Source organism: Ranitomeya variabilis, chromosome 5 (assembly GCF_051348905.1).
Source record: "Ranitomeya variabilis isolate aRanVar5 chromosome 5, aRanVar5.hap1, whole genome shotgun sequence".
Taxonomy (NCBI): Eukaryota; Metazoa; Chordata; class Amphibia; order Anura; family Dendrobatidae; genus Ranitomeya; species Ranitomeya variabilis.
Genome location: NC_135236.1, coordinates 253,687,199 through 253,758,384, shown reverse-complemented (window position 1 = coordinate 253,758,384; position 71,186 = coordinate 253,687,199). Strand labels below are relative to the sequence as shown.

The 71,186-nt window shown below is 43.4% G+C and overlaps 1 protein-coding gene and 1 pseudogene across 1 annotated transcript; one reads left to right on the top strand and one right to left on the bottom strand.

The window, feature by feature from the left end:
* Positions 1–12,725: 12,725 nt before the first annotated feature.
* PTPN9 (protein tyrosine phosphatase non-receptor type 9) lies at positions 12,726–42,654 on the top strand. The gene is made up of 13 exons (XM_077264072.1): positions 12,726–13,045; positions 16,613–16,756; positions 22,258–22,347; positions 22,445–22,581; positions 36,664–36,769; positions 37,676–37,786; positions 38,073–38,395; positions 38,783–38,873; positions 39,289–39,358; positions 40,030–40,108; positions 40,193–40,343; positions 41,311–41,518; positions 41,686–42,654. Exons 1-13 carry the CDS (start codon positions 13,013–13,015, stop codon positions 41,850–41,852), a joined length of 1,710 nt encoding a protein of 569 aa, XP_077120187.1. The 5' UTR covers positions 12,726–13,012; the 3' UTR covers positions 41,853–42,654.
* Positions 42,655–67,276: 24,622 nt separating this feature from the next.
* Positions 67,277–69,577, bottom strand: LOC143773581 (zinc finger BED domain-containing protein 5-like; annotated as a pseudogene).
* Between the last annotated feature and the right edge of the window lie 1,609 nt (positions 69,578–71,186).

Here is a 71,186-nt window from a genome sequence, read left to right as displayed (position 1 = left end):
CGCATACCGTTAGATCATTGGGATCTATTCTAGTAGGGAAGGTCGCCCCTTTTTTCTCGGCGATATCCTCATCCTGACGAGTCTTCGGTGCTAACGGGTCCTTTCAGACTTTTTTCCCTTATTTCCTTCAAGGCAAGGTTGTCCTCAGTCCTTCCCCGTCCCTTGTTACCAAGGTGGTATTGTATTACCACTGTTATGAGGGCATAGTTCTTCCCTCATCTTTTTCAGCACCAGTCCACAAAATGGAATGAGTTCCCAATATTCCGGACGAAGCGAGTGCTCTGAGTAGGTACGTCTCGAGGACACAGTGTCCAACCTTCGGAAGGACGCCATCTTGGGCTTCCTGACGGTAAGAGGAAGGCTTCCTGACGTTTACAGGAAGGGTTTAGCCGTCTTCATCGGCCATTTAGCCTGGAGTATTCCTTTCACCATCCAGGAGTCCTTCTGTGTTAGATGTCAGCCTATCTCCCTGTCTATCGTGGGTTCTAGGCACCAGGCGTCGACAAGACACGCCTGCAAGCTTGCAGATTCGTCCAGTCCGCATGCATTCTTGAAGCATTATAATTCCCAGACTTCCACAGATGTGAGTCTGGGCAGGCGGACTCGGCAGGCCGTGGTGGCGCACTTGTAAGTAGCGGTTACACAGGGCCTGATCTGATGTTGTCCCCACCCAGGGACTGCTTTGGTACGTCCCACGGTCTGTGTCCCCCAATGAGGCGAAGGAGAAAGAGGGATCTTTGTGTACTCACCGTAAATTCCTTTTCTCCGAGCCAATCATTGGGGGACACAGCTCCCACCCTGGTATTGGCTTATGCTTGTTTTTATAATCCGATATGCTATACTCTCATATATAATATGACATGCTGTAAGCTAATATGTTATTACTGACCTCCTACTGCTTTTTGCACCGAACTGGTTAGCTGAGAGCCAGCAGGAGGGTGTATACTGCAGGGGAGGAGCTAACTTTCTTTGTATCACTTAGTGTCCTCCTAGTGGCAAGCAGCATAACACCCACGGTCTGTGTCCCCCAATGATTGGCTCAGAGAAAAGGATTTTACGGTGAGTACACAAAAATCCCTCTTTATCACCCACCCCTGGTTTTGGCTTACACATACTGATGGAAAATACTGAACGTGTGACCGTGGCCTAATAGGGATAATCGCCAGAAAATTCTTGTATATCAGGTTATGGGAAATGCCCCCCAACTTCTGACATGTATAAATATCGTAGTTACTCACCGATAACGGTATTTCTCTGATCCCATGATGGCACCACAGAGAGAGAGGGATCCGCCCTCAGGGACAGGAAACCCACAGGTTAAAAAGGCGGGACCTCTCCTCCACCTCAGTTGGTTTACAGAGCCTTGTAAGGACTTCAGCTGTAATTTAATTGGTTATTTACATGTACAAAAAGTATTATACCTATATATACTTTTTTTTTTTTTTGCGGCACCGCGTGACTAAATCATTAGTAGTGTGCACACCCATAGGTGAAGGGAGGGAATATACGGGTGCCGTCATGGGGTCAGAGAAATACCGTTATCGGTGAGTAACTACGATGTTGTCTTATCCCCATGACGGCACCACGGAGAGAATTTCCAAGAATGAGTATTTTAGGGCGGGATTACTGTCTCCAGCACCATTCTACCAAAAGTTAAGTCTGAAGAGGGAGATAGGTCAAGTTGGTAGTGCTTGAAAAATGTAGAGGGAGAAGACCAAGTGGCTGCTCTACATATCTGGTCAATCGATGCTCCACCTCGTTCTGCCCAAGAGGTTGCCACCGACCTGGTTGAATGGGCCTTAATTGTGTCTGGAACTGGTTCCTCGGATGAGGTATATGACAGGGTGATGGCATCTCTTACCCATCTCGCCAACGTGGCTTTTGATGCTTTGTGACCCTTGTTTGGCCCCTGAAAGCAGACAAACAGAGCCCTCCCTTTCCTGCACTCCCTCGTGGCTGATAAATAGTGTGTCAGGCATCTCTTCCCATCTAGTGTGTGCAGAGTTTTTTCTTTTTCATTTTTAGGATTTGGGCAAAAGGATGGTAAAGCTATTTCTTGGGATCTGTGGAATTTTGATGCCACTTTGGGAAGGTAGGATGGATCAGTTCTAAGGACCACTCTGTCCTCTAATATTTGGGTAAGAGGTGGGTAAGCTGACAAGGCCTGCAAATCACTGATTCTGCGAGCTGAGGTTAGGGCCACCAACAGAGAGGTTTTCAGGGAAATTATTTTTAAGGGAGCCTGCGATAAGGGTTCAAAAGGCGCTTTAGTTAGTGCCGAAAGGACTAGGTTCAGATCCCAGGGAGGTGCAGTGAGGTGTATGACCGGTCTGGATCTAGTTGAAGCTTTAATGAACCTTTTTACCCAGTGATTCCCTGCCAAGTCCTGGTTATAAAGGGCACCTAATGCTGCAATTTGAACTTTTAGAGTGCTTGTTGCCAAGCCTTTCTCTGATCCTTTTTGTAGGAACTCCAGTACTTCCTGGATTGGGATTTCTTCTGATAGGCTAACCCCCGAACTAGAGAGGAATTTTTTCCAGACTTTGCCATATACTTTCGTAGTTATTGGTTTTCTACTGGCTAGTAGAGTTGAAACTAGACTTGAAGAAAACCCCCTCTTAGTTAAAAGTTCCCTCTCAAATGCCAGGCCGTCATATGTACGTTTTTTATTTGTGGATGATATACTGGCCCCTGGTGCAGAAGGTTTGGGATATCTGGGAGGATCCAAGGATCTGATATGGACATTAGGCGTAGCCATGGAAACCATATTCTTTTTGGCCAGAACGGGGCTATCATTACCACTCTGGCTCTGTCCTCCCTGATCTTCTTCAGGACTAATGGAATTAGAGCTATCGGAGGAAATGCGTAAGCTAGTTGGAAATTCCAGGGAATTAGAAATGCGTCTAGAGCCACTGGACTCCCCCTTGGATCTATTGAGCAAAATGCCTGAGCTTTCCGGTTTTGACTGTTTGCGAACAGATCTATGTCCGGGGCCCCCCACCGATCCACTATGTGATTGAATATCTCCGTGTTTAATTCCCATTCTCCCTGTTTTAACTGTGTTCTGCTTAAAAAATCCGCCGTCTGATTCTCTGACCCTTTGATGTGAAGGGATGTCAGGGAGGATAGGTTGGTTTCTACTTGTGACAGGATAGATTTCGTCACTTTCATCAGAGGTTGAGACCTTGTCCCCCCCGATGGTTTAAATACGCCAATACAACTCTGTTGTTCGGCAGTACTCTTACATGGTGGGAATGTAGGGAGGCTAAAAAGTGATTGAGGGCATACTTTACTGCCAAAAGCACTTTCATGTTTGAAGTGAGGGGTTTTTCTTCCCTTGACCAAGGACCTTGAGCAATTTGACTGTTTAGGTGGGCCCCCCACCCCCATGGGCTTGCATCTGTGGTTAGGATTACAGAAACCGGCCATACCCATGGAACCCCCCTCCTGAGATTGGACGGGTCTGTCCACCAAGCCAGGGAAGCTATTGTTCGTGAGGATATTTCTAGTCGCTTCTCTAAATCTCCTTTTAAGCGGGTTTCTGCCTCTAAAATTTCCCACTGGAGATCTCTGGAGTGACCCTGAGCCCATTGGACTGCTGGTATGCAAGCCGTCATTGACCCTAGTATGGACATTGCTTTTCTTAAAGTAACAACTGGCGAGTGACTCAACTGGTCCACTAGTTGTATCATGTTGGACACTTTTATTTCTGGAAGACGACATTCTTGTTTTGTTGAGTCTATTATTATCCCTAAGTACTGTTGTACTTGTGTTGGGATAAGTCTGGATTTTTCCAGGTTCAATAACCATCCTAGATTTGATAGGGCTGACATTACTTTGTCTAGCTGCTGACTGCAATGGAGAGATCTGCCCATCACTAGGAGGTCGTCCAGATAAGGGACAATCAATATATCCTGTTCCCTTATGTGGGCCATTACTTCCGCCATTAGTTTTGTAAATACCCTCGGGGCAATGGCCAGACCAAACGGAAGCGCTCTGTATTGATAATGTTTCAGTTTCCCTTGTATCACTACCGCCACCCTGAGATATTTTTGGTAATCTGGATGGATCGGCACATGATTAGTATGCGTCTTTTAAGTCTATGACGGTCATAAAACAAGACGGATGAAGGGATCTGACACATGATTTTATTGTTTCCATCTTGAATTTCTCTGTTACTAGGTATTTGTTCAATTTCTTCAAGTTTATTATTGCTCTGAAACTTCCGTCTGGCTTCGTCCGAAGAAAAAGCGGAGAGTAGAACCCTGTTGCTTCCTCCTGTTGTGAAACTTCCTGTAGGACTTCCTTCTCCAGAAGGCTGAGGACTTCTTTCTGGATGCTCAGTTGTTCGATCTCTGATTTCCTTTGAGGCGTCACCACAAATTGATGGTGTGGCCTTGTGTGAAACTTCAGCTTCAGGCCCGTCTCTATTATGTTTAAAACCCAAGTGCTTCCAGAGATTTTTTCCCAGGTTTGGAGAAAGTAGGACAGTCTTCCTCCTACCTGGGGCACACCTTCATTGTGGTTGTTTTTTATTATCTAGCTTATTGAACATGAAGCCTCCGCTTTTAAATTTTTTATCTTCTCATCCCTCTTTTTGTTTTTTTGGGGGACGTCTTCGCATAAATTTCTTCCCTCGAAAGGGCCGCCTATAGGATTGATTTGGAAATCCTGGAAAAGCTTTTTTCTTATCTACGGCTTTCTCGAGGATATCATCTAGGGTGGGTCCGAATAAAAATTCTCCTTCGCATGGTATGGAACATAGTTTTGCCTTAGTTTGTAAGTCACCTGGCCAGCACTTTAACCATAGTGCTCTTCTGGCTGCATTTGAAAATGAAGCTGATCTTGCTGTAAGCCTTACAGAGTCTATGGAAGCATCTGCTAGATATGCCGCAGCTCCTCTCATGACTGACACGGAGTCTAAAATAGATTCTCTTGGTGTTTTATTTTTTATTTGTGTCTCCAGGTGATCCAGCCAAACCACTAACGCTCTGGCCGTGCATGTAGCAGCTATCCCGGGCTTCAATCCCCCGCTGGCGGCTTCCCAGGACCCTTTTAAGAAGGCATCGGCCCTCTTATCCATAGGATCCTTGAGGGTTCCCATATCCTCAAAGGGTAAAGCGAATTTTTTGGAAGCTTTCGCAATAGCGACATCCAATTTTGGTGCTTTTCCCCATGAAGCACAAGCTGGGTTATCAAATGGATATTTTCTTTTAGGGGTTAATAGTACTTTTTTATCTGGCCTCTTCCAGTCTCTCTTTATTAGGGCCTGTATTTTTTCATTTAGCGGAAACACCATGTTTCCTTTGCTCTAGGCCACTGAACATAAGGTCTTGCGCAGTTTTTTTAGAACGAGTGTCTGCCAGCCCCATGGTTGCTCTAACCATTTTCACCAACGCATCTGTTTCTTCAAACGGAAAACAATTGCGGCCACCTTCTGAAGATGCGGAGGATGATGCTGAGGAGGATGTAGAGCTATCTGAACCGTAATGTACGCTATCTTCCTCACTGGAACTGTAATCTGGGGTTTTATCTTTGCGTTTTCTCTTATGGCTTTTTACGCTTTTTAGCGCATCCGCTACTTGGGTTTTAATTAATTATTTAAGCTCAGACGCAAATCTTGGGGTCTCTTCACTTATGGTGTTCTCTATGCATAAAGCGCAGAGCTTTTTCCCCCATGTGGCTGGTAAATCTGCCAAGCAGAGCGGGCACACTCTATGTTTAGTTTTCGTCTGGCATTTCTTTCCCTAAGAAACACAATAAACCCCTATTTAGAATACAGGTCCTTCTCAAAAAATTAGCATATAGTGTTAAATTTAATTATTTACCATAATGTAATGATTACAATTAAACTTTCATATATTATAGATTCATTATCCACCAACTGAAATTTGTCAGGTCTTTTATTGTTTTAATACTGATGATTTTGGCCTACAACTCCTGATAACCCAAAAAACCTGTCTCAATAAATTAGCATATCAAGAAAAGGTTCTCTAAACGACCTATTACCCTAATCTTCTGAATCAACTAATTAACTCTAAACACATGCAAAAGATACCTGAGGCTTTTAAAAACTCCCTGCCTGGTTCATTACTCAAAACCCCCATCATGGGTAAAGGTACCTTCACACGAAACGACATTATAACGATATCGCTAGCAATCCGTGACGTTGCAGCGTCCTCGCTAGCGATATCGTTTCGTTTGACACGCAGCAGCGATCAGGATCCTGCTGTGATGTCGCTGGTCGCTGAATAAAGTCCAGAACTTTATTTGGTCGTCCGATCGCTGTGTATCGTTGTGTTTGAAAGCAAAAGCAACGATACCAGCGATATTTTACACTGGTAACCAGGGTAAACATCGGGTTACTAAGCGCAGGGCCGCGCTTAGTTACCCGATGTTTACCCTGGTTACTAGCGTAAAATGTAAAAAAAACAAACAGCACATACTCACATTGCGTCCCCTGCAGTCTGCTTCCTCCTCTGACTCAGCGCCGCAAAGTGAAAGTGAAAGCAGCACAGCGGTGACGTCACCGCTCTGCTCTCACTGTACGGCGCTCAGTCAGTCAGGAAGTGGACGCAGGGGGACGTGAATGTAAGTATGTGCTGTTTGTTTTTTTTAGATTTTACGCTGGTAACCAGGGTAAACATCGGGTTACTAAGCGCGGCCCTGCGCTTAGTTACCCGATGTTTACCCTGGTTACCAGGGGACCTCGGCATAGTTGATCGCTGGAGAGCGGTCTGTGTGACAGCTCTCCAGCGACCAAACAGCGACGCTGCAGCGATCGACATCGTTGTCGCTATCGCTGCAGCGTCGCTTCGTGTGAAGGTACCTTAAGACTAGCGACCTGACAGATGTCAAGAAGGCCATCATTGACACCCTCAAGCAAGAGGGTAAGACCCAGAAAGAAATTTCTCAACAAATAGGCTGTTCCCAGAGTGCTGTATCAAGGCACCTCAATGGTAAGTCTGTTGGAAGGAAACAATGTGGCAGAAAACGCTGTACAACGAGAAGAGGTGACCGGACCCTGAGGAAGATTGTGGAGAAGGACCGATTCCAGACCTTGGGGAACCTGAGGAAGCAGTGGACTGAGTCTGGTGTGGAAACATCCAGAGCCACCGTGCACAGGCGTGTGCAGGAAATGGGCTACAGGTGCCGCATTCCCCAGGTAAAGCCACTTTTGAACCATAAACAGCGGCAGAAGCGCCTGACCTGGGCTACAGAGAAGCAGCACTGGACTGTTGCTAAGTGGTCCCAAGTACTTTTTTCTGATGAAAGCAAATTTTGCATGTCATTCGGAAATCAAGGTGCCAGAGTCTGGAGGAAGACTGGGGAGAAGGAAATGCCAAAATGCCTGAAGTCCAGTGTCAAGTACCCAGTCAGTGATGGTGTGGGGTGCCATGTCAGCTGCTGGTGTTGGTCCACTGTGTTTCATCAAGGGCAGGGTCAATGCAGCTAGCTATCAGGAGATTTTGGAGCACTTCATGCTTCCTGGCACCTGCTCACAGTGCCAAAACCACTGGTAAATGGTTTACTGGCCATGGTATTACTGTGCTCAATTGGCCTGCCAACTCTCCTGACCTGAACCTCATAGAGAATCTGTGGGATATTGTGAAGAGAAAGTTGAGAGACGCAAGACCCAACACTCTGGATGAGCTTAAGGCCGCTATTGAAGCATCCTGGGCCTCCATAACATCTCAGCAGTGTCACAGGCTGATAGCCTCCATGCCACGCCGCATTGAAGCAGTCATTTCTGCCAAAGGATTCCCGACCAAGTATTGAGTGCATAACTGAACATTATTATTTGATGGTTTTTTTGTTTGTTATTAAAAAACACTTTTATTTGATTGGACGGTTGAAATATGCTAATTTATTGAGACAGGTTTTTTGGGTTATCAGGAGTTGTAGGCCAAAATCATCAGTATTAAAACAATAAAAGACCTGACAAATTTCAGTTGGTGGATAATGAATCTATAATATATGAAAGTTTAATTGTAATCATTACATTATGGTAAATAATTAAATTTAACACTATATGCTAATTTTTTGAGAAGGACCTGTATATACATTCACGGAGGTCACTTACCCTCCTAATGTGAGAAAGATACCGGTTCAGGTCTTGGGGATGCCTCCGCCATTTGAACCGTTGATTTCCTCCTGGATCCACTGGAGCCTCTGCTGTGCTGGGATCCTGAGCTGTGACGCTGCATAGGTAGAATCTGCTTCTGGTGACGGTGCTCCTGCGGGTCTTTTCCTTTTGAGGACTGCGGAGTTTCCTCCACCGACTGCTCATTTCCACTCATAGTGGTACCATCTGAGCAGCGGTGTTCAATTTCCCCGCCGAATATATCCTCTGAGACCGGCGCAAGGCAACATCCGGTTTACCCAGAGGTGCCCTGCGCCGCCCCGGAAGTGACCCGTCCGCGCCTGCGCAGAAAGTTGCCGACTCCCTGCGCGCGCTCTCATGATGCCGGCTCGTCGGAGGGGCGGAGGAGTTGCCGCAGCCGCCGCTGCTACTCCATGCTGGAACCTCCTGTTGGTGACCGGCGTCACCGCCTCCCACGAGCCCTCAGACCGGCGGTATCACACCAGGTAGCCGCCGCTACCTATTACCGGCTGTTTGTGGAGAGAGAAGAGGCAGACTCGGTCCTCTTCACTGCCTCCCCTCTGCACATACCCGCAGGGCCCGCCGACCCCGGAAAGTGCCTTCAGGGAGGATGACATCTGTGACCGCGGCAGGGCCCCCCGCTGCCTGAATTCAGCCCAATGGTCCCTGGTATCCTCGTGACGATACGGTAAGCTGTGGATTCCCCGTCAGGGACAGGAAACCGAACTGAGGTGGAGGAGAGGTCCCGCCTTTTTAACCTGTGGGTTTCCTGTCCCTGAGGGCGGATCCCTCTCTCTCCGTGGTGCCGTCATGGGGGTAAGAGAAAGAGGCTATTCTACCCACTGGACGTCATGGTTATATATGTGTATTTTACCTCTATTGTGTCATTTATTGCTTATATGCCTGGTTGTATTAAGCTGCAGTTTAGGCATGAAAATAATGTGACGTGATGAACTAGTATTGTGTGTTCGCTCCTTGAGATTGAATCATATGTAGTAAGGCCAGGTTCACATTAGCATTTGAGTCAGCAGCGTGGTGCTGCGGACTTCTTTTCTTTAGCTCCGCCTACTTTCGCATGCGTCCTGCGTTTCTATCTTTAACATTGGGCACGCAGGGACATGCTTTGTATGCGGATGTGTCCTCGTGCGTCGTTTTGACATGCCCGCCGAACACAACATGTTGCATTTTCTTGCGTTCGGGCACGTCAAAACGATGCACGAGGACACATCCGCATACAATGCATGTCTCTGCGTGCCCAATGTTAAAGATAGGAACGCAGGACGCGCACCACGCTGCAGGCTCAAACGCTAATGTGAACTTAGCCTAAGGACAGAATAGTTGCAAGAATAGTTACTTTTGGTGCAGATTTCCCTTTGTGTGATAGGATTAGGCTCCTTTTATATATTCAGTCTGATCTCCGTGATCATAAAGTGGGCGATTTAGAATATACTCTTTACATGTCCATGGTGTATAGTATGAAAATATAGTAATAAGCAGTATCCTACTGGCCAAGACTAGAAATCTGCTGACACCAATGTTGATGTGTAGCTCTAGCCTTGTGGGATAAGCAGTAGTCATATGTTTTTTTTTTTTTGTTTTTTTATGACAATCATTTGGCAATTTTAACCATACAACCCCTTCAGACCACCCTTTGAAGGAGAGTCTTTTCAGAAAGGCCCACGATTCATTAAAGTGTTTATTCCTGAATTCTGGCATATAAACAACATAAGTGGCAATATTTTTGCATGATGTGAAAGTTGCACAGAAATATTGCGACATTTGGCATTTACATGCAGCGCCCCAGAGTCCTGGTCGTTGCAGTACTACTGATGCTCCGCCACTAAGGGGAGTGATGGTACGTCTGATGGCACTTAAGGAGTTCACCTGACCAGGTATCACAGACACCAATACACTTCACCGTCTGGCCTCCAGGGGGAGCAAAGGGCACTATGTATTAGGCCACTCCTCACAATCTGGTAAAAACTGGGGGTTGGATAGAAAGTTAGACAGAAGCTGACTGGGTTGGAACCAGGCAACATCCTGTGGCAGAGGGTGTTGCAGGGGAAGATTCAGGGGGGTCCCTGTCAGCGGTGGGATCCTGACAGAGGCCTAGCGAACAAGAGAGAACGTTAAGGAACCGCGTCTGCACGACATCGCGGCGGTATCTCAAGAAAGGACAAGAAGCGGGGTTTATTGTGAAGAGTGAGAAATGAGATCATAGCAAAAAAGGAGATAACACCAGTAGGAGTCGTGCTGTAAGATCGAGGCAACATCTTACTGAGGCGCGTAGCCGGTGGCCGGAACGCGGAGGAAGTATTGTGCTCCAAGCATTACTTCAAACCAACGGCAGGACAGTTAATTATAGGTTGGCTGTCTCACCTAAATCACCTAAGCGGACATAGGGGGCAACTGTGGGAGAGGGGCGTCACTAGGGTCCCGGAAGAACTCCAGGCCTACCCGTCATATGGGTGCGTCCTATCCATATCATCTGGGGGACGGAGAAGAACATCAGAACAGACATAAGTTGTGGGAAAGAACATCAGAAACAGACACAACAGTTGTGAGGACTATCCCGTGGTGCTCAGCAGGGAAGTACTACAACACAAAGGCGCTAGAAGGTAGGCACAGATTTCCACCTGCAAAGGGAACTCTGGAGGTGCCATCGGACCGGCCGGTCTCAGCCAGCCCTGTTAACCGTACTCTGGATTGAGGATCTTGAAGCCTTCAGTAAAGAGGTAAAGAGACTGCAACCCTGTGTCCTCGTTATTCACCGCTACCTGCACCACGCACCACCACCTACACCTTTCATTGGACGCCCCTTAGCAGGGTCACGGACCGGGTCTAGCCACCGTGACAACCCCAGAACTGAGACAGAGAAGCCCGGTACCGAGTACCCCACGGCCCTGCGTCTGGGGGCGCTCCATACACACCAGTCTTGGCTAGCTACGGCTATATGGGTGTAAAATGGAATGATTGTGGTTGCAACCAAACGTCAGATTCTTGAAAAATGATGCCCCTTTAGTGTCATATACTCCAGAAATGTAGTGACTGGAGTACCGTTCTGGCAGTGACGCGTGACAGTTAATAGATTAATGAATTAGCTACTTCGTACTCCAACAACCCCCTTCATTAAAGGCCCCGTCTCACACAGCGACGCTGCAGCGATACAGACAACGATGCTGATCGCTGCAGCGTCGCTGTGTGGTCGCTGTGTGGTCGCTGGGGAGCTGTCACACAGACAGCTCTCTCCAGCGACCAACGATCAGAGGAACGACTTCGGCATCGTTGAAACTGTCTTCAACGATGCCGAAGTCCCCCTGCAGCACCCGGGTAACCAGGGTAAACATCGGGTTACTAAGCGCAGGGCCGCGCTTAGTAACCCGATGTTTACCCTGGTTACCAGCGTAAATGTAAAAAAAAAACAAACACTACATACTCACCATCTGTTGCCCGTCAGGTCCCTTGGCGTCTGCTTCCTGCTCTGACTGAGCCGCCGTACAGTGAGAGCTGAGAGCAGAGCGCAGCGGTGACGTCACTGCTGTGCTCTCACTGTACGGCGGCACTCAGTCAGAGCAGGAAGCAGACGCCAAGGGACCTGACGGACATCAGATGGTGAGTATGTAGTGTTTGTTTTTTTTTACATTTACGCTGGTAACCAGGGTAAACATCGGGTTACTAAGCGCAGCCCAGCGCTTAGTAACCCGATGTTTACCCTGGTTACCAGTGAAGACATCGCTGGATCGGTGTCACACACACCGATTCAGCGATGTCAGCGGGACCTCAACGACCAAAAAAAGGTCCAGGCCATTCTGACACGACCAGCGATCTCGCAGCAGGGGCCTGGTTGCTGGTACGTGTCACACATAGCGAGATCAAAACTAGTGACTCAGCAGCGATCTCGCTATGTGAGACGGGGCCTTAAGGCTATGCCAGTCTTAATGAGTCCGAGCCATAATGTTCATACCAAGCGTGGTTCAGTACATCGTCACACCTACTTGTTTTGCGTCTATCTCCGTTCCTTTCTTCATTGATTTACAGCTCTGGCTCTAGATTACTGTCATCAATTTTATTTGTGTAGGTGTGTACTTGTGCTCTGGTGTCTGCCAGCACTATATGTGCTGGCATGTTCTTTTCCTGGCTTGTCTTCAAGGTAGTGACCAGCATGTTACACAGCCTATAGATTATGGAGATGGAGGTAGAAAGATTTCACAGAACCGAATAATGTAATAAACTGTTATCATCCCATAGATCGCAATTTACTAAATATTTCGGTTATTCTGCATGTAGCTCATTCACATGGTCAATATTTGGTCAGTATTTTACCTCAATATTACCTCAAATATTTACCTCAGTATTTGTAAGCCAGAACCAGGAGTGGGTGATAAATACAGAAGTGGTGACGTGTTTCTATTATACTTTTCCTCTGATTGTTCTACTCCTGGTTTTGGTTTACAAATACTGAGGTAAAAAACTCACCAAATACTGTATGTGTGAACATGGCCTAAAAGAGATCCCATTACTGTACAGTGTACACATATGAAGAGGAGGCTATTTGTTTTGGGGCGGTGGTGATGAAGGGGTTACGCATGGAGCTCTTCCTTGTCTTGCAGAGTTAATGGGTGCCACTAGAGGGTGCCTGTGGATCTTTTCTGGATGTCTCACTGTTTTTTATGACTGCTTCCTTTTCTCCCCTCACCCTGTTAAGAAAATGTCCCGTCCATATTAAATCTTGGGCAGGAGCCTTCCTGTAGTGGTTTCTGAAGCAGGGGGGGCAGCCATAGCCCACCCATAGATCCTCTGCTTCGTCTCTGGGCCTCCAGCGTGAAGCTTTGTAGGAGAGGCCTGGCCATTATATAGGCCTCTCAGAAGCCCCAGCCTGTAGTAGGAATTGGAGGGAAGATTGCAGGCATGGCCCAAGCCCTGACACCAGAGGAGGAACAGGTAATTTTCACTGTGTGTATATTCTCTGTTATTGGCTTAGCAGAGCTCAGTTTGTCAGTAAACTGGGTTAAAAAAGGGCAAAACCCCGTCTCTATTAACAGCAAGTATCTGCAAAGCAGTCGTGTAATGTGCAAATGTGTGTTCTGGAGCAGCCGGTTTTCACGTGGAAGAAGGCAAGATATTCTGCGCTTTAGCAATTTTATATATATATATATATATATATATATATATATGTGCTGGGATTTCTGAGCCATTTTAAGATGTAAAAGATGCTTTTTTATTTAAAAAAAAAATTGCTTGTCAATTGTATAGTATATCCAGTCCTAAGCAGACCACATGCACAGGAAGGTTTGCAGAAATTTCCATCCGCCATACTGCTACAGCAAGAAGCAAGCTGCAGGCACAAACTAGATATCCTGCAACAGAAACTCGGGGATGTCTAATTGTGTGGACTACTAGAACCAGGGTCCAGAATTGCATGTTCCTTCCCCCACTGCACTGAGGAGGAGTATAAATGGAGAGGTGGTCAAACATGTGTTGCCTCCATTGCAAGACCATGGGACTGACAGTGACAGCTGGGTTGTCACTTTCAGCTGTCCGTGCCAGCTACACAGCTCTACTGCCAATCCAAGCGAGACCGCTCAGTACACCCATTGTAGTGACTGGTGGGGATCACTGAGGGCCCCCCATAGTATTCAGACTATATCCTGTGGATGGGTGATAAATGCCAGTTGTTGGAAAACCCCTTTAAGGGCTGTCCCACACGTCCAGATAATTCCGGTACCGGAAAAAAACGGTACCGGAGTTATCCGTGTCCGTGTGCCCGTGAGCTCACGTAGGCCATACGTGCGGCACACGTGTGACGCTTGTGTGCCGAGTGGGTACCACACAGAGCGTGTGGTACCCACGCGTGTGGTACACTGCATCGTGCTGAAGCCGCGGTTCATATCTTCTGTGCAGCAGCGTTTGCTGCATAGAAGATATGAATAATAGTGTTTAAAAGAAAGATCTATGTGTCCGCCGCCCCCCCACCCCCTGTGCGCCCCCCCCGCTGTTCTGAAAATACTCACCCGCCTCCCTCGTTGGCTGTCGCTGCTTCCTGGTCTGACCGCGCCTTCTACTGTATGCGGTCACGTGGGGCCGCTCGTTTACAGTCATGAATAGGCGGCTCCACCCCTATGGGAGGTGGAGCCACCTATTCATGACTCTAATCGGCGGCCCCACGTGACCGCATACAGTAGAAGGGGCGGCCAGCACAGAACACTGCGAGGGAGGCGGGTGAGTATTTTCAGAACAGCGGGGGGGCGCACAGGAGGTGGGAGGGCGGCGGACACATAGATCTTTCTTTTAAACACTATTATTCATATCTTCTATGCAGCAAACGCTGCTGCAGAGAAGATATGAATGGCGGCTTCAGCACCATGTGGGGGGGACAGCGCTTACTGTAGCGCTGTCTCCTGCACGCCACACGGACTGCACACGGAGAAGGTCCGTGTGTGGTCCGTGTTTTACACAGACCCGTTGACTTTAATGGGTCCGTGTAATACGTGCGCTCCCACGAACACTGACATGTCTCCGTGTTTGGCACACGGAGACACGGTCCGCAAAAAATCAATGACATCTGCACAGATGCATTGATTTTAATGGGTCTACGTGTGTCAGTGGCTCCGGTACGTGAGGAAACTGTCACCTCACGTACCGGAGCCACTGACGTGTGAAACCGGCCTAATATACAGAATTTTTTTTTCTGTATTAAAGTACTTGCTACGGGCAGCACAATGGTTGGCACTCGGGTCATAAATCTGAATCTATCTGGTAGTAAAATCTTCCTGTACTCAAGTGGGCTTTATCCCAAACTCCAGAAATGTCTTTTGAAATGTGCTCTAAAAAAAAGAGTATTGCAAGATGGAAAAAATGAAATGTGTACTCAACTGGGGGCACGCAGAGACGAGAATGATTATAATCTCTGTACTGCACTCCAGAATATGTAAGCAACCGTAAGTAGTTCTTTATGTTGTAAGCAGAAGTGAAATAATTGTTTTGCCTGATTTTCCACATAATATTTTAGCCAGTCCATACAATAAAAAATCGACTTTTTCCCTGTTTCATTAGGCACATATGTAGCATTAAAAGGCTATGCCATTATCCTATCCCAATATGTAGTAGGTAGAATAGTCATAATATCAGAAAATGATAAAAATTTGATAAAAATCAGACATGTCACCGTGACTTTTTTGTTGTCACACAGTAGTGATGAGCGAGCGTGCTCAGATAAGGTGTTGTGGGAGTATGCTCGTGTGCTAATAGAGGATCCTCGGGGTGCTTGAATACTATGTTCCAGTCCCTGCGGCTGCATGTCTCGTGGCTGTTCAGCAGCCGTAACACATACCGGGATTAGATTGCTTGTTTGTTACGTAATCCCTGCATGTGTTACAGCTGTCGATCAACCGCGAGACATGCAGCTGCAGGGACTGGAACATAGTATTCGAGCACAGCTCCATAGACTATAACAGGTACACGTTCTATCTGTGAAAACCAGTCATCTGTATGAGGTCTTAAAATAAGTGAAAAAATACAAAACCTACACACTGCAAGTCGTTTTATCATTGCTCTGCACATGTACATTATTTTTTAAAGTTTATTGGGCACTTTTTCCAGCGGCTCCAGGCAAAATCCACCTGTAAAAGATGTGTGGATATAACATGAAGCGTTGTCCCAAGCTGTATAGTTGTAATGTCATCGCTGCAGCCTTGTCATCAAAGACCAGTGACAGCAGCGGGTGAATAAAGAGCTTTTTTTCTTTTCCTTTTTTAAACGTGGCAAGTCTATGAATAAATATAAAATTAAAAAGTCATGGCAAACCCCTGTTAGTTTTCAGACTTATTTTTGAAAATATAAAAGCCGAAGTGTGATAGGTTAATATTAAACAAGTTGCAAATGATGTTTTGGAATAAATTTGCAACTTTTCTCATCAATCGCCAAGTTTGAAAAGTGGTCTCCAATGAGATGTAGTTTGTCATATTTATTAAGAAAAAAGTCTGAAAATGGCTCCAGTTTTTACATCTACGTCTGCTGATCGCAGATACAGCATTGATGCCGCAGGCTTAGCACATCGGGGCCTTATATTTGTAGTAAAGTTACAGCAGATTCCTATTACTTTTTCTAACTTGTCTGCCTGTACATAACAATATCTGGTTGACATACTATATATTAGCACGTTCCTGGTAAAACGACTGTGTAAATATTGTTTTTCTCATTTGTGGGTTAATACTGCCTCTTCTGTGCCTCTGCCATCTGTTGTCTGTCAATCTTCAACCATAAAACGTAACGTATCCTACTCTGCTAACATTACTTGGCTCGTCTGGACAAAACATCTTTGTTCTAGTCCTTGCCGTCTAAAATGCCCGCTGACTTGCCACATACCATCAGCCAGTTGTTGTATAAGCGCCACACTGTGTTTCTCACTATTTCTGCGCCATGATTTCCCAGCATTGTGTACTTTGCGCTGTGTCACTCCCTGGCATTCCCAGTCTGGGATATTTTTACATACCCATGCTTTTTTCCCAGGCCACGCAGCGGTTCCTGCAGGAGATGAATTCCTGGACTTCCTTTCACTCAGTGCCCCCTCTCTCCTGGGATGTCGCCGTGAAGTTTCTTATGGCGAGAAAATTTGACGTTGTCCGAGCAATTGAACTGTTCCACTCCTACAGGGTAAGGGATGAGCTGCACAGAATCTATCAATTATATACACCTACTGTAAGTATAGTCATCCCATATGTACATTTCAAGAGGAATGGTAGCGATAATCCTTTTATATAGAAAAGTAGTTGTGTCCAATGCATATTCCGTGTATCTATAAGCTATATAGAAAATGAAACCGAATTAAAATATTGCCGAACTCATCTTCAGCTCCATTCAAATTAAGCTCCGTATTGTGATAATGGCTGCGGTTGGGTACTGCACATCTGCCTACTATTCAAATCAATAGGAGGTGGATGTGCAGTACCCTGCGGCGGCCACTATCAGAAGACGGAGCACCTCCCCAAGTGAGAACTTTGTGGCCGGCGGCCACCACAGGTATCAGCTGATCAGCGGAGGTGCCGGGTGTTGGACACTGACTAATCAGACACTACACTGTGTTCCAAATTATTATGCAAATAATATTTCCTCATATTTTCTCTAAATTACCTATCTGAATTGCAGTCATTGTTATTTTCCAGTCATCTACTATTCTAGTATAATTGCAATGTTTTGGAACAAACTGCCTATGAAAACAGTATCTTTAAAAAAACAAACAAACACTCAAAATGCATGTTCCAAATTATTAGGCTAGGTTCCCATTGCGTTTTAGTGTGAGCGCTAACGGACAGCGTTGCACGGCGAAATTAACGCCGTGCAACGCGTCCGTTAGCGCTCCCATTGCCAGCTATGTTAAAGCGCATTGCTAGCGCGTGTCATTTTCGGCACGCGCTAGCGATGTGCCGTTCTTTTGTAGCGCGCCTCGGACACTGCTTGCAGCGTCCGCGGCGCGCCCGAGGTCCGTTCCCCGCTCTCGCAGATCGGGGATCTGCGCTAGCGGGGACGTTTAACACGACCCCTTAAAAAACATTGCGTTAGCGCAATCCGCTAGGGCTTAGCGCTAAACGGATTGCCCTAACACAATCTGAACCTAGCCTTATGCACAGCAGAATTTAACCTTTTTTTTTTTTTTTTTTTTATTTTGAACAAAAAAATGGTCAATTGTGAAGTTATAAGCATATCCGCTTATTACAAAATGAAATTAAACAGTTTTCAAGTGAAAACTTTATTCTAGGTGATGTTACATTTGCACATAGGACCCCTTGTTCGAAAGAAGCTTCTGATCTCTCTTGTCCATTGAATTTGTCAGTTTTTGGATGGTTTCTGCTTCAATTGTTTTGCATGTGGACAGAATACCCTCCCAGAGCTGTTGCTTAGATGTGAACTGCCTCCCGCCATCATAGACACTCCTTTTGATGATGCTCCAGAGGTTCTCATTGGGGTTGAGGTCAGGGGAAGATGGTGGCCACACCATAAGTTTGTCCTCTTTTATGCCCATAGCAGCCAGAGATGCAGATGTGTTTTTTGCAGCATGAGACGGTGCATTATCATGCATGAAAATTATCTTGCTGCGGAAAGCACGGTTCTTCCTCTTGAACCACGGCAGGAAGTGTTGTTTTAGAAACTCCACATTATGGAGTTCATCTTACCCCTTCAGGGATCATAAAGGGGCCGACAATCTCTCTCCCCATGATTCCAGCCCAAAACATTACTCCACCTCCTCCTTGTTGGCGCCTTAGCCGTGTTTTCATGGGGTGTCCATCAACCAGCCATCCTCCACTCCATCCATCTGGACCATCGAGCGTTCCACGGCACTCATCGGTGAACAAAACCGTTTGGAAGTCAGTCTTCATGTATCGTTTGGCCCACTGGAGCCGTTTCTGCTTGTGTGCAGTGGATAGAGGTGGTCGACAGGATGGCTTACGCACAGCTGCAAACCTCTGAAGGACCCTGCATCTTGTTGTTCTGGGGACGTTGGAGGCACCAGCAGCTTCAAAAACTTGTCTGCTGCTATGACCAGGCATTTTTGCAGCTGCTCTTTTAACCTTACGCAATTGCCTGTTGGAAAGAGTCCTCAATTTTTCCTTATCAGCACACACACGTGTGTGCTGGGAATCAGCTACATACTTCTTGATTGTGCGATGATCACGATGAAGTGTCTTGGCAATGTTGATTGTAGTCATGCCTTGACCTAAATACTCCACAATTTGTTGCTTCTCAGCAGCTGACACATCCTTTTTCTTTCCCATTTTGGCAAAAAATGTAGGCTGCTTACAAATGTGGAACAGCCTTCTTAAGTAGTCTTGCCTTTATTTGGACACACCTGCCAAACGAATTTTCACAGGTATCTGCAATTGCTTTCAGTGATATAAAGAGCCCTGACACACATCACCATCAATGAGTTTAAATGACAAACAAAAAAATTCTAACCTTATCACTCCTAAACTCTTTGTGCATAATAATTTGGAACACAGTGTAGTGACCTATCCTAAGGATAGGAACATAAAAAAAAAAAGGAAACTGATAGGTGTATAAACGTCACCAGAGCCCATAGGGAATGAAATAACACTTAGGCTATGTGCACACGTTCAGGTTTTTTCGCGTTTTTTTGCGATAAAAACGCTATAAAAACTCATTGAAAACGCATACATTATGCATCCTATCATTTAGAATGCATTCTGCATGTTTTGTGCACATGGTGCGTTTTTTTCCGCGAAAAAAACGCATCGCGGTAAAAAAAGCCGCATGTTCATTAATTTTGCGGATTTTCCGCGTTTTTCCCGCAATTTTATGCATTTGGAAAAAAACGCACAAAAAATGCGTCAAAAGCGCATGAAAAAAACGCATGCGGATTTCTGGCAGAAATGTCCGGTTTTTGTCAGGAAATTTTCTGCAAGAAATCCTGACATGTGCACATACCCTTAAGGGTAGGTCATCAGTGTAAAAGTAGTGACCAATTTCTTTAAGGTCTCACGGTGAGTATTTGGTTAATTTTTGACGTTGCATATATTTTCTCCAGAATGGATGGGATTTACAGAAATTTCCTGCCCACTGTGCGCTTTTTTTTTTTTTTTAATGCAATGTAAACTAACCTGCAATGCATTTTTGAAATCTGCAACATGTCAACTCCTCTTGGAGCAAATTTGCATTTTATTTGTGGATTTTCCCCATAGACTTGAATTAGATGAGGAAAATCTGCATGTGAAAAAATGCATATGCTTATTTTAATGCATTTCAGCAGCGAAAAATCACTGAAAAAATGGTTGTTACTCGCATATGACTTCATCAATACAGTTTCATCAAAGCTAAGTAATAGGATGTATCCAAAACAAAAGTTTTATTGAATATATGACATCCCAAAAGGAGACAAACACCTCAGCTTATAGCAACGTGTTCCAGCTCATTTCTTGATAATATATAGAAAAATTACAATATGCATTATTGGTGGTATACAAAATCAACCAGATAAATGCACCATATGGCACCAGATAACTACGTAACCATATACCACCCATGCATGGACACAAGGATAACTGCCAAACTTAAAATAGGAAGAGAGAACCACAACGCAGTCATAGAATCCAAAACTTAGTAGTACTTTATTCATTTATAAACACAGATAAAACACCAGACAGATAATGTTCAGCAGGGCTGAAGGAAGGTATCCTAACCGAAACCCGCGTCGGGGTGGACCGGGGTACTACCATCAGGTGATGTGCATTGGTTTATACTTATTTACAGATATACAGCCACCATCCTGCTTTCTGTTTGGGTGACAATGTTGGTGTCATTGATTGTATTACTACTAACTGGTGATTTGTTTTATTGCTAACTACTGTAAGCTGCACTTTATAATTCACCTATTTACCTATGATTCTGTAGTTGGGGACTGCCGTACCTTGAGCTTCTACATGTTGTTGATGGCATCCACTGTCATCTTTTAGCCCTGCTGAACATTATCTGTCTGGTGTTTTATCTGTGTTTATAAATTAATAAAGTACTACTAAGTTTTGGATTCTATGACTGCGTTGTGGTTCTCTCTTCCTATTTTTCTTGATAATGTGTGCAAACTGTAAAGTGCTGCGGAATATGTTAGCGCTATATAAAAATAAAGATTAATATTATTTCTTTGGTTTTGTTTTAGTTTTTTGTACTTCGTACGTGCAGGGGTGTGGTTCACACTTTTTGGGCTATGCATCTTGTCTATACAGGTGCAAAACAGTAAGGTGTTGGGTACTGCTCTTCCCCCGTCTATTTTGAGGTTTGCTGGCACGTAGGGAGGTGAACTACAAGAGTTAGGGTCCATCCTGATCGGGTACACCTTGTCGCGTGGGATGGATTTTGCGCTCTTTTGATCAAAATAGTGTTAACGAAGTACTGATTCATTGACACGTACTATTTATTCATTTACTTGCTGCAGGGTATTTGCTCATTTTGTTTTTATCCTTGGTTTTGCTAATTTAAAACATGACATACCAAAATGAGACACAAACTGCAGGTGAAAAAATGCAATCAAAACACATGTACAAATAGTGCAAGCAACCAAATTTAGCTAATTGGTGTAGAGATGCTTCAGAAAACCTGCAACATTAAACACGCACTAAATACTTATTGTGTAAACTCAGCCCTAAGAGGCAGAGGCAAAGTACCAGACACCAAGACTGATTCAACAAGATGGACGTTTTATATGCCAGTCATAATGAAAAATGCACTGCTGTGTGGGTGCCCAATTCATGCACCCCTAAAGAACTTGGTGCATCGTTCAGCTGAATTTGTCGACATCAACCCTCCCTGCTAAACTCAGTTCACTTTTCAAAAAGTGGATAGAGCTGGCCTAAAAATGGCTAGTCACAAAACGTTTTTGACATTTCAAGCAGTGTTATGGCGGGACATTGGCCAAAACTGCTTTATAAGTTTCAGCCCAAGTTTGGTGATGTTCCTAGAAGAAAGCAGCCATGTGTTGTTTTTTTTTTTTGTTTTTGTTTTTTTAAATCCTCGACTGTCTCTTTAAAAGTCACCTAGTTGTTCGCTCTATGTTTCCATTTCTTGACAGCAAGCATTGATCAAGACATATCAGGACTGAATAGCATTATTATCATTGGACAGTGTTTCTCATCTCCGGTCCTCAAGCCCCCCAACAGGTCATGGTTTGAGGATATCCTGTAGAGAGACCTGTGGCTATTTCTGATGCCTTGTTAATAATTCCATTACATGTGCAACACTAAGGAAACCCTGAAAATATGACCATGTTTGGGGGCCGCGAGGACTGGAGAAACGCTGGCGTAGAAGGAATGACATGAGTATTTTGATTGCTCCTTGAACATTGGTATCAGCGGAGATCACGGCCTCCTAATATTGGCTCACAGCACCATGGTTGCTGGTTTTCACATTTACTTTGCTGCTAGGTATCACTCCTAGAATACTTCTGTCATCATTGGGCAGAAAAGTATTCACATCGACATTACTTTGCTGCTAAAATCTAGTCCTGTTTTGTTGTCTTAAAAATAAATCCCACAAATGACGTTAAATCACTATGGGCATCTGTATATCTCACCGAGCACGCAGACACACAGCCACAGCATTATTCATATCAATGGTTGTAAAGTGCATTCTTTTCTATATTTCTATGCCAGGAAACACGTCAGAGAGAAGGGATCGTCAGACTAAACCCTTTGCAGGAACCATTGCTGTCTGAATTGCTAAGTGGCAAGTTTACTGTGCTGGTGAGAATTTCTTTTCATAGGTTGTGATATATGTGTGTGAAAAAGTATTACAAAAGGTTAAGGTCTGTATTATCATGACCCTTTTATCTCCTAATAGAGTGTACGAGCACCTACTGGAGCCTCCATAGCCATCTTTACTGCAAAACTTCACCACCCTGCAAGAAAGAACAGTAGAGAGGTGCAGCACACGGTACTCCAGGCTCTCTTCTACCTGCTGGACCGTACAGTGGAGAGGTGAGAGGAGTACGGGAACCATGATGTCAGCAGCTAGTACATTGGTTCTACTCCACACACATCAAAAACTGCAGACGTGTGGAAGGCGTAAAATACAACTTTAGAGTACATGTCTTATGATAGGAGCATATGTAGTCAGAGGCAGGAGGCCTTCAGTGCTGGGGTTCTGCAGTCTGGCTAAAGGAGGCGACCGACTCCAGAAGGTCATTGTGCCTTCTTAACCTGGAATATGGATGGAGGTATATTAGGTTAATGAATTAGAATGCCATGGCCACGGTCACATAAGATACAGTTCAAGAGAAGAGGAATTTTCAAAACCCAATTCACATGCTGGGATAAAATTCTGTACTTATTTCAGGAACGTCAAGTCAGTATTTTCCTGTATTCTGCTGCAAATTGCCCACAGAAATGCCATGGATTTCAACCACTGTGTTGAAATGTGCATGTAAATCCCAAGGGCTCTTTTCCAGGTTATTTAGCTTAAAAAGCTTCATACAATTTCCATACAATTTAATGTTACAGAAGATGCATGAATTTACTAAAGAAAAAGCTATGTAGCCCATGCATTTCTCTTTCTCCTGTACTACAATGTCTACAGTGTGTAGGACCGTAAAAATTATATTATGTGAACATTATAGATATAAAGAGCTTTTCTGGGCCTTAAAGCACCACTCCAGCAGGTTCTTTTTTTTTTTTAATTATCCTTTTGTAAGGGACCAGGTTTGTAAGTGTAATGCATGTAGTAACATACTCACCGGTAGCCGTCTTCATCTGCTTTTGACCCCACTCTGTGACCTGTCAAAATCACATAGTGTAAAGCAGGTCATTTTTTGAAATCTTCTCAATGCACGTCTTTGAGAATTCAGAATGTGGCTCTATAACCTCATTCTGAGTCTGAGAGACTTATATTGAGAATAATGACTTCCAGAATACACTGATCAGGTGGGTTTCAAAAGCAACAGGAACGGGGTTTAATACAGATGAAGACTGCGATCGGTGAGTATGTAACTACTGTACATGCATTACACTTATCTAGTAAAAACAATTTGGTGGAGTGGCCCTTTAAATATCGATGGCCTGAATGAGACTTGGTTGTAATACCAAGCACTGCTGGCCATAATCATGGGTTGCCGTGCTAGTAAGCATCTCTTGGAAGTTCGTATTCTCTGCAAAATATCCAGTGACATCTTGCATATTTTTTTACTAATTGTTTGTTAGTCTGCAGCATTTTCTGTATGATTCTAAAACAAATAAATCTTGAACAAATACTTTAGAGAACACAGGGGTTACTCTCCAGGTGATCAGTTCCATCTTCAGCTGGCAGCCCACTGAAGCCCCACAACCTACTGCCGGGAGGCTTCTGCTGCAGACAGTTGTCTTACAGCCAGACACAAACCAGTGAGAAGGAGCAGAACATGACTCTGCTCCCAAGAAACAAAAACAAGATTTCTTCATAGATTTTTCCTTTTTTATTGTAATGAAAAGGAGGAGGTTAAATAAGGAAGTGCTGGGATATTTGTTAATTTATTCATGCATTTTTTTTTTTTTTTTTTTAAATTCGTTTATTAGTTCAGAATAAACAAACATTACACACATTTGCAATTATCGTCATTAATTATACCGTAAAGTACAAATAGTTGCAAAACATCATCATATTAAGGCTACTTTCACACACAGCATATTTGCTGCGTATTTTTACGCGCGCGTATTTTGCTGCTGCTTTACCTGCGTTTTTTTACGCAGGCAAAAAACGCAGCTGCTTTCACACACAGCGTTTTTTGCTGCGTTTTTTGCAGCTGCGTTTTTTTCAGCATTGTGTACTGAAAATAAAGTTTGTTTGAAAAAAAAAAAAAAGGGGAAAAAAAAAAGAGTCATTGAGGTCATTTCCTGTCTTTATGACTCAGAATACAATACACACTGGAGTTAACATCATGTCGATTCTGCCAGCTGCAATGGCCTTGAGCCAAAGACGCCTCAGCAAGCGGAACAGACATCAGCTGGGGTTTACTAACCCCACTGTCACTAACCCCAGGTTACTAGGGCAGGCGTCAGTCAGACGCCCCCCCTCGTAACCCTGTACGGTAAGGCCATGTTCACACGCTGCGGTTTTTACCGCGGAACCGCCGCGATTTTGATGCTGCGGGTCCGCAGCAGTTTCCATAGCGTTTAAATTAACATGTAAACCCTATGGAAACCGCAAACCGCAGTGCACATGCTGCGGGAAAAACCGCGCAGAAACGCAGCGGTTTACAACCCGCAGCATGTCACTTCTTTGTGCAGAATCGCTGCGATTCTGCACCCATAGGAATGCATTGAACCGCTTACTTCCCGCATGGGGCTGTGCCCACGTTGCGGGAAGTAAGCGGATAATGTGCGGGTGGTACCCGGGGTGGAGGAGAGGAGACTCTCCTCCAGGCCCTGGGAACCATAAAATAGTGTAAAAAAAAGAATTAAAATAAAAAATGATGCTATACTCACCTCTCAGCGCTGCCCGCGGCCGTCCGGTCTCAGTTGCTGTGCCGAACAGGACCTGTGGTGACGTCGCGGTCACATGACCGTGATGACGCCGCGGTCACATGACCGTGACGTCACGAAGGTCCTTGTCGGCACAGCCGCTTGCAGCGCCGGGGAGATCGCGACGTCAGAGGGTGAGTATAACCAATTTTTATTATTTTTTACATTACTATTGATGCTGCATATTGCTGCATATGCAGCATCAATAGTACAGCAGTAATCACGCAGCGGAAACCGCGGAACAAACCGCGATAAATCTGCAGGGATAACCACAGCGGTTTTGCCCTGCAGATTTTCAATTCCGCTGCGGGATTAACCCGCAGAGGAACCCGCAGCGTGTGAACATGGCCTAAGGGTATGTTCACACGATCCTGATTTCAATCCTTTTTTTTCAGGACAAAAAACGCAGCTCTTGGCAGAAAACGCAGGTGCGTTTTTGATGCGTTTTTGATGCGGTTTTTAGTGCGGTTTTTTATGCAGTTTTCTCTGCAGATTGTCTGTGTTTGACACAAATAAAGCTTTAACTGCAGTGGGGGAAAAAAAAAAAGAAATGATGTCATTTCCTTGTCCAACCCTTTTCTTCTTCCATCCTCCATTTTGGGACTAAACACCAAAATGAGTGGACGTGTTTTGAATGACAGCGCTCCGCAGAGTGCTGAGCGTAGGCCAGATCACAGCCCGCGGATCCAGCTCTATCCAGCTATTTAAGTCTACGTTCACATTTGCGGTCTGCGCCGCAGCGTCGGGCGCCGCATGCGTCATGCGCCCCTATATTTATCATGGGGGCGCATGGACATGCGTCGCACTTGCGTTTTGCGCCGCATGCGTCACTGCAGCGCACGCATCCGGCCGCAGAGGACGCAGCAAGTTGCATTTTTGCTGAGTCCAAAATCAATCAAAAAAAGGACGCATGCGGCGCACAACGCAAATGTGAACATAGCCTAAGTGCCACGTATTTCTTTGCCACGTATCACGTATTTCAGTGCCACGTATTTCAGTGCCACATATTTCAGTGCCACGTATTTCAGTGCCACGTATTTCAGTGCCACGTGCCACGTATTTCAGTGCCACGTGCCACGTATTTCAGTGCCACGTATTTAAGTGCCACGTGCCACGTATTTATGTGCCACGTATCACGTATTTCAGTGCCACGTGCCACGTATTTCAGTGCCACGTATCACGTATTTCAGTGCCACGTATCAAAGTGCCACGTATCAAAGTGCCACGTGCCACATATTTCAGTGCCACGTATCAAAGTGCCACGTGCCACATATTTCAGTGCCACGTATTTAAGTGACACGTGCCACGTATCAAAGTGCCACGTGCCACATATTTCAGTGCCACGTGCCACGTATCAAGGAGCCACGTGCCACGTATCAAAGTGCCACGTGCCACATATTTCAGTGCCACGTGCCACGTATCAAAGTGCCACGTGCCACATATTTCAGTGCCACGTATCAAAGTGCCACGCATCAAAGTGCCACGTGCCACATATTTCAGTGCCACGTATTTAAGAGACACGTGCCACGAATCAAAGTGCCACGTGCCACATATTTCAGTGCCACGTATTTAAGTGACACGTGCCACGTATCAAAGTGCCACGTATCACGTATTTCAGTGCCACGTATTTAAGTGCCACGTGTCACGTATTTAATTGCCACATATTTAAGTGCCACGTATCAAGATTTTCCATGGAGAACAGACACATCCAGAGATATGTCTGCTCTCCACGGCTGCAGCAACACACTGACAGGAGCCATAGTTCCTGTCGGTGTGTCACTGCGCATGCGCGAGCGAGTTTACCGGCGGTCATTGACCCCGGCACTCTCGCTTAACGGCAGTGCTGCGTGGGAAAGTTCAACGCAGCTGTACTGCCGTTAACCGAGACGCCGGAGCCATTGAACTCCGGAACAGTACGCGATACACTGCTAGGAGCTTCGCTCCTGGCAGTGTATCGCCGGAGAGCAGCCGATCGGCGTGGGACACTCGTTTTATGGATTCTGCGGACAGGGAGTATGGATTTGGTTTATTATTTTTGGATTTTTTCCTGGAGGATCGAGGGCTTCGCCTACAAGTGTGCTGTTGGTGAGTATATACTCTGTGTTATATGTTGTATGTACTGTGTGTCATGTATGTGTATTGTGTGTAGGTGTTTTGTGTAACTTTACAATTGTGCTAAGTCGCCGGACACAGGGACAACTCTCCCATCCTAATACCGGATGGGAGTAGTAGTCCCATACGGCGACTTAGCACAATGGTGGCACTAGCGTCGCATGGGGACACACTACACACACACACACACACACACACACACACACACGGACTCCATGCTGCTTCACTGGGGGGCGGGGGCTTCCCTCTTCCTGTCCGACGTCACGTCCGGTCCTGGGTGTCAACCCCTCCGTACAAAGACGCCGACACCCAGGACAAAGGCGCTGTGTGTGGAAGGTAATATGGGGCCCTAGGGGGATACGCAGACACGCCGCTGCGTAAAGAATTGACATGTCAATTCTTTTTACGCCGGCGTGTTTGCAGACAAAAGCGCCGCGTTTTTTTGCGGTGTGTCTGAACGGCAAAGTGAATTTCTCATTCACTTTGCCGGCAGACGAAAATGACATTGCGCATTTTTGAAAAGCGCCCGCAAAATAGCGCTCAAAAATGCGCTATGTCTGAAAGTAGCCAAGTTACAAAGGTGATGGAATGTACATGGTAAATCATTCATGCATTTTTAATATTTAGTGTTTGTCATTAAAATATTAATATATTAAACGATGTCCTGTCATGAAATTACCTTTAACAGGTCTAAATGTGTAATTCTAATAAAAAAAACCACTAAGTATACAAATACACGCGTGGTCAAAATTGTTGGTACCCTTCATTTAATGTCAGAAAAACCCACAATGGTCAGATAAATAACTTGAATCTGACAAAAGTAATAATAAATAAAAAAAAATCTATGAAAATGAAAGACAGACATTGCTTTTCAACCATGCTTCCACAGAATTAAAAAAACAAACAAACAAAAAAAACGCATGAAATAGGCCTGGACAGAAATGATGGTACCCTTAACTTAATATTTTGTTGCACAACCTTTTGAGGCAATCACTGCAATCAAACGATTCCTGTAACTGTCAATGAGACTTCTGCACCTCTCGACAGGTATTTTGTCCCACTGCTCAAGAGCAAACCACTCCAGTTGTCTCATGTTTGAAGGTTGCCTTTTCCAGACGGCATGTTTCAGCTCTTTCCAAAGATGCTCAATAGGATTAAGGTCAGGGCTCACAGAAGGCCACTTCATAATAGTCCAGTGTTTTCCTCTTAGCCATTCTTGGGTGTTTTTAGCAGTGTGTTTTGGGTCATTATCCTGTTGCAAGACCCATGACCTGCGACTGACAAGATTTCTGACACTGGGCAGCACATTGCTCTCTAGCATCCCTTGATAGTCTTGAGATTTCATTGTACCCTGCACAGATTCTAGACACCCTGTGCCAGATGCCGCAAAGCAGCCCCAGAACATAACATAGCCTCCTCCATGTTTCATAGTAGGGACAGTGTTCTTTTCTTGATATGCTTCATTTTTCCATCTGTGAACATAGAGCTGATGTGCCTTGCCAAAAAGTTCCATTGTTGTCTCATCTGTCCATAGGACATTCTCCCAGAAGCTTTGTGACTTGTCAACATATAATTTGGCAAGTTCCAGTCTGGCTTTTTTATGTTTTTTTTTTTTTTTTCAACAATGTTGTCCTCCTTGGTTGTCTCCTATGAAGTCCACTATGGCTCATACAACAACAGATGGTGCGATCTGACAATGATGTTCCTTGAATTTGAAGTTCACCTTTAATCAGTTTTCCTGGGCTCTTTTGTTACCATTCGTATTATCCGTCTCTTTGATTTGTCATCAATTTTCCTCCTACGGCCACGTCCAGGGAGGTTGACTATAGTCCCATGGATCTTAAATTTCTGAATAATGTGTGCAACTGTAGTCACAGGAACATCGAGCTGCTTGGAGATGGTCTTATAACTTTGACCTTTAATTGTTTGTCTATCATTTTCTTTCTAATCTCCTGAGACAACTCTTTCCTTCGCTTCCTCTTCCTTCCATCTTGAGTTTCATACACACCATTTCTCCTATGCTTCATTGGGGGACACAGGACCATGGGTGTTATGCTGCTTGCCACTAGGAGAACACTAAGTAAACACAAAGAATTATCTCCTCCTCTGCAGTATACACCCCTTGACTGGCCAGTAACGACCCAGTTCTTGCTTAGTGTCTGCAGGAGGCACTTGGGTCTGTTCTCAGACTCCGTTTTTTATTTTATTTTTATTTTTCTGTAATTTTTTTTATTTTTAATTAACGGAGTGAAGGGGGCGACAGATTCCTTTCAGGGTCCGCTCTCCCCCGAACCATCAACAGGCGAGCACGGCGAGTATACCTCCCCTTACCTCTCCTGCGACGTTTGGGGCACACCTAATCTACGCTAGGGCGACGGTTCCTATACGGTCCTGATCCCCCCCCTGTAAGATGGCGAGCACATAGAGTATACCTCTTATGTGCATCTCCCAGGCTCCACCGCACTCAAGCCCTCACCTTGGCATCTTGTAGTCCCCACAGTACCCGTAAGCCCCCTGCGGCAGGCACATCCGTAAGTCCCCTGCGGCAGGCACAGCTGTAAGTCCCCTGCGGCAAGCACATATTAGGACGCTCTCCATCTCCCGGCATAAGGAGGATCGATTGAGCTGGAGGTGGCTCCTCGGTGAGTACTACTCTTCCTCATGCTGCCGACGGTGCGGTCAGGGTCCCTGGGGAGAGGTACCGCTGGCTAGATCACTAATTTAGTCCCCGGCTTCTTCAGCCGGACTAGGCTGCAATGCAGGGAAATACAGCCGAAAACGCTATTTCCCTCTCTTCCTCCCTGGGGACACCAGCTCAGGACCGTGGGTATGCTGCTTCACTCCATAGGGAAAAGCTTAACCCCTTCTCTGCACCCATAGCCCTGCTATTAGCAGCTTACTGGAGAATAGACATACACTATGTCTCAATCTAAGGAGGCAAAAAGGGGCAATAAAAAGCACACTGTGTTTTTTACTTCATGTGCCACTTGCAATTCTGTATTACCACGTGCCGCAATACGCCTCTGTGCCAGAACTGTGACCCAGTCTGTGCGCAGCTGCCTTCTGCCTCCACCTCCAATGTCTCCACCGACCCCGTTGAGCCTAACCCTCCTGAGTGGGCCGCGTCCTTGTCACTCTCTATCGATTCCTTGGTCAAGGCATTGGACTCTTTCCGAGGGTCCTCCTTAAGCCAGAACTTGCCTCCGTCGGCTGCGACGGAATCTGGCGCCGGTGCGGGGCCGTCTGACCACAGGGGGCGTACCGTACTACGGGAATCTCGGGGTGCTAGGAAAAGAACCCTTCCCTCATCTCCCGTCCATGCTCGAGCAACAGTATCTGTGAGCTCATCTTCTCGCTCCCCCTCCCCCTAGGGTCGCAGTGTACATGACTCAGAATACGAGTCGGAGGAATCTTTAACCCAAGACTCCTCTATCAGTCAGGAGACACTTGACTCCCTTATTGAGGCAGTCAACAAAACACTAATGGTGGACGAGGAATCGGTATCCACTCAGGAACACGTTGTGTCTTTTAAAAAGACTAAACGGGTTCAAAAGATATTTGCTAATCACTCTGAGTTTCAGGACATTGTCTAAAAGCACAGGGAACACCCGGAGAAGCGATTTACGGCTCAAAAAGCCACGGAAGCTAAATATCCTTTCTCCAAGGATCTGATGAAGTAGTTGCTTCTCTCTCCTTCTGTGGATCCTGCCGTATCGCGACTCGCATCCAAAACAGTCTTATCTCTGTCTGACGGCTCATCAGTCAAAAATCCTTCTGCCCGTCAAATTGACTACCTAGCTCGCTCAGTCTTTGAGGCCTCATGAGCAGCTCTCCTTCCATCCTTTGCCGCTACCTGGGTGGCTAAGGCAATGGTTGCCTGGGCAGAGTTGTTAACCTCTACCGTCCACGACAGTAATCTTCCCCCAGAGGCGGCCAGACTAGCTAACTAGATAGCTCAGGCTGGAGATTTCGTAGTTAACGCTTCCATAGATGCGGCTAATTGCGCTGCGCAAGCGGCTGCAAACACAGTCTCCATCAGGAGGGCCTTATGGCTTCTAAAAAGTCACTGACTTCTTTACCTTACCAAGCGGGTCATTTATTTGGGGAGAAACTAGACCAAATCAATTCTGACGCTACCAGAGGGAAGAGTAAATTTCTTCCCCAGCAAAAACCTGCCGGGCCTTTTCGGAATCAACAGCAGTTTCGATTTCGGTCCTTTCGGAACAACTCCAGTTGTCTTCCTCCTCCCCTGGTTCGGGACGGCGGGAAAACCGAAATACCCAGGTCTCATACAGACCAAACCATTCCTGGAAACCCAGACCGAGACCTTCTGGCCTTAAGGCATCCGCATCCCTTAAACCTTCTACACAATGACTCGTTGACGTGTCTGGCAGACACCGACAAAGTAGGCGGACGCCTTCTTTCGTTCCGTCAAAATTGGCTCTCGGTCTTTCACGAGGAGTGGGTCAGAGAGCTTGTGTCTTCCGAATACAAAATTGAGTTTTCTTCCATCCCCCCCCCCCCTCCGCGCTTCTTCCAGTCTTCTCCCCTCAAAGCAAGGGTGTCACATCATCTTCAGGCCATACAGGCGCTTCAAAGGGACGGTGTCATCGTTCCGGTCCCTCGAGACCAAAGGTTCAAGGGGTTTTACTCCAACCTATTCGTGGTCCCAAAGAAGGACGGGACCCTACGGCCCATACTGGACCTCAAACTGCTAAACAAGTTCGTACGGGTCCGACACTTCAGGATGGACTTGCTCCGTTCCGTTGTCGCGTCCCTGGAAAAAGGAGAGTTCCTCGCATCCATAGACATCAAGGATGCTTATCTACATATTCCAATTTGTCCCTCTCATCAGCAGTTCCTGCGCTTCGCAGTCCAAGAAGAACACTTCCAGTTTGTGGCCTTGACCTTCGGACTCGCCACTGCCCCCAGAGTCTTCACGAAGGTCATGGCGGCTGTCATGGCCATTCTTCACGCTCGGGGAGTGGTAGTTTTTCCGTATCTGGACGACCTTTTAATCAAGGGTCCGTCCCATTCTGCCTGCGAGGATTCTGTAAGTATCACCGTGGATTCTCTTTCTCGCCTGGGTTGGAAAATCAACTTCGAGAAATCATCTCCAGTGCCAGCTCAGCAAATCTGCTTCCTGGGCATGATTTGGAATCTTCCCGCGGGTTAGTCATTCTCCCTCCAGAGAAGGTCTTGTCCTTACAACAGGGAGCGCGCAGGCTCTCCCGCCCAGTCCCTCACTCCATTCGCTTTGTGATGCGCATCCTCGGGAAAATGGTTGCGGCGATGGAAGCAGTTCCGTTTGCGCAGTTCCATCTCCGTCCCCTGCAACAGGCAATGCTGTTAGTCTGGGACAGGAGTCCGTTTTCCCTCGACCGACGTTTTCGTCTGTCCCCACAGGTCAGACAGACCCTCAGGCGGTGGACGCTTCAGTCTTCCCTTTCTCCCAGTGCGCTGGTTAGTGGTGACCACCGATGCCAGCCTTTTGGGCTGGGGCGCAGTTTTCAATCACCACACGGCACAAGGTCATTGGTCCATGAGAGAGTCGCGTCTTCCAATCAATATCTTGGAAATTCGAGCGATCACACTTGCCTTACGCAACTTTCACCATCTTCTCGCAGGCCATCCCATCAGAATCAAATCCGACAACGCCACAGCCGTGGCGTATATCAACCGGTAAGGGGGAACCCGCAGCAGGAAAGCCATGCTCGAAGTCTCCCACATCCTGCGCTGGGCCGAGACCAATCACTCGCTCATCTCGGCGATCCACATACCGGGTGTGGAGAATTTGGAAGCGGACTTCTTCAGTCGCCAAGTTCTTGCCTTGGGCGAGTGGTCCCTCCATCCGGACGTCTTCCAGCAGATTTGTCTTCGCTGGGGGACACCGGATGTGGATCTCATGGCCTCGAGGCTCAACAACAAGGTTCCCCAGTTCATTGCCCGATCCCGCGATCCTTGCGCCATCGGGGCAGATGCTCTGATCTTGTCGTGGCATTGGTTCCAGCTGCCATACATATTTCCGCCTCTTCCTCTGCTCCCGAGAGTCATCAAGAAGATCAGGGCAGAGGGGAGACCGGTGATCCTCGTCACGCCGAACTGGCCATGCCGAGCATGGTACGCGGAACTCGTCCAAATGGTCGCCGACGTCCCCTGGCAGCTTCCAGATCGCATGGATCTTCTCTCACAGGGCCCAATTTGCCACCAGAACTCCGGGGCCCTGTCTTTGACGGCGTAGCCGTTGAATCCTGGATTTTAGCCCAAGCCGTATTCTCTCCAGGGGTTTCTTCTACCATGATTCGCGCTAGGAAACCCGTATCCATGCGCATTTATCATCGCACCTGGCGCATCTTCTTTTCATGGTGCAATGCCCATGGACGTTCTCCTCTGTTTTTTTCCATTCCGTCCATTCTGGAGTTTCTCTAATCAGGTTTAAGTCAGGCCTTGCCCTAAGCTCGCTCAAGGGACAAGTGTCTGCATTGTCTGTTCTATTCCAACGAAAGATCGCTTCCAGACTGCCGGTAAAGACTTTCATCCAAGGAGTCTCCCGGGTGGTCCCTCCCTATAGAATGCCTTTGGCTTCATGGGATCTTAACTTGGTTCTCGGAGTTCTTCAGGAGGCCCCTTTCGAACCATTGCAGGACATCTCTCTCACCCTCCTTTCTTGGAAGGTGGTCTTTCTCGTGGCGATTACGTCAATCAGGAGAGTTTCTGAGTTGACGTCTCTCTCTTGCCGACCCCCTTTCCTGATTTTTCACCCAGACAAGGTAGTTTTGAGAACCTCTCTCTCTTTCCTACCTAAAGTCGTCTCCTCCTTTCATCTAAATGAGGACATTGTCTTGCCGTCATTCTGTCCGGCGCAAACCCATCGTATCGAGAAGGCTCTCCATACTATCGATGTGGTTAGAGCTCTTCGGTGGTACATATCTCGCACGGCTCCCTTCCGTAAGTCGGATGTCCTGTTCGTGCTTCCGGAGGGACATAGGAAAGGTCTAACCGCCTCAAAGGCCACTCTAGCCAAGTGGATTCGCTCCACTATTCAGGAATCCTACCACGTCAGGAACGCCTCTGTCCCAGCAGGGATTAAGGCGCATTCGACTCGGTCGGTCGGTGCTTCTTGGGCCATTCGGCACCAGGCTTCAGCACAACAGCTTTGTAAAGCTGCGACTTGGTCCAGTCTGCATACTTTCACGAAAAACTATCACGTTCATGCCCAGACTTCGGCAGACGCTGCCCTTGGCAGGCGCATTCTGCAGACAGCGGTACCTCAGTAAGCCAGTGGTACATGGGGTTTAGCAGTGCAATTGCTCCCCACCCAGGGACTGCTTTAGGACGTCCCATGGTCCTGTGTCCCCCAATGAGGCGTAGGAGAAAAGGAGATTTTTGTGTACTCACCGTAAAATCTTTTTCTCCGAGCCAATCATTGGGGGACACAGCACCCACCCTGTTAGCCTATCGGCTGGTTGTTATTGTGGTTTGTTCCTCAGTTTTTGACATAGTTTACTTGTCTGTTTTTTCTTATACTCCTACTGCTTTACTACCGAACTGGGTCGTTACTGGCCAGTCAAGGGGTGTATACTGCAGAGGAGGAGTTAATTCTTTGTGTTTACTTAGTGTCCTCCTAGTGGCAAACAGCATAACCCCCATGGTCCTGTGTCCCCCAATGATTGGCTCAGAGAAAAAGATTTTACGGTGAATACACAAAAATCTCCTTTTTACCAAACAGCACAGTGAGTATCTGTAGCCCTATATACAGGCCAAGTCACCGATTCCAAGATTGTAGACACCTGTGATGCTAGTTAGTGGACACACCTTGATTTAACATGTCCCTTTTGTCACATTATTTTCAGGGGTACCATCATTTCTGTCCAGGCCTATTTCATGAGTTTTATTTTTTTTTTAATTCGGTGGAAGCATGGTTGAAAAGCAATGTCTGACTTTCATTTTTTCATTTTCATAGATTTTTTTTATTTATTATTACTTTTGTCAGATTCAAGTTATTTCTGTGACCATTGTGGCTTTTTATGTCATTAAACAAAGGGTACCAACAATTTTGACCACATGTGTAGGTGTATGTCTACTACTATTTCTTTTGTCAAAACTAAATGTATTTTTCTTGAAGTCTTGGAATTCAAGTGAACCTGATAGCGAGTGCATGCTGCCCGATCCATCGGCATCATGTATCAGACACTGTTTGATTTCAGCCAGGTATGTTTGACTCTGAATGGTTGTGGCATTTCAGAGAACGTAATTTAATAGCCTCTGAGGACCAAACAACGCTGGAGACTAGATGGATAGGCGGCTCTCCCTTCCCTGGATAGACAGTTCTCTGCTTTTATGCGTTTTATAGGGAGAGACCTGTCAATCCAGGGCAGCGGAGCACGGAGAAGCCACCAGGGACACGGATGTCCAACCAGTCTCCATCGTGGCTTGGTCCCTGGCAGCTAGTAAAGTATGTTTTTCTCTAAAAGTAGTCAAACATACCTGGCTGAGATCATACAACCAGTGCCTGGTACATGCTGCCCATGGATCGAGCAACACGTATCAGCGGTCAGGCTCACTTTAAGTTCAAGTGTATGATGTACATAATAAAGGTAGAAAATAGCCTGTTATGTAACTACCAAACTAAAGGAAACACTATTGTAAACTAATAAACATAGGGCTTTCCACAACTTTCCTCTGTAAGGCTATGTACCCAGAGAGGTATTTGACCAGTTTTTCAAGTGGAAAACACTTGGGGGAAGTGCTCATTTTTTGGAGGAGTTTGTCCCTGAAGCATTATTTGCAGTTTGAAGCAGTTTATTTTAGTATTTCTTCCAGAAAGTGCCATGCATTTATTTTTTAAAACCTCTCCAGGAAATAAAAAAAAAAAGCATCCAAAAGCTCCTCGTATGAACAGCAAAGTGGATTGCCCATAGAAATAAATAGGAAGAGTTATTTTTTTACGTAATGATTGAGGAGTATATTGGTGAGGATCCACTCAAAAAAGAACTCAGTGTGAACATAGCCCAACAATATGGTGGCTTGCGTAGATTCTATACATGCATTTTATTAGGGAACATTCTATCCTAAATCATTCTGACAAGGTGATTTGTTCCTGAACGCAGAAAGATCTCTGAAGTTGAATTCCACCATTCTTTAGGTGTGTCACGTTTTGATATTTTATGTCTGTTATCCCCTTTATCAAATCTTGAGATACATAGTGCTGAGCAACAGACGTAAAAAGCATTTTCTACATGATGGTGAGATGGTAACTGTCAAGGATACACCAATTTTACTTAAGTGTTTCCTTCATTTTGATGGTTAAAAGAGTAACATATTGTCTTGCCAGCATTCAGCTCACTCTCTCCCCATTAGCACTTACAGTTTGGGGATCAGAGCGATTAGTATTACATTATCCGAGTGCTACATGTTTGTTCAGTTCTAGACTAGCATAGTGCACTCTCGCTGCAGTGTCGACACACAGAGAAATGGCCTGGTGTTTGTCTATGATATGGGGGGCAGTCAGTACAGCAACTTTGAGCTGGAATTAAGCAAGAAGATCTTGAGCCTGCTGAGGGTGAGTGTGTTTTCCATTCATCCATTTGCCCTGCTATACATAACCATTATTCCAATTCTTGGCTAGGGCTTTCATTCATCCAAATTTTCCATAAACTTTCATAGCTTTTGCCAGTTTGGACATCTGGTCCATCTGTAATATTAGAAATGTTTCCTTTGGGTTACATTGTCTATGAAAACCCCATATAGTAAACCCCTGAAATGGCAAAGTTGTAGTCATCACTAGCACAGCTCACCTATACTAAAGGGAAGCTGTCACCAAAAAATGACCTATTGTTTTAAATCAGGTTTTATTTATTTATTTTTTATTAAGTGTATTACAAAAATTGCTATAAAAAAATCTTGCAATTCTCACACTGATCACTTTTGAATTTTTAAATTCTATCTTCCTGTTGTTTCAGGAAACAACACATGTACAAAGCCACAGTGGTTAAATCCCAACCCTATCTTTTTTATTAAAGTGACGAATTAACCTATGCAAAGGTGAGAGAGCAGGGTCAACTATGATATGACCTATTGTGATAGGTGGATCCTGTTTTATCACCTGGGTATAGAGGTGTTACCTGTTATAATCCTGCCTCTGATGATAAGGAGCCTGGTAAAAACTCTTCTTCTAAAGACAGGAAGTATGAGTCTAGAAAAGTCTGTGGCCAATGTGAGAATTGTAAGCTTACAAATTTTGTTTCTTATATTTTTAATTTTAAATAAATTGTAATAAGAAAAAAATTGCCAATTTATTTTAAAAACAATGTCATTTTCTGATAGCTTCCCATTTTTCTCCACTGACAAAAATCCTAAGTCTACTTACAAAGTTCTTAATATAATCCTATTGTACTCCCCCTGCCAAAGCACAATGAAGAAGCTAACCGTTACCTGTATGTGAGCAGTGTCTGTGTTCTTATGTCAGGGTGCATTTCCTGCTCGTCTAAAGAAAGTCCTGATCGTTTCTCCTCCAGTCTGGTTCAGAGTACCATACTCTATCATCAGTCTGCTTCTTAAGGAAAAGTTAAGAGAGAGGGTAAGTCTGGATTACTACTACATTGTTATATATGGTACTCCCGTACTTTATGAAAGGGAACCTGTCGGGTGATTTCAGGCTGCCCAAACCATGAGGAAACCCTAATTTACCAATATTTCACAGTATAAATCTATAACTTAGTAACTTCTCAAATATTTTTCTTTATGGTCTTTGTTCCAATTTTTAGATATTTTTAGAACAATTTTTAGATATCTTTGGAAATAAGTGCTTGAACTAAAAGCGTTGTGTTCCATAAGTTTAATTGGCAATGTTATCCATCCTTTAGGTGCACATGGTGAGCATGAGTGAACTTTTGGAGCACTTGCCTGCACAGTGTCTTCCTGAATCTCTAGGTGGTTTACTACCATGGGATCCTGGTTCATGGAATTGTCTTCTCCTCCCTGCCCGTGCCGGTAAACCAGATCCTCTAGATGAGGTGGTACTGGTACTGGCAGACGGGCAAAGAGGGAGTGTACATAAACCAATGGTGGGAAGCATGACTTTGTCTCAGCTGAAGGAGCATACCAACTCATTGGGAAGGCGAGGAATCTATGACGAATATGAAGCGATAAGGAATGAACAACCAGAGGGCACTTTCTTAGCTTCACTGTAAGTGTTAATTGGGTCCAAAATGTACAGGAGCAATCAAAATTATTCAACCACCTTTGCAAATTAGGTTTATTAGCAACATTTACAAACTTTCTGCTATTTTCAATAACTCAATGAAACAAGAACAATGAAAATAGCGTAACACAACTAATATAAGTGATTTCTCCATTTATTCCCAAAATGCCACATTTAATGACTACTTCTATCTCAGAATGATTCAACAATCGTCTTTAGTCATTTTGATTGCAACTGTATATATAGTATACAAACTATTCAAATATTTTTATGAAAACTATTCTATGTAAGTGAAAATAGTTGTTACATTTCTCAGGAGTGATAGGTTTGCATTTCATTTAACAACTCTCACTGTTTTGTTTTTAACTTTAGGGCCGTCGTGAACCGTGATCGAAATCGTTACGGTGACGTTCCATGTCTAGACCAAACAAGAGTCAAATTAAAACGTGTCAACTGGCATGATGTAATTATCATTTTATAATTATATTAGACTACTGATGATTGGGACTAAATATACAATAAAGAACATTGCACCAAATAGTCCATATTCTTCTTTTATGTATTTTGTAATGTTGTAGTATTTGCTGATGTTAGATCATTTTAATTATAAAAATTGAAATTAGTGATGAAGGGTAAATTATACATTTTATATAATGGCATGTAAAAAACAGCATGAATAACTATTGCTTATAGTGTGTGCCCAATAAAAGGGTTGTATAAGTATTGTCTAAAATGAACACTATAGTTACTTGCTAATATATACAGTGTGTCTTATGAAGAGTAAGGAGAATAACAATGCACTGAGGCTAAACCAAAACTTATATGAGTGATACTAAAATACAGAATTATACTGCTCACCTGTTTACTTTAACTTTTAGCGCTCGGACTATATAAATGCCAGTTTTATGGATGGATACTTACAGAAGAATATGTACATTGGAACCCAAGGTACTGAATAAAGTTTCTATGTTTGTGGATGTAGTAGGAGATGGTTGCAGTGATGGGTGACACTGTTTCAGTAATGTTATGCTTATACCTCCAATCTCAAAGTCGTCATCTCCATGTGATAAAAATGGTGCCCACTAAAGTAAATGCCTTCATATTTGGAGCTGCTCTTTACTCTGGCTATTAGAGAGAGTCAGATAAAAATGCATTGGTATACCCTATTTAGTAATTAAATGGTAGCTTGTTGTACAGTGATGGGATGTGGGATGACTGTTCTTTGGTATTAATGTAAAATAATGGGAGTTGTAGTATTTACATTATGTGATAAAAGTGACATATGGAATGTAGAATAAGGCCAATCGCTGACTGCAGTGGTGGCCAGCATGTCACCGCCATAGCCAGTGATTGGCTGCAGCGGTCACATGTCTGTCCAGACGGAATAGGACGTAAAGAGACCTGGGATACCTCAGAATGAGAGCAGCGGGGGAATGGTGAGGTATTAATGCTTTCATTATATCATGCTACTATTAGGTTGTTTTTTTTTTTAATCTAAGTGGTCAGACAACCCCCATAAGGACTCCAGTGTATAGAAAATATTGTAAATATGTGTCTGGACTGGTAAATTAGTTAGAATTATATGTATCAGTGCTACATAAATGTAAGTGTTCCTTCAGGACCTATGGAAAATACATTCCAGGATTTTTGGCAAATGATCTGGGAGCAGAATGTGCTGGTGATTGTCATGACTACACGGTGAGTTAATTCAGATGATGTTTGAGAACATTGTGAATATTTGTACATTCATTTTTCTTTTCTACTACTTCTTTTATGGAATAGCGTTGAGGAGGGTGGTCATCGCAAGTGTGGTCAGTATTGGCCACTTTCCCAAGGATCTATAGCCTCATATGGAGCGATGATGGTCACAAACAAAGCTGCTGAGAACCACCAACATTACCGAAGGACTACTCTGGACATCGGCACTCGCCAGGTATTGCTGTCCTCATCTGAAGTTATTGGAGGCACTGTGGTTTGGTTCATGGTCTTATTCTGTCGTTACCGATCTGATGTCACACAAATTAGTTTGATTTTTTTTTTTTTTTTACAATTGTTACAGTCCAAAAATGTAAAATAAGTGGAGCACGTTCCCTGATACATGATGAGGACCTATGACAATACATTAGCCTACTGATTATTGTAAAGCAAAAAATACTGTAACTGTCAGTCAACATAACTATATACTTGTTCAAAATTGCAAACTTTATTGATACAGAAAAAAACAGTTGCTAAAAAAGGCTATTAAGACACCCCATTGAAAACCCATTAAGGCAAGATGGTCATATTTAGAGATCCAACAATTGCATGATTTATCAACAATCGCAATAAATGCAGAAATATATCGGTGAATACAAAATAATAGGAACTACAAAAAAAATTACTGTTCATTGTATTCACAATGTAGAAATACTTGAGTATATTCTCACAAAGGATCATGAAATCATAATTGTTCTACCATACATAAAGTATACTAATCACATGTGTAATGGCTCACTATAATAGAAGGACCAAGTGACACACACTACCCAGTACCCTACAAAAACAAGTGTTTTAATCAGCAGCCCCAGTCATTCCTATATATTGTACTTTGATTGGAGTGGCATCCCATATTTTTCACAATTATTCAATTCGGCTGGGGGATTCAGGACCCTGCATTGTAGTGATTGGTGGAGGTTTCAGCCTCGAGAAACCCAGGAGTTTCTCACTTATTCAAGGGGAAGGTTTACGTGTCTTTTGTAGGAAATCCCTTTTAGTTATTTTAGATTTGTAGTATTTTTCATTACTAATTAATTGGTTAACCTTCGTTTCCAATCATTAAAACAAAATGATATCAACGCCATTGATAAATCTTCATTCTTTATGTCTTTCACTTGATAACATCAATATGTCTCATTCTTTAGGGTCGAGAAAGGAGGCAGATCAGTCACCTGCAGTTCCTAAGCTGGCCAGACTTTGGGGTTCCCAGCTCTGCTGCCGCTCTTATTAATTTTAGAGATGCTGTAAAGAAGGAACAGAGAAGACTGGTCAATGAGCTTGGAAACCAGTGGAAAGGTCCAGCAGGCGGCCCTCCAATTGTGGTACATTGCAGTGCAGGAATCGGAAGGACAGGTACTGGGCCAGACAGCAGTACCACTCGATGATGGCGCCATTGGAAATAAATGTTAAAAGGATGTATTGTTTAGAATTAGTAAAGCTTCCGACCCAGATATGTGGCAAAAACCACAACAATTGTGACAAAATAAAACCTAACGTTAAATATTTTCTCCTTCCCCCAGGCACATTCTGTACATTGGATATCTGCTTGTCCCAAATAGAAGACGTGGGCACCTTGAACATTCAGCAGACGGTGAGAAGAATGCGGAAACAGAGAGCACTGAGTATACAGACTCCAGAGCAGTACTTCTTCTGTCACATGGCCATTTTAGAACATTTTGGGAGCTGACACAAGAACCTTGCCATACCGACCGGTGTCGCTTCCAATGTCAAAGAATGGAGGACCAACGTTAGGGGCTGAAGGCCTTAATTACCTATAGGTGCTGCGAAGGCAGATAAGGAATCCAAGTTTATGGCTCCTTTGTAAAGCAATAACGCTATGCTATTTGTAACCGAGAATCACACAGTATAAAACTCCAGGCACATTTCCTTGTTACATGTGCACCATACAAGTATCTAAAACTGATTCCAAATAGTGCCATTACATAATCGTTACTGTAATCAGTTCAAGAATAGACAGTTTATTAAAATATATGCATGTGGACACCTAAACTTTCCTACAAATACTGTACACAAATCCACACCGACACGGGTTTTAATGTAATGTTGAACCACCCATGCATTATATTATATAATACATTATTATTACTCCAGGTATTATATTATTATAGTCATATATATAAGGAAGCCAGTTGCATTCCAAAAAATATAAAGCATACTGTAAAAGTCTGGATCTGTGTCCTCCACAATGGAATCCTGCTTGTTTTCCTTACTCCCTCTTTTGCATAGATTTCGGTATATCCGCGGTTTTTCGATTATAAGCTATGACTTCGATCTCCATTCCTTCTGCAGAACAATGCAATAATGTAGACAGAGAGAGAATATATATCATTCAAGGCATTCAAAAAACGGAGTCCGGCGTTGGATTCCTGCTTTTGACAGTCAGCGACGTGTCCTGCGTCCATAGGCTTCCATTATAGCCTACGACGGACATTGCAGGATCTGTCGCTGGGTGTTTTTCCGACATTCACAAAAAAAAACGTTTCAAGCTGCGTTGCCTCTGTCCAATGGACAGACAAATTAAGACGGATCCATCATATAACGGATGAAACGTGTGGCCATCCGTCACAATCCGTCGCTAATACAAGTCTATGAGAAAAAACGGATCCAGCACCAACATTTACTGGATCCGTTTTTTTCACAAATCGACGGATTGTGACGGAAACAAAAAGACTGAAGTGTGAAAGAGGCCTTGTGAATTATCTCGGCTGCAAATGTATCACAGACCTGAAAATAGACTATTTGTACATGTCTTTTACTTCTGTGTTGTAATCCAATGGGACCAATCGAATACACAAGGCTATGAGATGTGAAAGCTATGGCTGATATCAAGTGGTGAGGCAGATGCAGACAGGTTTTTAGGAATGCAATGACATGTAATTTCTGGCAAAATGACCTGTACTGTCCTGGTTGCAGTTTAGGATGAGCAGTGGCGTAGAGGTGATACATGTGTACATATGTACAGACATTTAATCTTGCTTCTGATTCTAAATATGTAAATGTGGATGGATACACAATGCACATGACTTTTCTTAACTGGAAATGGATAACGATGTGACACAACAATCATTTTCATTATTGTCACCCCAAAAGTAAGACTCTAAAATATGAGAGACATGCCAAAATTAGACTAAATGCACCAAGTAAATTGGAGTGGTTCATTCTGGATAATTTGGTGCCTCTTTAGACATATTTTTGCATACATTTATTGATTTGGCTTACTTTTATGCCAAATTCCTCTGCCAGACTATTAACACATGATGTTGCATCTCAAGTCACACCGCCTTGCAAATAATACCAAACCCCTTTACAATTAAACCATGCCCCTAGTAAAGCAAGGTGCAAAAAGGTTAAAACCATAAGGCATGTATGACAGTGATACAGTGCAAAATTTGTCAGATTTCTGGCTAAATTCCACATTAATAATGTGATTATGCTATGAAAGGCAAAGTTCTGAAAACTGGTGGTCCAGAATGATTTTATTATTTGCTTAAAGGGAATGTCAGCAGGCTTTTGTCACTTAATCTGAGAGCTGTATAATGTAGAGACAGAAACCCTGATTCCAGCGATGTATCAATTACTTAGTCGCTTGCTATAGCTTCATAATCTCCTGTTGATAAATTGATATTCTCATTAGAGGACTATAGTAGACCTGCTGCCAGGTAGTCCTCCATATTCATGAGCTCTGTAGAACTCTGCCTCCACCACTGATTGGCAGCTTTCTGCTTATGCACAGTGTACACAGAAAGCTGTCACTCAGTGGTGTAGGTGAGGTTATATGTAGTTCAGATAACTGCTTGATCTGCAGCAGAGAAAATAGTGATTTTATCATTATATCAAAACGATATTAAGCAGCTCGGTAGGTGACACAACGCTGGAATCAGAGTTTCTGCCCCTACATTAAGCTGCACTCAGATGGGGGTAACAATACCTGGTGACAGATTTCCTTTGAAGAGACAAGTCAAGAGAGCCGATGACTTCTTTAAGATGTGCACTGCTGTTTGAATGTGCAGCATGAGCAACTATGAATCTAATTTTTGCATGCTCACCGATGTGTCCACGGTGCTGTTATGAACATATCACTACATTGCTGTGCAAACATCACGTCTGACTGCAGCCTACAGTGGAGAAGGTGCTGAGTAATATGTGCCAACATAATGAGCGCTAAAGTAAAAAATCACCACTCTCCCTTAAAGGGAATCTGTCACCACATTTGACCTATCTAAACTATTAATATGGACATACAGGTTATAGACTGCTGAAAACAGTCCTACCTATATGTCTCATATCAGATCCTTTTTGTGCATAAGTAATCTTTTATCACTTTTATATAAATGACTTCTTCCAGGCTATGGTGAGGATGCTGCCTGGAAGATAATCTGCTACCAGAGATTATTTTACATGAAGGGGAGTTACAAGTGTGATATGTAATGGTTACCAGTGTCATATGTAATGGCTGCGCTATGCTTTCCTGATCTCACTGCAGAGCTGTGTGAGGTAGACAGGGTTGCAATATTGTTGCAACACATCAGCACTCGCAGAGAAACATGTTTACAAGAGGACAAATTTAATGTCTCTTGTTCTGTGTTAGTTACTTGGCTCACACTGGTAACTCCCCATTCATGCAAAATAAGCTCTGGAGGCAGAGTTATCTCCAGGCACCATCCACCTCATAGCCTGGAAGAGGTCATTTATATGTAGTGAAAATCGATGATTTCTCAACAAGGCATAATTTATGAGACCTACAGGTATGACTTTTTTCAGCAGTCTATAACATGTATGCCCATAATAATAGTTTATATAGGTCACATGTGGTGACAGATTCCCTTTAACCCTAGAACGCATACCCATAGAAATCTACACATTCACGCACCTGGGGCCTTTTAGGCCTGTTTACAATTATCATGGAATAACTCAAATAAAAATACTTTTCAAAGTTTATTGCAAAGTAAGGATGCATTCCCACTAGCGCAGGGGTCCGCCAGGACGGGATTCCGTAATGGATCTGACCTCCTGGTGACCCCAGCTAAGGCTGGCGGACGCATACCTGGGGCCTCGCAGGCCTGCCAGGTTACTTGTTTTCTATTTTCTGTAAAAGTACTTTAGTTAGAATTTTGAGACTCTAGGTATTCCTCAGGTATATAGTTGTTAGTAATTTCCAGTTGTTCATATATTTTTATGTTATAGGCATTTCGGTATAACAACCTTTTTTTGGGACTACCCCATATTCACGCACCTGGGGCCTTTTAGGCCTGTGTGCAAATAACACGGAATAACTCAAATAAAAATGCTTTTCAAAATTTATTTTACAATTGCAAGGTAAGGATGCATTCCAACTAGCACTGGGGTCCGCCAGGAGGGGATCCGTAATGGATCTGACCTCCTGGTGACCCCAGCTAAGGCTGGCGGAATCCCGCCATTCCGTCAGCCTTAGCTGGAGTTACCAGGAGGTCAGATCCATTATGGATCCCCTTCTGGCGAACCCCAGCGCTACTGGGAACACAGCCTAAGATGTGTATATTTAAAAATATAATTATATGCATAAAACAACAAAAAAGTATGTAAACGGGCATGCCAAATATAGGCATTCTATATGCACTTTTTTAATGAAAACATTTTTTGGTTGTAGCAAACTTGGTGCAGGAATATTTATTTGTAACTTTACATATTCCCCCGACAATTCTCGCATATTATTTTTTCGGCTGAATGTTCCTTGCATACATTTTGTCCGCAAGTAGAACAGAAACGCTCCGATTTTCTTTCCTTCTTTGCTGGACAAATATAGCAGCGCTTTCTTTTTTTTTCTCTGCTCTGGATGTACCAGAAAGCGTATTCCACATCGGATCATTGCCTCCGTAATTTGCCTTGATAAGCATATCATGCTGCTTCTCTCCATCATAGTAGGCATCAAAAGTTCATAACAAAGTTCTGTCAAAAATAGACGTCTCTTGTCTTTCCTGTTAGCATGGAATTCTGGATTAGTTTGACAATAAACAATGTAGCTATTGAGGGCTGACACATCAAGGATATTGGAAAAAAGGGCAACAGGCCAACGTTTAGTCTGCATTTTGCAGGAATACTCTCCAATCATTTCGGCCATCTTGTCGACACCTCCTTTTGTCTTATTATAATGCAGTATGATTTCAGATCACATGACCATGTTGTCATGCAGAATCCACACTCTTCCCAGCAATAGCAGAGTCATAAAAGTTCTTCCCCAGCAACAATACAGACAAAAAGACTGAGTATCACATGTAAACCTAGTACAGGCCTAAAAGGCCCCAGGTGCGTGAATATGGGGTAGTCCCCAAAAAAGGTTGTTATACCGAAATGTCCGTAACATAAAAATATATGAATAACTGGAAATTACTAACAACTATATACCTGAGGATTACCTAGATTTTCAAAATTCTAACCAAAGTACTTTTACAGAAAATAGAAAACAAGTAACCTGGCAGGCCTGCGAGGCCCCAGGTATGCGTTCTAGGGTACAAATGTCTCAGCATTTTTCTTCCCTAAATCCTACGAATTAGGTATGAAATCTAGAGTAAGTGTAACTAACTGGAAATCGGGAAAGATTGTGATCGGTACGTATTTTAATATTTATGCTACTTAAATACATAATTAAGATGGATTAGAGGGAACAAAATTGCCAAAGTTTATATGATAAGATTCCACAGTTTTAGGTACAATGAATGTGGTAATAAGGGTCTCTGTGCTGCTAAACCATGTATTTGGACCAATTATGGTCCTCAAAATTACATAATTAACTGAGAGAACTTGGGAGCATCTGTATAGGATGGATCTATAGGACCCAGGGGTAATCTTTTGATATAATATATGCTTTCCTTGCCAGATAATCTATTTAGTGTTGGGAACAAGGGGTGAGTGGACCCTTGGATGTTTGGGTTTGAGCCAACTTTAGTCCAAAGTTTGGTTCGGGTACCAGAACTCTACCCAAACTGGAAGCCGAACCTCATAGAATTCAATGGGGCCCCTAACTTTGGTGCAGTAAAATGGTCGTAGTTAGGGCTAGCGTGCTGCAAAAGTCTCTCTCTCAAAAGGACTTCCGGGACGTCCGTTTGCAGTTCAGCACCGGACACTAGGTGTCCGAAACGAAACCTCAAACTCTACAGTTCGGGTTCACTGATCTCAACCTCAAAATATAAGAACCTCATCAGAAAGCATTGTACTATCAGGCCACTTTATCTCTAGAGCAGCATTATTCATATATCTACCTTTTGTGGGGCCTGCATCGGGACATTTGTTAGGAAACAATGGACAGAAGATGTTGCTGCCAGTTGCTCCAGTGCCTGTATAACCTCATCCCTGGATGCTTATTGCACTTGCTCCACAGTATGGCCTGCTCAGTACATGACCATACTGCTCCTGCCGTGTACTGTGCTTGGTTGTTTGAGCTCCACTCCAGATAATAGCACTGGTCCAGACCCGCATGTCCCTATATGATTCACTAATGAAATTTTCACTAGTAGTATCGTGAGCAGCACACTGACCCATGGACCCATAAGGATGCAGATTTAAGTTCAAGATCAGCTTCCAGATCCAATTGGAGATAAAATTGTTAATCCATTAAAAAGATAAACAAATTGAAAAAATAAAATAAATGAAGGGGGTCATCTCGGTGGAACGTATGTGTTTTGAATGTCAAAAGTTCTTAATCCAGATATGAATGCCGATTTCACACTCCTGTGTACAGAACGACTGACATTGAGATGTACTGGTCCTTACTCTAAGGTTTACCAGTAGATCAGAATATACTGTTGGGCCAATATTGACCTAGACGGAAATTAATAAAGTGCTATATAAATAGAATATGCTATGTAAATAATGCCATTATTTTATATACCTTATACATCTTTAGATTTTTGTTTTCTCATGAACCATTCCACAAGAAAAATCTGTATGTTTTAACATGTAGTTATATCAGTTTTTTTGTAAAATAATATGACCGCTAAACAAAAATATTAATGACGTTTTTAGCAGAACACAATCCAAGCTAAAAATTATTAAATAAAAATCATTGAAGGCGAGCCCGTTAGTGCTACTGTTCACAACTTCCATATTTTACTAGTGGCAGGACAGAATGAATCTCCAGTACATTACTTTTATCAGTATTATGAGATCTTGTATAATCACGGTTTGTATATTTTTATGCTGGAAAAAGTGACTGAAGCCTTTCTGGTTAATTGGCTGCTGTGTTGTATTGCAGGACATTTAATATCACATACTGCATGTAATTGTGTAAAATTACCTGTAAATCAGGCTCTGAAAATTCTCTTAATTTTGTTTCTGCAAGTTACACCACAATCTTTTGTAATTCTCTTGGTCTTTTTCTTTTTTTTTTTTTTTACTCTTTGCAAAAAAATGTTTCCTTGGAAAAGAAAAATATTTGATAATGTGCCTATATTGTCTTCATTCAAGCTAATTTTCCAGTTGTTTGATATGAAGTGCTTGAGTCATCATAATAAAAGTGTATCTTGCCGGTGTTTTCAAATAGGTTTTATTATGGGATTATTGTGTCAATGACTGATATACTGTATATTACACGGTTAGGTCCCCTTTACATGTCCGCTTAAAAAAATGTATGCGTATGATGTTTTTACTGCAATCTATGAAAACGTAGATACTCCAGCTCCAATAAAATGGTAGATTTCTTTATTAGTCCAACTTGTTAAAAACGGACAATCCTTACATCAATAATAAGACAGGTGATTATATGGATGAAGGCAACGCGTTTCGATCACGCAGGATCTTATTCATGCCTATATGGTTTCACTATTACAATGTTCCATTTGTAGCAATCCCGGACCAATCAAAAAAAATCAGAGAGTCACGTGACATCTCGAAAGGTCCTAAAGTATCGAGTGCACAGCAGTTATATGAGACATTGAGTGAAACTCAAAAAATATTACTTAAAATTACATTACATATAATATTAAAATATCAACAAAATTGATTAACAATAATGATATAAAATTTCATTCCTTTTGTTTAGACCTAAGGGGAAACAAGTATTCAAATTATACATCCAGAACGCCTCTCTGGTAAGTAGACGCCTTTTTGTGTCTCCCCCTCGTTTATTTGGATAGACTTTCTCAATACCCTGGACTTTAAGAGTTGTAATATCGCCATTGTGTATTACACTAAAGTGTTTAGAGACCATAGAGATATTTCTATTTGTATTATTATGGTTATTTGCGTCCCTAATATGTTCCGTGATACGCGTTTTTAATTTGCGTGTTGTACAGCCTACATATGACAGATTACAAGCTGTACAATCCACCTTGTAAATTACATTTTTTGTATGGCAGTTTATGAAGCTATTGATATTATAGTTTTTATTTCCTTCTGAATTTGAAAAGACACTGCCCAACTTAGTGTGCACACGTACTACATGCTGGTGTACCATACTTAAAAAAACCCTTGTATTGTAGCCATGTATTTGTATTGGATTTGGATGTATTTGTATTAGGGGCAATAATATCTCCGATGGTTTGTGCCCTTCTTGCCACTATGTTTATTCCATCTTTTAAAATGTTCATAAGGACATGATCTTCATATAGAATAGATAGTCTATTATTAATAATTTTTCTAATCTGTCCGAATTGGGAGCTAAATTGTAAACATACATGAGGTTTGGTATTATAATTTTTTCTCGCTGATTTTTTAGCTTCATTCGATATTAATAACTCATCTCTACTTTTTTTGTCTACAATTTTTGTGGCTCTATTTAATGACCACTCAGGATATTTACGGGCACTCAGTTTTTTTCTTATTTCCCCGAATTCTTTTATTTTTTCTCCTCTTTACTACAGTTTCGTTTTGATCTAATAAGTTCGCCTACCGGTATTGATTTTATTGTATGAGCCGGGTGATTACTAGTGGCATGCAGAATAGTATTTCCACTAACCGGTTTAACATGCGTTTTACTGGCGATATATTCATTGTCAATGCCATATAAATCCAAATCCAGAAATAATATGCTGTGATGGTTATGAACATAAGTGAACTTAATACCAAAGCTATTGTCATTGATATATTCCACAAATCCCGGTATGGCAGACACACTGCCCCCCCCCAAAATAATGAGGGTGTCATCAATGTATCTGCCATACCAGGAGATGTCACCAACAAAGGGATTCTCAGCTGAATATATGTATTTTTGTTCCCAATATGCCATGGTGAGATTGGCCAGGGATGGGGAGTATTTCGCCCCCATCGGTACTCCCGACTTTTGCACATATATCTCATCATCAATTGTGAAAATATTGTGTTTCATAAGAAAGAATAACCTGTAAAAGGAAATTAATCAAATCCTGGGAGTATTCTCCATATTCAATAAGATGAAGTTCTAAAGCTTCTATTGCTATATCATGTGGTATGCTTGTATACAAAGATACAACGTCGCAACTAAGCCACGTGTAATTATGCTTCCACTTTTTGTTTTTAAACATTTTTAAGACTTCTCTTGAGTCCTTGATATAGCCTGGCATTTTAGTCACCATGGGTTGTAAGAGAGAGTCCACCCATTCGCAGAGATGTTCAGACATAGACCCGATGCCTGATATTATGGGGCGCATCGCTGGAAAGCCATTGCTTTTGTGCACCTTCGGCGATGCCTGATATTATGGGGCGCATCGCTGGAAAGCCATTGCTTTTGTGCACCTTCGGGAGACCATATATAATAGGTAATTTAGGATATTGCACATAAATGTAGTCTGCCTGCTTTTTATTTAAAATTGCCAGGCTTAATCCATCTGCAATCAATTCAGCAATTTGTTCATTTATACGCTTAGTTGGATCTCCCTTTAATTTATCATAAGTTGCAGTATCTGACAAAAGTTCGTACATTTTTTCTCTGTATTTATCTTCATCCATAATGATTATTAGGCCGCCTTTATCACTTCTTTTTATGATGATATTTTTCATTTCTTTTAATTCATCTAATACTCTCCTTTGTTTTTGTGATAAATTATTGTGCATTTTTTAAAAATTAGGTTTAGAGTCCCGCAGGGCTTTAAGATCTTTTTCAATTAAATCTTGGAACCTGTCCATGCATTCCACCCTTGATTGTAGCGGATAGAAGTAGGGATTTTTAGTTTTAAATGTTGTTGATATATTTGTAGATCCCTCTAATGTCTCCTCCTGTTGCTCCTTTGATAGTTTTAATAAACAATTTAGAGCAACTTGTTCCTTGAAATCTAAATTCTCAAATTCATTATTATTAGTATTTGGTACATATTCTGATGTTGTATTATCATCTGAAAAAAAGTTTTTTTATTGTTAAAGAGATCTCAATGATTATTCGACGGATAGTGTCTATGAATAGGGAAAGTGGGAAAAACCATATAAATCACCCAAATCCATCCTTAAAAATAGCCGAGCTCGTCAAAGATCAGCCAATAAACCTCAGGTGAATTTTTCATCTATAGAGCCTGACTCATCAGACACCAATGCGAGCACATCAGATATTTCTATATCAACTAAAAGATATGAAAGAAGACAAGGATCTTCCAAGGCATCAAAAAACGGAAAAGACGGGATAGAAGAAAACACAAAAGACCATCCAGGAATAATGACGCGGTACAAGAAGAAATACAAACAATAAAAAAGAATAATGTAATCCAATCTATCCTCACATGAATTAACACAAGATCATCTAGATGTACTGGATTTGGGTCTTAATTTTGTCCCAGATGCAGATTTCAACCTTTTTATGACAATTCTGGATATTAACAAGTTTGTAAGAAACATTTTTTTTTCAGATGATAATACAACATCAGAATATGTACCAAATACTAATAATAATGAATTTGAGAATTTAGATTTCAAGGAACAAGTTGCTCTAAATTGTTTATTAAAACTATCAAAGGAGCAACAGGAGGAGACATTAGAGGGATCTACAAATATATCAACAACATTTAAAACTAAAAATCCCTACTTCTATCCGCTACAATCAAGGGTGGAATGCATGGACAGGTTCCAAGATTTAATTGAAAAAGATCTTAAAGCCCTGCGGGACTCTAAACCTAATTTTTAAAAAATGCACAATAATTTATCACAAAAACAAAGGAGAGTATTAGATGAATTAAAAGAAATGAAAAATATCATCATAAAAAGAAGTGATAAAGGCGGCCTAATAATCATTATGGATGAAGATAAATACAGAGAAAAAATGTACGAACTTTTGTCAGATACTGCAACTTATGATAAATTAAAGGGAGATCCAACTAAGCGTATAAATGAACAAATTGCTGAATTGATTGCAGATGGATTAAGCCTGGCAATTTTAAATAAAAAGCAGGCAGACTACATTTATGTGCAATATCCTAAATTACCTATTATATATGGTCTCCCGAAGGTGCACAAAAGCAATGGCTTTCCAGCGATGCGCCCCATAATATCAGGCATCGGGTCTATGTCTGAACATCTCTGCGAATGGGTGGACTCTCTCTTACAACCCATGGTGACTAAAATGCCAGGCTATATCAAGGACTCAAGAGAAGTCTTAAAAATGTTTAAAAACAAAAAGTGGAAGCATAATTACACGTGGCTTAGTTGCGACGTTGTATCTTTGTATACAAGCATACCACATGATATAGCAATAGAAGCTTTAGAACTTCATCTTATTGAATATGGAGAATACTCCCAGGATTTGATTAATTTCCTTTTACAGGTTATTCTTTCTTATGAAACACAATATTTTCACAATTGATGATGAGATATATGTGCAAAAGTCGGGAGTACCGATGGGGGCGAAATACTCCCCATCCCTGGCCAATCTCACCATGGCATATTGGGAACAAAAATACATATATTCAGCTGAGAATCCCTTTGTTGGTGACATCTCCTGGTATGGCAGATACATTGATGACACCCTCATTATTTTGGGGGGGGGCAGTGTGTCTGCCATACCGGGATTTGTGGAATATATCAATGACAATAGCTTTGGTATTAAGTTCACTTATGTTCATAACCATCACAGCATATTATTTCTGGATTTGGATTTATATGGCATTGACAATGAATATATCGCCAGTAAAACGCATGTTAAACCGGTTAGTGGAAATACTATTCTGCATGCCACTAGTAATCACCCGGCTCATACAATAAAATCAATACCGGTAGGCGAACTTATTAGATCAAAACGAAACTGTAGTAAAGAGGAGAAAAAATAAAAGAATTCGGGGAAATAAGAAAAAAACTGAGTGCCCGTAAATATCCTGAGTGGTCATTAAATAGAGCCACAAAAATTGTAGACAAAAAAAGTAGAGATGAGTTATTAATATCGAATGAAGCTAAAAAATCAGCGAGAAAAAATTATAATACCAAACCTCATGTATGTTTACAATTTAGCTCCCAATTCGGACAGATTAGAAAAATTATTAATAATAGACTATCTATTCTATATGAAGATCATGTCCTTATGAACATTTTAAAAGATGGAATAAACATAGTGGCAAGAAGGGCACAAACCATCGGAGATATTATTGCCCCTAATACAAATACATCCAAATCCAATACAAATACATGGCTACAATACAAGGGTTTTTTTAAGTATGGTACACCAGCATGTAGTACGTGTGCACACTAAGTTGGGCAGTGTCTTTTCAAATTCAGAAGGAAATAAAAACTATAATATCAATAGCTTCATAAACTGCCATACAAAAAATGTAATTTACAAGGTGGATTGTACAGCTTGTAATCTGTCATATGTAGGCTGTACAACACGCAAATTAAAAACGCGTATCACGGAACATATTAGGGACGCAAATAACCATAATAATACAAATAGAAATATCTCTATGGTCTCTAAACACTTTAGTGTAATACACAATGGCGATATTACAACTCTTAAAGTCCAGGGTATTGAGAAAGTCTATCCAAATAAACGAGGGGGAGACACAAAAAGGCGTCTACTTACCAGAGAGGCGTTCTGGATGTATAATTTGAATACTTGTTTCCCATTAGGTCTAAACAAAAGGAATGAAATTTTATATCATTATTGTTAATCAATTTTGTTGATATTTTAATATTATATGTAATGTAATTTTAAGTAATATTTTTTGAGTTTCACTCAATGTCTCATATAACTGCTGTGCACTCGATACTTTAGGACCTTTCGAGATGTCACGTGACTCTCTGATTTTTTTTTTTGATTGGTCCGGGATTGCTGCAAATGGAACATTGTAATAGTGAAACCATATATGCATGAATAAGATCCTGCGTGATCGAAACGCGTTGCCTTCATCCATATAATCACCTGTCTTATTATTGATGTAAGGATTGTCCGTTTTTAACAAGTTGGACTAATAAAGAAATCTACCATTTTATTGGAGCTGGAGTATCTACGTTTTCATAGATTGCAGCTGCTTGGCGTCTGAGTCAGGACGAATCTCTGTGCTCAATTCCTGATGGTTCGGTTGGTGAGCTGGCTACGGCGTTCTGCCGACTTTTTTAGGCCTGTTTTTACTATCTGTACGGTTTTGTATCATCCATGTGTACGTGTGTGACACGAACCGGAATGGAATGTAGAATAGATATTACAGATTTTTAGGTGTTAAAGATGTGCAAAGATACATAAATAGATGTCCGTGAGATATAAGTGCCTTGTGTGTGTACTTTACTGTACATGTATTAACTAAATAAATGAAAAAAATGACTTTGGGTCCCTCCCTGTTTTGGTAACCAGCAAAGGTAAAGCAGACAGCTGTGAGCTGATATTATCAGACTGGGAAAGTCCATGGTTATTGGGCCCTTCCCAGCCTAAAAATGCCAGCCAGCAGATGCCCGCCAGCAGATGCCCCACAACAGGAGCGTCACTTGAGATGCGCCAATTCTGGCGCTTTACCTTCGCTCTTCCAGATTGCCCTGGTGTGGTGACAATAGGGGGTCATGAGGCTTTGGGTTAATGTCAGCTGTGAATTGTTCAAAAACAAAACTGGCATCGGGCCCTGGTGCCTGTAATGGAGAGGTGTCTATCAGACATTACTAACCCAGTAATAACCCCCCCCCCCCCCCCCCAAATACTTTATTTAACAAAAACACTAACATTTTCCCTGGTTTACCAATTTATAAAAAATCCCAAGCAAATCTGACATAGTCCCCAAATAGAAACCTGAAAAACATAAAGGAGATAAATAATAACAAGACAATGTCCCTTGTTTACTAATTCAACAGAGGCGATCCAGGGAAAAAAATGCAGCATGCCCAAGTTTGATCAGATATTCGTATCGCACTCGACCATTTAAGTCAATGAGTCAGAGGAAAACATTTTACTGCACTCAGACGTCATCTGAGTGTAGTCCGATTCCATGGACTGACAAAATGCAGCCAAGAGAATCGGATCACACTATGATCACGCTCTGATCAGAATATAATCAGAGTGTGATTTGCATAATTGACTTCTCTCGAATTAGAGGGTATACGGTCGTGTGACCCTAGCATTAGAGACATGGACTTGCAAGAGAAACCTCACAACCGGCTTTGAAACTCTTACGCGCATGTGCGACATTCTGCCTTTCCTGGCAATGCATAATGAGTCCATTGTGTGCTTCACCCACTCACTGTTATGCCCAGGGAGGCAGCAGTGACGCAGCACTCAGCCACCGAAGAGGTCTTATAGACCCATAACCAGTGGGTTGTGTATTTCATTGGTGCAATATGGGGCAGCAAGACCAGCCTTACATTGTTTTGGCTGCACTGTGTGAAGTTTCTCTGTAGCTGACTGAATCTGGCATTATGGCTGTCTTTCCGAACATGTGCAGTACACCATGAAGCCAGAATGTGTTCACCCAGCTTCACTGCACCTTGCCAGAGAGGCACAAAGTCGTGCTCATGCTCGAGATTTGCAAGGGACTGGCCATCACGTGACCAAAGTTTGCTTTGTGATGCACTGCATTTTACATGCAGATTACCCACGGATTTAGTGCGTTTTTTGTGCGGATTTCACCTGCGGTTTTACACCAGCGGATTCCTATTGAGGAGCAGGTGTAAACCGCTGCAGAATCTGCACAAAGAATTGACATGCTGCAGAAAATACCACACAGCGTTTCTGCGTGGTATTTTCCGCAGCATGTGCATTGCGGATTTGGTTTTCCATAGGTTTACATGGTACTGTAAACCTGATGGAAAACTGCTGCGAATCCGCAGCAGGCAAATCCGCAACGTGTGCACATACCCTAAGATCTCACTCCACTCGAGGTCTGGCAACATCCTGGGCAGAGAGGTCGGAGGTGTCGATTGAGGACATATGTAAGTCCTCTCCATCCGCTTTCTTTAAACATTATAGACTGGATCTGGGTGGCTCCTCCGATCTTACGTTTGGGAGAAGGGTGCTTTAGGCAGTGGTCCCTCCCTGGACTCTTTTCATCTCTGTAATTCTCTCGTGGTGCTGTCATGGGAGACTGAATAAATGCTTAGCTACTTACCGGTAGCGGTGTTTTTCAAGAGCCCATGACAGCACCCTTATATTCCCTCCCTTTTTCATGTGTGGGTTAGCACCTTTTTCGGGCTTTAGGTTTAGTCACGTGTGTGGAGTATACTTGGTTTAGATTAATGATGTGCTACTAACCAGGGAGGTCCTCTCATGCTCTGTAATCCAACTGATGCAGGAGAGAGGTGCCGCCCTTTTATGTCTGTAGGTTTCCTGTCCCCGAAGGGCGGATCCCCTCGTGGTGCTTATCATGGGCTCCTGAAAAACACTGCTACCGGTAAGTAGCTAAGCATTTATAATGTAGATGCTTACATAAGCTAGGACATTTTAAGATAAGACTCACGTTTTTGGCTGAGAGGCTACCAGTTCTGACTTTCTTGGAAACCCAATCACTTATGCTCAGATACATCCAGTCACATGTAGTAAAATGGCTATTGATGTGTAGATCCAAAAGAGTATAGCTCTTGTAAAAACAAGTACTTTTGCAATTCTAAGCCGTTCTATTCACGCGTTGCAATTTGGCTTTTTCAGTTTTTTATGTAAATTAAAAGGGTTTTTTCCCTGACCGAATTGAAAGTTTGCAGTGTTTTATAAATCTGCAGCATGTCAATTCTTTTCAGCATTTTTCACCCATGGAACGTAATGAGTGCAAAAACACGACTAAGAATTTTTTCTGCATTTTTGGTGAATAAAACTAATTTTATTAAACATTTACTGTAGACAAGTAACAAGTAATCTACACCAATAAACGCAGCTAGAAACGCTGTAGTAATGATGAAAAATGGGTGTTTTGAAAACAACATTTTTACTGCCAAAAAAAGCTGCAAAACTGCAACATGTGAACTCAGACAACGAAAACGAAAGAAACGCGTTAGGCTAGGAGACCGGCTACCGCTGTTGTCAGACCAAAGATGGCTGGGATAAGGAGGTAACCGTGCACTCCAGTGATTATGGCCAGCTTCAAAACCGGGCTTACAAGCTCAACAGAAAAGAGTCTGTAAGCACTGCGCATGCTCTCTCTAGCAGCGGTGGTCGGTCTCAAGACAATGAGCTGCAAACAAAAGTATTAATATCTTGAGCAGCTGAAAATTTTAATTAGCCGTAAAATGCTAAATTGCTTTATACAAACACCGACAATATCCATCTATGAAGATGCGAAAAATCCGTTAACCACTTCCCGACATCCGACGGCACGATGATGAAACCAGCTCGCAAGCAGTGGGTGTCAGTTGTATATTATAGCACTGATTATGGCCGTTACATGTAACTTTTTTTGTGCCGATGGTCCGCCAAAACACGGCGCAACCATCGCACGCCGGTTGCGACGTGTGGCCATACGTCGCAATGCGTCGCTAATGTAAGTCTACACTGTGTTCCAACTTATTATGCAAATTGGATTTAAGTGTCATAAAGATTTAATTGTTTTGTTTTTCAAATAAACTTGTGGATGGTATTGTGTCTCAGGGTTCAATGGATCACTGAAATCAATCTTAAACACGTGATAATTGGTTTTCCAGGTGACTCTAATTAAAGGAAAACTACTTAAAAATGATGTTCCACATTATTAAGCAGGTCACAGTTTTCAAGTAACATGGGAAAGAAAAAGGATCTCTCTGCTGCTGAAAAGCATCAAATAGTGCAATGCCTTGGTGAAGGGATGAAAACATTAGAAATTTTCCAAAAACATAAGCGTGATCATCGTACTGTTAAGAGATTTGTGGCTGTATCTGAGCACAAATGTGTTTGTGCTGATAAAGGCATAATGAGGAAGATTTCTGCCAGGCAAGTTCATCGGATTAAGAGAGCAGCTGCTAAAAAGCCATTACAAATCAGCAAACATATTTGAAGCAGCTGGTGCCTCTGGACTCCCTCGAACCTCAAGGTGTAGGCTCCTTCAAAGGCTTGCTGTGGTGCATAAACCTACTATTCGGCCACCCTTAAACAGTGTTCACAAGCAGAAATGGTTGTATTGGGCCCACACATACATGAAGACTAATTTCCAAACAGTCTTGTTTACTGATAAGTGTTGAGCAACCCTGGATGGTCCAGATGGATGGAGTAGTGGATGGCCACCATGTCCCAACAAGGCTGCAACGTCAGCGAGGAGGTGGAGGAGTCATGTTTTGGGCCAGAATCATGGGAAACAGCTAGTAGGGCTCTTTAAGGTTCTGAAGGTGTGAAAATGACCTCTGCAAAGTATATAGAGTTTCTGACTGACAACTTTCTTCTATGGTCTAAAAAGCAGAAACGTGCCTTCAGGAGCAAAATCATCTTCATGCTGACAATGCACCATCTCATGCTGCAAAGAATACCTCTGAGTCATTGGCTGCTATGGGCATAAAAGGAGATAAACTCATGGTGTGGCCACCATCTTCCCCTGACTTCAACCCTATAGAGAACCTTTAGAGGATCATCAAGCAAAAGATCTATGAGGGTGGGAGGCAGTTCGCATCCAAACAGCAGCTCTGGGAGGCTATTCCAACTTCATGCAAAGAAATACAAGCAGAAACTCTCCAAAAACTCACAAGTTCAATGGATGCAAGAATTGTGAAGGTGACATCAAAGAAGGGGTCCTATGTTAACATGAAACTTGGCCTGTTGGGATGTTTTGGCGTTAAATAGCTTTTTTGTTCAGTGAATGTGACCTCCTAATGCTGCAAATTCCACAAATGAGCATTTTCAGTTCTTTAAAACATATCAAATGTTTAAAAATTCTACTGTGCCTAATAATTTGGAACAGTGCATTTTGAGTTTTTATTCATTTTGGAGATTACACTGTTATCATTGGGAGGTTTCTTCAATAAAATTCGACGTATAATCTAACGGGTGATGACTTTTATTAGACTGACTGTCATTTGCACCGACCATTTAGGAAAATCTGATAAAAATGTAATTTGCATAATAATTTGGAACATAGTGTATGGGGAAAAAACGCATCCTGCAGACAACTTTGCAGGATGCGTTTTTTCTCCTAAACGACGCAATGCGACGTATGCAAAACGACGCTAGTGTGAAAGTAGCCTAAGGGTGTGGACTGTAGTGTTGTGTTCCTGTCCCTGAAGACAACAATCGCATCGTGTATATGTCATTTTTATATATAGCTAGGTTGTGCCATGTGTAGCATGTGTTATGATGTGAATTGCCATGTATTGTGTTATGGTAATGTACAGTGTTTAATGTGAAGACCAAGACAGTGTGTGATAGGAATTGTAAATGTAATCTGCTTGATGCATACTGTTAGAAGATAGTGTCTGTAGTTTAGTAATGTTAGAATGTAGCCGAAAGGTTAGGACTACCCAGCAACAGGTTGGAGGGACAGATATAGTTAAGTGTTTGGTCCAGCCCAGAGTGTGATGGGTTAGGGCAGGGCCGGCTCCAGGTTTTTGATGGCCCCGGGCGAAAGAGTCTGTGGGCTCCCCTCCTTAAACACGTACCATGATTCATGATGCACAGATACAGCAGAGAAATCTAGGTATAGTACAATGCCAGATTTCACTTCTTACATGAGTGATAGCTATTGTAAATTCTGCAATACCATACAGCAGAGGGACTTTGTATAAGTCAACCCCTTATATGCCAATTTTTGTGACCTACTCCCTCTTCCTCAGTTACCAGTAGGCATTTTATTGTTAGCTGAACTTGCTGCAAAGAAAAAACTGCATACATTATATATGACAATTTTTAATGGAGAACTTTTTAATATAAACATTAGAAAGTATTAACGTAGAACATTTGTAAAAGTGCAAAATGGGTAGTATATAGCACAGCCCACATAGTGTATAGCGCAGCCATGTAGTATATAACACAGCCACATAGCATATAACACTGCCACGTAGCATATAACACTGCCACATAGCATATAACAGCACACATATTATATAGCACAGCCCACATAGTATATAGCACTGCCCATGTATCATATAGCACAGCCATGTAGTATATAACAGCCCACGTAGTATATAACACAGCTATGTAGTATATAGCACAGCCCACGTAGCATATAACACAGCCCACGTAGCATATAACAGCCCACGTAGTATATAACAGCCCACGTAGTATATAGCACAGCCATGTATATAACATAGCCCACATAGCATATAGCACAGCCTTGTAGTATATAGCAAAACCACGTAGTATATAATACAGCCCACGTAGTATATAGCACAGCCATGTAGTATGTAGCACAGCCCACGTAGTATACAGCACAGCCCCACAGTCCAGTACTCACTGTTATAGTAAAAAAAAACAACTCACCTCTCCTCATGCCTGCGCCCCGCTGCTCCTGTCTAGGAGGCTGCCGCTGCACTGCCTGGCACACAGTGCGCGATGACGTCATCGCGCACCCGCAGTGTCAGAGGCAGAGCGGGGAATGATGGGAGAGGGAGCGCCAGCTGACGTTCTCTCCTCCATCATTGCTTTGAACTGTATCGGCAGACTACTTCCTGTTACTAGTTAGAGCTTGTTTGCTAGACAGATAAAGACAAGTTCAAGGTGCAGTGGGATTATAGCAAAAGCGCGTACATATTGTTCTGGGTGGTATATTAAGCCTTACATAATGCACTGTGAAGATTCCTCCAACGTCCGGAGCTCAAGCCTTGATAGTGGTACTAAGGAGAGCACCTTAACCTCTTCCGTACAGAGAATGATGGACATGGAACTGCGTGTGGGAAAGGTAACGGATCTCGGCAATACTGCAGGACTGGACGGGAAATCCCTGGGGTTGACAGGAACAGTAAACAGGGATAGTCCAGGCAGAGCAGAATGGAAATCTGCAAGTGTACTGTGCTATTGACATAAAAAATGGAAAATGTTGTGCCCGATACTGGGTGTTGCAGTATGATGTAGATGGACTGTTTTAAAGCTAAACTGTCAGCAGGATTTTGCAAAGTAAACTAAAGGCATTGTCAGGTTAGCAATGATAAACGGATTAAAATGATACCCGGGGTGAAGAAATCCATCTTGTGGTTCTTATGTAATCAGTGTTAGAAATTTTCAGTTAGGCTAGGTTCACATTGCGTTAAAGCTGAGTTAAGTGCTGACATGTCATATCGCTAGCGCAGATAGAGCTAGCAGATGCTCTATCTGCGCTAGTGGTGACGGACCCGGAAACATTGCAGCCTGAGTCCCAGGGTCCGTCACTCAATGATGGCACATCGCTAGCGCACGCCCATTTTGGGCGTGCGCTAGCGATGCGCCCGAAATAGAGCTTAATGGCAGCGTTAACGGACTGCATTACACCGCGTTATGCTGCGGTGTAACGCAGTAAGTCTAATGGACTTTTAAAATGTAATGTGAACCCAGCCTTAATGAGATGCCAGTGCCCCGGGGCGGGACTGTTGGCAGAGTCTTATCTTCCTGCTCTAAGGGTACCGTCTCACAGTGGCACTTTTGTCGCTACGACGGTATACGATCCGTGACGTTCCAGCGATATCCATACGATATCGCTGTGTCTGACACGCAGCAGCGATCAGGGACCCTGCTGAGAATCGTACGTCGTAGCAGATCGTTTGGAACTTTCTTTCGTCGCTGGATCTCCCGCTGTCATCGTTGGATCGGTGTGTGACACCAATCCAGCGATGCGTTCGCTTGTAACCAGGGTAAACATCGGGTTACTAAGCGCAGGGCCACGCTTAGTAACCCGATGTTTACCCTGGTTACCGTCGTAAATGTAAAAAAACCCAAACAGTACATACTCACATTCCGGTGTCCGTCAGGTCCCTTGCCGTCTGCTTCCCGCACTGACTGACTCCCGGCCGTAAAGTGAAAGCCGAGCACAGCGGTGACGTCACCGCTGTGATCTGCTTTCACTTTACGGCCAGCACTCACAGTCAGTGTGGGAAGCAGACGGCAAGGGACCTGACGGACACCGGAATGTGAGTATGTACGGTTTGTTTTTTTTTACATTTACGACGGTAACCAGGGTAAACATCGGGTTACTAAGCACGGCCCTGCGCTTAGTAACCCGATGTTTACCCTGGTTACCCGGGGACTTCGGCATCGTTGGTCGCTGGAGAGCTGTCTGTGTGACAGCTCCCCAGCGACCACACAACGACTTACCAACGATCACGGCCAGGTCGTATCGCTGGTCGTGATCGTTGGTAAATCGTTTTGTGAGACGGTACCCTAAGCCAGAGACATCAAGGAACGACCTGCCACAGGCCACCCCGAAGCACATACAGGCTGTCTCTGACTATATGACGAGGAACATGTTTGTGCTTCTTGGCAGCCTGTGGGCAGGTCTTTCCTTGTTTTTTTCTCGCCTAGAGCAACAAGATGAGACTGTGTACAGTCCCGCCCCAGAGCAAGTGCATATCATTAACTGAAAACTTCTAGCACTACAAGAACCGCATGACGGATTTCTTCATCCCAGGTATCAGTTTAACACTGCCAACCTGACAATGCCTGTACTTACCAAAATCCTGCTGATAGGTTCGCTTTAAGTAAACTTTGCTACTAAACAAACTGGGTGTCTCATATTCTGTGTGCGGCTGTTCCTGACTACAGAGAAGTGAAGACAGCTGCACCTTACAAGTGAGTAACGCACCCTACACCAGACAGCACACTGGGACACGATTTTCCTGTAAATAAAGCAGCAGCTCAACCACGGCTCCCAGCCTCTGGCACCTTACGTTTGGACTGATTGGCTTGGACGCCTGAGTAAGACTTTAGGCCATATGTGTCAAACTCTGGCCCTCAGAGTGGCTTTATTTGGCCCGCGACATCAGAACCGCCACTCCTATATGGGAATATTATTCTGTGTGGAGGACAATATGGGGCCATTATTCTGTTTGGAGGACTATGTGGGGCCTATTATTCTGTATGGAGGACCATGTGGGGCCATTATTCTTTTTGGAGGACTATGTGGGGCCCATTATTCTGTATGGAGGAGTGTATAGGGTCCATTATACTGGTTGGCCCACGACTTTGTCAAAGTTTTTCATTTTGGCCCTCTGTGGGTTTGAATTTGACATCCCTGCTTTAGTTAGTGTTATCCCAACCAATGCGCATTTATGAGGCTCTACGTTTGGGTTGGAAATCCTGCGGTCAATCTGTGCAGGGCAACCATATATGGGCATTGAAATAATCAACCTGAACCTTGCCTGAAAGCAATTAAAAAAAATCTCTACCCTGAAATGGTATGGGCTTATGAGAGGTCACTGATTTTATGTACTAAGCAGCTTGAGGTGCTTGTTCCATGGTACCACTACTCTCAATGTTGATTAAAAAAAAATCAACATTAAGCGTAGTGGTACCATGGAACAAGCACCTCAAGCTGCTTAAAATAAAAATACATAAAATCAATTTAGATTTGAATCTGTTGCTGTATTCCAAAGAAATTAGTTTAACTTATATGCAAATAATGTGATAAAAGCTGTGGGTGTGACAGAGCACTTGCCGAGACTCTGGCTGCAAAGATTGCTTCCCCAGCCAGCATCAGCCTCTTTAGTTAAATTGATAGCTCACAGATTTTCTTGCCTGGCGTCACACAGGCAGCGAGCTATCAATCAAACTGAAAAGGCTGGTGCTAGGTGTGGAAACAAGCTCCTTAAGTGCTCTGTAACATCCAGAGCACTAAGCACCTCATTTAAATTTGAAGGAAAATGCAGCAACAGACAGAAGATATAAAGGTGTTGATGGATTGTCATTTGAAAGACCTGTATGCCCAAATGTGTGGTTTGAAAATTACAGCGGTGGAGGCTACTGATAAATTGATTAAAATATGAAGTGATGGTAGGACACAGTGGCTCAGGAAAGGGGCAGTGGTGTTGTGGATTACACATGGAGCAGAGATCTCACATATACATTGGGGACTTACTGCCACTTTATATGCCTTCTAGATAGACAGATGTCCACTGCCAATATGACAGTATTATTTACTCACTGTATGGTTGTAGTGTATAGTAACAGTATTGTGTTAGTAGTCCTAGCGGTATCCATTTTCTGTCCATTATGCAGTGCTGGTATGTTGGTGTGATGTAGGTACATTATGCAGTGCTGGTATGTTGGTGTGATGTAGGTACATTAGGCAGTGCTGGTATGTTGGTGTGATGTAGTTACATTAGGCAGTGCTGGTATGTTGGTGTGATGTAGTTACATTATGCAGTGCTGGTATCTTGGTGTGATGTAGGTACATTAGGCAGTGCTGGTATGTTGGTGTGATGTACTGTAGGTACATTAGGCAGTGCTGGTATGTTGGTGTGATGTAGGTACATTAGGCAGTGCTGGTATTTTGGTGTGACGTTACATTAGGCAGTGCTGGTATGTTGGTGTGATGTACTGTAGGTACATTAGGCAGTGCTGGTATCTTGGTGTGATGTACTGTAGGTACATTAGGCAGTGCTGGTATGTTGGTGTGATGTAGGTACATTAGGCAGTGCTGGTATTTTGGTGTGACGTTACATTAGGCAGTGCTGGTATGTTGGTGTGATGTAGGTACATTAGGCAGTGCTGGTATGTTGGTATCATGTAGTTACATTAGGCAGTGCTGGTATGTTGGCATGATGTAGTTACATTATGCAGTGCTAATATGTTGGTGTGACGTAGTTACTTTAGGCAGTGCTGGTATGTTGGTGTGACGCAGTTACATTAGGCAGTGCTGGTATGTTGGTATGATGTAGTTACATTATGCAGTGCTGGTATGTTAGTGTGACGTAGTTACATTAGGCGTGCTGGTATGTTGGTGTGATGTACTGTAGGTACATTAGGCAGTGCTGGTATGTTGGTGTGATGTACTGTAGGTGCATTAGGCAGTGCTGGTATGTTGGTGTGATGTAGGTACATTAGGCAGTGCTGGGATGTTGGTGTGATGTAGGTACATTAGGCAGTGCTGGTATGTTGGTATGGTGTAGTTGTTACATTATGCAGTGCTGGTATGTTGGTGTGATGTAGTTACATTAGGCAGTGCTGGTATGTAGGTGTGATGTACTGTAGGTACATTAGGCAGTGCTGGTGTGAAGGAGAAAATGTCTAATGAAATCAATTATTAAACCTTATATAAGTCAGTTCAGATATGGTGTAGCAAGATGGCGATTGTGTCTTTGAAGCTGTCTTGAAGATCCTTGAAACAGTCCTGGAAGGAATCTTTGGAATGCAGGAGTGAAGGCACTGGAATACACCGTATTTGGAAATAAAGCTTGGAATGAACCAATCAGAGTGACACTAACTATTCAGAAGTTGTGCGACCTCCCCCATTTCCTGTATTTAGTATCTTCCTTTGTTCAGAATAAAGCAGTTGTGAGTGAGCCATCACTGAGAGAGGCTGTGTGTATCGTCTCTGTGAATCTGATGCATTCTGGGCCTCTAAGCTAACACTCGGCTTATATTTGGTCAGGTACAAGCAATCATATAGATCTCCCTTTAAGAGATCACCCTCACATTTTTGGCGCTCAACGTGCGGCCCATTGAGGATGTACACTCCCAAGACATTGACACCCAGAATGGATCGAGGAAGAGTGTCCAGAGTGGTTCGACTAGGAGACTGATCACCTCCATAAAAACACGGTAAGTCTGCTGATTCCTTTATGAATCTGTAGTACTTGCCCGTGTTTCTCGAACCATTCTGTGTGTTCTGTACTCGTGTGTGCCGAGTGTCTGTGTCGCCCTGACACGGTGGGTGTGGGATACGTACACCTGGTGGCCTTAAAAGAACCCACGGCTACTGGCTGTGAGGAACACAAACCATGATTGCTTATAACTAGGGTTGAGCGAAACGGATCGGTCATTTTCAAAAGTCGCCGACTTTTGGCAAAGTCGGGTTTCGTGAAACCCGACCCGACCCCAGCGTGGGATTGGCCACACGGCGATCTTCGCGCCAAAGTCACGTTTCGTATGACGCTTTCCCCGCCATTTTTTCAGCCAATGAAGGAGTGTGTGCAGCGTGATGACATGGGTTCCGGCTCGCTTTGTGCAGCGTCACAAGGGGTAAACCCGCCGGAGGAGGAGGACCCATTGACTTGCATTGGGTTTTGTGTTTCGGTCAGCCCCCCGACTTCAAAATAATCGGCCGATTTCACACGATCCGACTTTCGAGACAGTCGGGTTTCACGAAACCCGACTCGATCCTAAAAAAGCAAAAGTCGCTCAACCCTACTTATAACCAGTACTGTGTGCTGGGCTATCTGAGTCTCTGCCTGTGTGTAGCAGGCAGGGGGAGAGGAGGTTGTCTATGATACGGTGAGCGCAAAGTTGCTCCTAGAGTCTCGGGTGCGGAGCATGGCGTGATAGAATCACGGGTGGTCGAACCACGTAGTGCAAAAAACGGTAGAAACCTCTTTGAACCCTAGCATTGTGCACAAGGTCTGAGATAGAAATCCCAGTTACAGAGGACGGTCAGTTTTTGTGTTTGTCCGTCCGTCTGGTTATGTGTGTCTGAGAGTGTTGTCCCTCTTCCAGAATTAGCTGTCCTGTCTGTGACCGCATGTGAGATATGGCGAGATTAGTGTTGGTGCTGGGGTGAGCGCAAATTCTGTGTGGTACCAGGTAACTCGGTCCAGGTCCGAGGGGAGACACAGCGTCCAGCAGACATGTCTCATTCTCTGTGCGGTTCATAGATTTGGGCTGGGACTTCTGGTGACTGGATAACAACTCCGTCTTTTTGTTTGTCTAAAGCAGAGGTTCTCAACCTTTCTAATGCCGTGACCCCGCAATACAGTTCCTCATGTTGCGGTGACCCCCAACCCAAAAAATAATTTTGGTGGCTACTTTAAAACTGTAATTTTATTAGTTATGATTCGGAATGTAAATATCTGATATGCATTATGTATTCTCATTGCTACAAATCAAACATAATAAATAATCACAAAAACAATTATATGTTGAGAAATATTTATTACGAATTCCAATAAATAACATTTCACCATGGCATACCATGGGTTTAAATATAACAGTAAACAACAGTGCAATATTTTGCTACAGTATGCTGCCAAATTCAGTGAGATGGTTGTGGTTGCTTCTTGCTTACCAATTCAGAAATTCTTGGGGCAGTCTTTGCAAGGGCACAGCGAAGATCATTTTCCACAACAAGTGTACTTCGGTATTTAGACTTGATTACCAGCAATCTGGAAAACCCTGTTTCGCAAAGATATGTTGTTGGAAAAGGAAGAAGAAGGCGCAGCACAGTCTCAGACAGAATAGGATATAACTGTAAACTCTTAATCCAGAATTTTGTCAGTGGCATTGTAGAGAAATCTGTTCTCGCTGCATCATTGTTAATTAGGTCGATGAACTCTTCTTGCGCTGTCTCCGGAACATCTTCAACTTTCACTGTGAATGGACTTCTGGCAAGTGCAAATGGGGTGTCAGGTAGATTAGGAAAGTATGATGAAATTTCCTCTGAAAACATGTGCAAATGTTCTTTCACAGAAGATATCATAATCTTGTTGTCTGGCTCAATGTCATGTTCCTCAAAGAAGGCAGATAATGTAGGAAACATGTAAAAAAATTTTTTATCCAATTTATCTTTCCAAAGCTGAAGTTTCATTTGGAATGATCTCATTTTTTCAGACAAATCGAGGCACGTTGCATTTGGTCCTTGCAGTGATAAATTTAAGTCATTCAAGATGACAAAGATGTCCACCAAGTAAGCTATTTTCTGCAGCTCAGTTTTATCGCTAAACAATGCTTCGAATTGCGGTCTTGCTTTCTGATTAAAAAACGTTTTCAGTTCCTCACGAAGCTCAAAGACACGTTTTAAAACTTTTCCTCTTGACAACCATCTGACTTCAGTGTGAAATAACAGAGCATTGTTTGGCGCATCTAGATCGTTGCACAGTTGGCAAAACAGCCGACTGTTTAAGGCGCTCGACTTAACAAAATTGACACGTTATGACGCTTTTCATTACTTCTTGTAAATCTTGCGGCAGTGTCTTAGTCGCTAATATTTGGCGATGTATCATACAGTGTGTTCCGATTGCTTTTGGCGATTCATTTTGTACCAAACGCTGAAATCCTGAGCGACATCCTAGCATAGCAGGAGCACCATCTGTGCATACACCGCAAACCTTTTCCCAAGAGATGTTATGCGCTTTTAGAAAAGAACCAACTGCATCAAAAATATCATGTGCAGTTGTTGTTGTTTCAAGCGGTTTGCAAAAAAGAAACTCATCTTTAAAGTCGCCATCATTAATATACCTTGCGTAAACCAACAACTGTGCACAGTTTGCCACGTCTGTAGATTCGTCAAGCTGGATACTGAATATTGGTAGTGGTGCAGATTTAATTTCCTGGATCACCTGATCAAGAATATCAGCAGACATGTCCTCTATTCTTCTGCGGACAGTGTCATTAGATAAGGAAATCGCATTCAATTTCTGAACATATTCATTTCCAATTATCACTCGAACTATGTCTTTTGCAGCTGGCAACAGTAAATCCTCACCAATGGTGTGAGGTTTCATAGCTCTGGCAATTCTGAGTGCCACCAAATATGACGCTTCAACAGCTGCTACATTGTGTTTATGGTACTGGCCACCAGTGTCAAATCTAGATTTCTTGAGTCCATCAGCTTTGCTTCTAAAATAGCTGATATCCTTGCTAGCAAAGAGTGGATGCTTGCTATCAAAATGCCGTTTTAGTTTGTTCGGCTTCATAGATTCAGCTGAGAGAACTTCAGTACAAATAACACATTGTGGTTTCTCAATTCCTGCTGAAATTATGGAGGTAAAACCATACTGCAAGAAATCCTCAGTGTATTTTCTTTTCTTAATATTCTTTTCTACACGATTCATTGTCATGAGACGGTTTGCTAAAAAAAAAAATAAAAGATGGTCGCGTCTAAAGAGCTTGTTAAAGTTTCCTATTATTTACTATTCCCTGTGTTGTTTTCTATTACACACCTGTTACTATGACCAGGGGGCCGTATTCACATGCTTAAAGCGCACCTGTCACCCCCTTTGACCCTATGAAGCTGCTGCCATTACCTTGTGGGTGCAGTGAATAGCATCCTTAAGGCCCCGTCTCACATAGCGAGATCGCTAGCGAGATCGCTGCTGAGTCACAAGTTTTGTGACGCAACAGCGACCTCAGTAGCGATCTCGCTATGTGTGACACGTACCAGCGACCAGGCCCCTGCTGTGAGATCGCTGGTCGTGTCGGAATGGCCTGGACCGTTTTTTGGTCGTTGAGGTCCCGCTGACATCGCTGAATCGGTGTGTGTGACACCGATCCAGCGATGTCTTCACTGGTAACCAGGGTAAACATCGGGTTACTAAGCGCAGGGCCGCGCTTAGTACCCCGATGTTTACCCTGGTTACCAGCGTAAAAGTAAAAAAAAAAAAACAGTGCATGCTTACCTTCCGCTGTCTGTCCCCCGGCGTTCTGCTTCTCTGCACTGTGAGCGCCGGCCAGCTGGAAAACACAGCACAGCGGTGACGTCACCGCTGTGCTTTCCGGCCGCTGTGCTTACACAGTGCAGAGAAGCAGAACGCCGGGGGACAGACAGCGGAAGGTAAGCATGCACTGTTTGTTTTTTTTTTACTTTTACGCTGGTAACCAGGGTAAACATCGGGTTACTAAGTGCGGCCCTGCGCTTAGTAACCCGATGTTTACCCTGGTTACCCGGGACCTCGGCATCGTTGGTCGATGTAGAGCGGTCTGTGTGACAGCTCCCCAGCGACCACACAGCGACGAAACAGCGACGCTGCAGCGATCAGCATCGTTGTCTGTATCGCTGCAGCGTCGCTGTGTGTGACAGGGCCTTTATACATATTTTCTTATCTTCTTCATCCTCAGGAATGCTCAGAAATTCATCTTTATAATCTTCTTGGCAGCTCCACAATCCATAACATCGCATTACGTGTGTCCGGCGCCGGACACACGTAATGCGATGTTATGGATTGTGGAGTGTCCCCCCCCACCCCTTAATTAGACATCCTTCCTTATTACAGGGATAATTCTCCATTTGTCACTTCTTTTAGGTTTCCTATAGCTGGGTCAGCAAGCTTCATCCCTCAGCTCCTGGGCACATTTTTCATAGAAAGCCTCCCTCCAGAGTCCAGATTCATCCAGTTCCCCCCTAGCCCACAGTCAGTGCATAAAAGTATAAAATAGGACATTCTGCTTTAAATGACCAGTTATTGAGCCACAAAAATAACTGGTAGGTTCCCAATGTCTGGGAGTCTTACTTGTTACTCCGGAGGGGATGGGGGAGGTGTCTGTCCGGGGGCATACTGTAACACAGTGATGGCGGCAGATCACTGCTGGGTACCGAACGGCTCCTTTATGGCGTGCTCTTCCGCAGCCCTTCAAGCCGATTACCGATGCCGGCAGCCGCGTTCTTCCTGCATCCCTGGATTCCGTTGCCAGATACGTGCCACAGATTCCGGATCTGTCCTGGCTGCACCAAACAAGAAGGGGGGACGTCGGAAGTTGGTATCTCCCTAGATCCGATGCGCGATCGATTCATTTTCCTGCGGGGATCCCAAAGCTATGCCGGGAGTAAAGCTAGCAGTCCAGGCATACGGGGGAAGGTGGATGGGGAGGTGAGAGAGGTGGCGACCCCTATGTTTTGGTCGTTCGACCCCCCCTCGGGGTCGCGACCCCCAGGTTGAG

Excerpts from the sequence above, each read along its gene's own strand:
- PTPN9 (XM_077264072.1), top strand. The coding sequence starts at position 13,013 with ATGGCCCAAGCCCTGACACCAGAGGAGGAACAG. Across the intron at positions 39,359-40,029 it reads TATGTACATTGGAACCCAAG|GACCTATGGAAAATACATTC; the intron begins GTACTGAATAAA and ends GTGTTCCTTCAG. Across the intron at positions 40,109-40,192 it reads GTGATTGTCATGACTACACG|CGTTGAGGAGGGTGGTCATC; the intron begins GTGAGTTAATTC and ends TTTATGGAATAG.